The sequence below is a fragment of the Sinocyclocheilus grahami genome, unplaced genomic scaffold, assembly GCF_001515645.1.
Source record: "Sinocyclocheilus grahami isolate Dianchi unplaced genomic scaffold, SAMN03320097.WGS_v1.1 scaffold38.1, whole genome shotgun sequence".
Classification (NCBI taxonomy): domain Eukaryota; kingdom Metazoa; phylum Chordata; class Actinopteri; order Cypriniformes; family Cyprinidae; genus Sinocyclocheilus; species Sinocyclocheilus grahami.
The window spans coordinates 897,045-969,133 of record NW_015505217.1 but is presented as its reverse complement, the minus strand read 5'-3'; positions in this window follow the sequence as shown (position 1 = coordinate 969,133).

Here is a 72,089-nt window from a genome sequence, read left to right as displayed (position 1 = left end):
GTAAGATAAATACTGAATTTAAAAAAGTGTGAATAATAAAGTTGCAATTGTGAGGTAATATATCACAATTCTGAGAATTCATAACTTGAAAATGTGAGATATAAATTGTGATTTCGAGATATAAACAGATTAAAAGTATATTGTTACTTTATCTCACAATTTAGATTTTATATCTCACAATTGTGTTAGAGAAACCTGCGATTTTATGTTAACATTTCGCAATTCTTAGATGAAATGTCGCAACTGTGAGAAAAAGTTATAATTTTAAGCTTATTAATCCAATTACACGAATTGCAACTTTTTATCTCACAATTCTGACTTTTATCTTAGAATTGCGAGTTTATATCTCACAATTTGGACATTTCTTCTCAGAATTGCATGTTAACTCTGACATGTTATCTCTGACTTTTTTTCTTATCTTTTTACTTATTTATTCTGTGGCGGAAATAAGCTTTAATAGTTCACTGCACTTTGTGCTACTTTCAATAAATTCCCTTTGCAATAACCTACTGGTCAAACATCTGCCTTTTTATGCTGCCCTTAGTTATTGAGTCTCGGGTTTGGTCTGAAATTAACTTCAAAAGGCAACACGGGGGGTTTTTCAACAGGTCAAAATGTGACCTCTCACATTGGGCCGCTCTAGCCCCAATTGTTTGTGTTGTTACGATGCCTTGGGAAAGTAAACAGCACAATTGTGGTAAAGAATAGGGATGGATTCAGAATTTAACCAAACAGACTGTACTCATACTGCAGTCACAAACCCCAATTTGGGGTTCGCCGGACCCCAAATTGCTTCTGTCGTATCCAGTTCTGAAGTCTGATTGCTCTTAATTGCTTTTCTTTCAACTTTCTTTTCTTCAAAAGCTGGTTTTCCTTGTACAGACCCATTTTTGTGATCTTGATCACATTCCTAAGAAAAATAACAGCATATACTTTGAGGAATAGTTCAAAATTCGGTCATCGTTTACTCAGTAATCTGTTTGCCATGATTAACATCTCATTAGATTGGAAGATAAGTAAATATATGCAATAACAATATCGAATGCAATTTGTTCTGTTTGTTAAAGTTATCATATGAGTTTTCTACAGTGGTTTCTCCTTCTCCATATCACTTTCAGGAAGAACTCATGTCATTACCTTCCCTATTTTCAATTCCAAGCCACTAAAAAGCCACTAGTTCTGGTATAAAAAGCCATAAAGCGTTTTCTACCAGCAGTGCTTTTGGATGCACACTTACTTCAGCTCAGGGATACGTGAAATGAGAGAGGGATCATGACTCAAAGGCTCAGCCCAGTGCATGATTATGGGTCGCAGAGGGACACAAGCCACCCTGAGGGTCTGGGGTGGGTCATGTGGCCTGGAGATAAGAGTGTGACCTTGATATGGTTCCTTGGCTCGAACACCAGCATTTTTATGTTTGTGTTTATGTACTGGGACTGAAAGAGAGAAAAGGGATAAAGCGTGATGGAAATGGAAGACAGCAAAGTCCACTGGCTTTCCGTGATGAGCTTAGTGCTATGTGGAGGCAGAAAACTAGCAAACTGAAGAGCAGCCTGTCTAAAAATGTACAGCATTGTGGTTTCAGAGAAAGTAATCTTCAGTTTTGGAATCAATATCAAACTTATTTATTGTTCATTTTACTGATTAGTGAAAATACATGAGCTTATATATATTTACAGAAGATTTTATCATCTGTATTGACACAGCAATGGTGAATGGACTTGAATCTTTTGATTGAATTAACCAAAAAGATTCATTCCTAGATTAATTTGATGACCCTTACAATGATGATCACTGATTGTTTTTTGAGTGTTATGGGACATTGAATCTATCAAATAGATTTGTTTAGAAACACTGAATCATTCACAATAGAAATCTCTTTTTTTACATGCTTTGCTAATGTCATTTTTACACACACATTTAATAAATTGGGATTCACATCCACTGTTTATTCTTGTTGAACAAGATTGACTCACATCTTGCACTGAACAAACAACATGACTCATTTCTTTCAATCATTTCATTCATAAACAAGATGTCCTAGTTTATTTTATGTGATCACAAATTAAATGTCTCTTTCAGTGTCGCTCCGTGTCTCAGACTCAAAACTATATATTCGTTAATCCCGGACGAGCCCCCATATTTGTCATGGTCGGCTCACAACCACGGCAAATGAGGGAGGCAATGAGAACAATAGCATAGCAAAGACATATTTATTAATGAAAATAAAATTTATAAGACATAATAATGAAATAAAGAAAGCATGAATAAAGGATAATTAACACAAACAATAAATAATGAGGTCAACTTTTAACATAACGTACAGGCCTGCAAAGTAAATTCCGAACTTAACTAACGCATTTAACCAAAAGAACAATGAAGAAACAACCAAAAATAACAACAAACCAAGAGGAATAACAGAAGGGGCAAACCAAAAACCAAGATACAGTTTTATAGTTTGTGGCAGGTGTTTAAAATTACACAACTCTCAAAGACCCATAGCCGGCTAAAGTGGAACGGGCCCAGAGGCAAGACCAACCAAAGATCTGCTACTTTTTATTCTGTACAAATACTATGTTTACCCTAAACACAAGAGAGTGACTTCAGTAATTAAAAAAAATTCAAGAACAATAATGATTAGACAATGACACTGCTATGGCTAAGTTAGCTTTTTTACATGGTGTGCTTTGCTAATGACACATGGGAATAGATTCCCTGGCTTATAAAAAAACAACCTTTACATGCTCACTGTGTCAGAAAGTCAGCAAAAAGTGTAAGCTCAAAACTACAGCTCAGTTTTAAACTTTTTCATTTTGTGTTTTGCTAATGCAGCACACGTAGCGTCAGACACCTGAAAATGCGACCTACTTCTACCCTTTGAACAGAGAAGGTCCTTGCCTCCATTTTTGAATGCATACACCCTCAGCATGAATTTCTGGGTATGTGCACCCTTCACACTTGACTGTTTTTTCCCCGAAGACCTGTTGAAAGCCTCAGTTCTTTGCCAGGAGCATCTGTTTGGTGGTGACTTCAGAGGCCTAGGCTGCCTGAGAGAGATTGGCCTGCGGTACAGCGAATGCTTGTCTTGCCTTAGTGTGCCTATGTGTGTGTGAGCAGGTAAAATCCCACCTTCTTCTTCCTTATCCTCGGATTAAAGCATCTCAGCCCCATAGTGCTGGCTGTCAGAGAGGGCGGCATGTGGAATCAAATCCGTCGGCCTTCAAAATGAAATCCCAGAGCTGGCTGGCCCAAATGTTTCCTGAGAACGCCATCTCTGAGCATAAGCTTCCACCCCTTGACAAGACACCGCAGGCTACCATGAATTTACGTTAGATTTTCTCCCTGCCGCTCACACTGGGCCTGTCATTTTTTCTGTTAGACATCTCTCCAAGACATCAGTCTCTTTTTGTCCCATTTTTTTTTATAAAACATACTGTACACATTTGTTAGGATGGGGCTGAAATAGAACAAGAGGGAACAAGGATGAAGAATTGAGTTTAAAATCAACTCTCTTAGGGTTTGTGCAGGGTTGTTTCTCAACATTTATTGAATACATTAAGTATTGTTGTTTACTGTGCATTTACAATTAACCCTCTGGGGTCTGAGGGTGTTTTGGGGCCCTGGAGAAGTTTTGGCATGCCCTGACATTTGTGTTTTTTTCAGTATCTTAAAGAGATATTAATGGCTAAAGTCTGATAAGACTGTATTCAGCACAAACTGGGCTACAATAATATGTGAGCAGCATGAAAGTACATGTTTGTGTTTTTGAGAAAACAATGTTTATGCGTGGTTTGTGAAAAACTTAATTTTTTTAGTCACTGAAAAAGGCCATAAAACACATACAGAATATTTGTTCAAAAGACTTTTTAGAACTGGATATGGTAGACTAGAGTTTTTAGAATGTGCTTAGCTTTAGTACGTACTTTAGATTTTATTGCTAATTTTACATTATTTATGAATAATCCTGACAGATTGTTTTGGAGATTTGAGAAATTGCTTTTTCCATTTAAGCAGAAAGAAGCTCATATACCTGTTACCTACAGTGTATCAACAGCAGCTTCCAGGTGTTTCCAAGATGGCTGCCAAGAGAACTGACTTTCCTTTGATTTGGGCCCTTGGTTTACGTTAATGCGTGAAAATCAACAGCATCAGCTGCTTAGCTGTCATTTTGGGATTATTATATTCTATCATTAAGGATATACAACATGATCATGTAAGTACTCAACATGGTTTCATTGTATTTTCTCAGCACTTTTACAAAACCTGAGGAGATCCAACTTCCCCACCACCAAGAAAGATTTCCAATCAGAGTATTTGATGGTATTTGTTAGTATTTTTATGGAGATTTGCTTGTTTGAATCAGGGTTTCAGTCTGGCAGAGAGTTTCTTTGGTTTGGTTGCTCTCCGGCTGTCCTCTCTAGCACGCCAGCTAATTAGCATGCGGTGGTAAAAATAGCTTCCTCGGTCTGTTGAGAAGCTTCCTGTGCCCAGTGTCTTACTGAGGTCAGGTTGTGGGATTCTTACAGCTCAATAAACTGTGACGTTATGAACCAACAGTAATGTAGTTTTGCTGTCTGTCCTTGATCAACAAAATTGATCATTCTGTTATTGTAGTAGGCAATGTGACCCAAAGGATGTTGAAAACTGAGCGAGCAATACTTAATCTTTTATTCTATGTCTTATATTAACTTGTGTTAAAATGAATGTAACATGTTTTGGCTAAGAATCAGGTTTCCTTCACTGTTAACAAAGACTTTATCTTGAGTTTTGCCTTATAAGCAACATTTTTCCTTAAGATTAGGATGTTTATATGACAAACTAAATGGAATAGTTTTTCTTTTTTTAGTGTGTATTTGATAAGTTTAGTGTAGATCACAAACATGACTAAAATGCTGTATTATACATGCCAGCCCTGCTGAAAAACAAACAAACAATAGAACCATCACAGAAAATTCTAATGGTTTCCACTACAGATACAAATACAATTACAAACCATCAACTTTTAACCATTACAAAATGGTTTTCTGTAGTGTGTTTTGGGACATATTCCTTTGTGATTTATTTGTTTTTCACAATTACCAGTAGAGACCCACAGGGTCTATTACAGTTTCCATTAAAACCAATATAAATCCCATTGTAACCAGACAAACCATTACAAATTTTGTGATGGTGTCTATTGTTTTTTTCAGCAGGGAGGCCAGTAGTTGGTGCTGTCAATTTGTAAAGAAACTCACACATGTCTATAGACTGAACACATAATACGCATGTGCATGACGTCAACATTTTTACAAATTCACGTTTTTTATAATTTACACGGAGAGGATGATATTCTGTCATTCTCAAAAACTCACTCTGAAGTCCGTTTTCAAAAGTTTTAAACTTTCTATGCATCAAAGAATCTTAAAATATAACACGGTTTCCACAAAAATATTAGGCAGTACGACATAGATGAATGTTTCCTGAGCAGGAAATTAGCATATTAAAATGATTTCTGATAGATCATGTGACACTGACTGGAATAATGGTTGCTGAAAATCAGGCCTAAGCTTTGCATCACAGAATCAAATTGCCTTTTAAATTAGGCTTGTATAAAAATCTAAAAGTTATTTTAAATAATATTTCACAGTTATGCTGATTTCACTATATTTTGGTCAAATATATTAATCCTTGAGTTCTTTAAATAACATTGATTTCTCATGATGAAGAACGAGATACAGATTAATTGGCACAAATTGGGTCTTAGCTATTCCTTTACTTTTCAGATCTATTGTGTAAGCTTTTATTTAGATGTTTTTTGCGTCCGTATGTGTTTACTTCACAATTGACCGCTTACTCAGGTAGGTGGTGTGTTAAATTGCTAATCAGCGAGGATGGCCGCACATCTGGTCGTTAATTACCGCTGTCTGGCGTTCTTGCGGACTCACAGAGCAAACGCAGACAACAGGATTAAACTTTAAAAACAACGGCTGTTTGACAGCACAGGACATGGGAAGCTAAACTGAGACTGATAAGGGCTGGAGAATTAGCTGTACAGAAACCTTCAGACAGCTTACAGTATTGTGATACGTGGGTTTCGTTTGACGAGTGTGTGTTTGCATTGCTGCATGCGTTTGTGTATGGTTACACTGTAAAGCTGTGTTTGCCATTACTTTTGACAATGGGACAATGAACTTGACAGTTTGTGGTCTGAGTTCTCATTGTTTCTTTCTTTGTCAGACTTTGTAGAAAAACAAATAGTGTAGAGGATTTTTCACGTTTAATTTTTGATGAGCTCAGTTGCAGCTAACAGGTTTTAACCCACTAGCCACAAGCCAAAAGGTTTTTGAACCAAAAACTGAAGAAATAAAGAAAGTTTGCCTGAGAGAAAACAACACGCTGTTGTGAGGAAACGTCTCTCTAGTGTTGTGTCATGGTTGGAGCTCAAAATATGTACTTGTTATAGTCTAAATATACAAATAATACATAATGTGATTTAAACTACGTCCACGTTTTGTGTTATGCAGACAAGTGACCGATTTGACCATTTGTGATAACTGTAAATCTCTCACTAAGCCACTTCAGTGACATCTGTATCTGTTTCAGTCTGAAGCTGTTTCCATATTCATTATTATTAAATGCAGGATATGATGCTTTCAAAGCTTTTTTTTTTCAGATGTGCGATTTATTCTTAACTTCTTAGATGATGTGACTGTTTTCCTTGATAATGAAGTATGCATGAGCTCTCTTGGGTTCACCCAGATGCTCCGTACCTTTTCCCTCCAAATTATCTTTGTTTTCAACGTCGATTTTGTGCCAAATTTAGATCTTAGTTTGCTCAACTTTTATTCTTCCCTGTGATAATGTAATCTCTTCATCTAAAGACAAGGTTCACCGGGTCATTTCATTTCAAGTTATTTCTAATTTACCACATTTTAATATCTGTAATACAACCAAGCAGTGGAAATAGTACTGCTAAAGAATGACAAGAACAGCTTTATTCTTTCTTCACTTTGTAGCAAAAACAACAAGGATTCTTCACATTGCTAAGTCATTTGCCCATTAATTTAATGTAAATCCTGTTATTTTAGTGTTCTTTATATACTATTATATAGCTATTATATAGCTTTTATGTTTACAATTGTCATTTTAAATTTTAGTTTAGGTTTTAGTGATTTTGGTATGTTTTTGTCAATTTATTAGTTATATATATGTTTTTATTTTCATCATTATTGTTTTAAGTTAAACTCATTTTATTTCAAGCCAGCATTTGTAATTTTCATTTATTTATTTATTTAAGCTCAAGCTTTTCCATTTACTATTTATATTATTTTCAGTTTTCATTTTAATTTAGGTTTTAGTAATTTTGGTATGTGTTTGTCATTTTATTAATAAGTAATATTAATACTTCAACTTATTTTATTTCAAGTCAACATTTCTAATTTAAGCTCAAGTGTTTTTTTATCTAATATTTCTATTTTATTTCAGTTTCATTTCAATTAACAAAAATGATTAAACTTGTATATTTGCTTAGGCTACACACGTGTGCGTGTATATATAGATTTGTTATATTTATAGTATATTTATACTATAATTTTGAAATATTATATTTTAATTTGTACATTTTGTATACAATTTGCTAATTCAAAATAAATTTAATGATAATAATAATAATAATAAATTATAATATGATATATTGGCTCAACCAATGGTGTAACCATGGTGTGGCAACCAATGGCTGTGTGTGTTAGGAAATTTTTTTTTAAAACCTTCATCATTTGTGTTTCTGTTTGGTATTGCTTGTGGTTCAGAAATTACACTTCACCTTTAAGGCCTTCTAGCACTATTTGTGCAAGCAGATGGCTGAGAACTACCAAATAGCCTGTTTATGGTGGTGTTGACTGTTTTCCATTCCTTAAGTAGTCGCCCAAGTGGAACACAACGTCAACCCTATTCCGTTGTGTCTCCACCCGAGTGCCCTGAGTCTCCAGAGTCCTCTAAACAAAACAAACCATGCCCACACATCTTTGCTGGCAACAAACATGTGTGTCAATTTTCCCAGTCCCTTCCCAGCCTTGAGTAAACATAATTGGCTATTTGGCATAGTATTCTTCTAATATGATTTATCAGGGCTCTAGGCACTCTACACCCTCAAGTTTGAATTTGCTCGCTGAACAAAGTCGGACAAGAAGGGAAGGTTGTGCGCCGTCTCCAAAACTGGCAAACTAAACAAAACCATAGCCCAGATGAGATTAGCTGGAGAGAAGAATAAAGCCATGGAGATTCTTGTGGCTTCACTAGCATCTACAAGCCAATGCGAAGTTTATTTGAGACGAGCCGCAATTGACCGTACACAGCAGCTATGTTAAACTTTTAAGATGATAGGATGTACGAGCTTTCAGGAGTCAAGCACTAAGTGAGATCCTATTGTAACATTCATATCTCAAAGTGCTATGCTTGTCCTCCATCTGTTGTAAAAAAAAATTCAAAATCTCGTCACTTTAAATGATGTTTATGTGTCACCCTCGCAGGGCCGCCACATGAATCTTTCAGAACAGTCTAGAAGTTAACTCCCTGATCTGCTTTTAACAAGCAGGTCTCACACCCAGACATGTTCAGCTATTGTTTGAAGGGCTTTTGAGGCTTGCTGTACTGTTAGCATATGGAGAACATAAGCGACTGGTCTTTAGGACCAAACCAAGCTGGGATTGTTTTTGGACAAATCCTCCTTGTCCAGATTTGCCTAATGCTTCTAAAGAACTTACATGATTTTGCACAGCAGGGACAATTTATTGATCTTAACAGGGAGCTGTTTTGCAGAACTGATGCGTAAGCTCATTTTTACGTTCCTTTCAGGGTAATTAGCTTCAGGAAACTTATAAACTATAAGAACCATTGTAAACCTTTGGCCTCATAGATAAATAATTTAGCAAAGAATATTTATTAAACTTTTTTTTTTCCTGCCCTTTGAGAGTGTAAAAGTATGATTTGAAGCTAAAGTGTTCTAAATAGTTAGCAGGGCGTTGGTGTTTTCCTCAGCTTATGCTCTAAACCAGTGTTTCCCAACCAGGGTGCCGTCTGTCGAGAGCAGGGGTGCCGTGTAAAAAATCATTTTTTAATATTTTTAAATTGCTAAAATGTTCAAAAAAAGCATCTATTATATAATATCCATTTCTGATGTCGCCAATAATTAGAGAAATTAGGAATTTGGGAAATTAGATTCCCCAGTTGGGAAACACTGCTCTAAACTATAGGAAACCGTTTTACATTAGCCTACTATAAGGTTACAATTAACAACAGAGCCCAAACTTAAATACTATTTTAAGTTATTAATTACTTAATTACTATTCATTTTTAAATACAATAATCAACACTCAACAACAACAACAGCAAAAAAGAATGTAAATGAAAAAAACTTCTAAATGATAATTCTCTAACGAACTAGAGCTGTGGACACTGATGACTTGCCTGAGGTAAATTAAATGTTACATGAAATTTTGTTTACAAACTGTTTTATTGACGTCTTTCCGCAGTTAAAACACTGATTGAGCATGATGCATTGATCTCATGATGCATGAGATGTTCATTCATGTTTATTTCGCATTAAAACTAGTAGTAAAGAGGAAGGGACGATCTCGCTCACTCACGCTGCCATTTGAACATTTATACAGCGATCTGTCTCGCCACATCAAAGAGCGCCAAAATGCCATTTATTGTTTGAATTTCCTGAACAAATGGACATAATTTGAAAGATGATGCTTTGTTTCTTATCATAAGTAACAATACAATGAAGTTCCACTCGATGCTGTATTTGTTCTGTACACATGCGTACTGAACCGAAATACCCCTACCGAAATCTTTGGTGCTAATTCGTGTACCATTACCCCCCTACTGCCTATACATATCTATGCTTTTAACTATGTTTGCAGACACATAGTCAATTTGCTCTGGAGTGTTCATGGACTGGCTTTGATCATTTCAATATGATTGACAGATTAGGTATAGTGGCCAATAGAAACAGCCGCTAATGAGGAATCAATTATATATCTATAAGTGGTTTCTTGTGTTATGGTTATCGGCATGTTGCTTTGCTGAGTGATTGCTCGCATTCTTTTGTGTAGCTGCTACAATGTTCTTTTACTACAGTAGTATTTGGTTGCCGATTCTATTCAGTGCAGGTAGATTCGTTTTTTCCCCCATTTTATCATCCACTAACCAATAATTTAAAGTCTTTTTCAAGCTGCACTCCATTTGAAGTATCATTTCTGTTTGTAGCACAATTTATTTTACTGTATGCTTTTATAGTATAAGGCCTCTGGGATTTGCGCACTGGCATGTTGTTATGTATGGAAGTATATAGTTAGCGAAATTCAATTTAAAATGCAATATGCAAAATGGTAACGCAATATTCAAAATGGCTATGTATTTCTGTATTTAAATTTACATTTTCCATTACACATACACGCAAAGTTTGGTGCAAAAGGAAAATGAAAATTACATTTATATAATTTACATTTGCCATTTGCAACAGTAGTCTTAATATGTAAATTGCATGCAAATTTGAAAGCTTTATAAGTTTGCGAAATTAAAATGAAAATGTATAACACAAATTGATTTGATATGTGTAACAATGTTCAAGCAGAAATGGTTGCATAATGATCATTTAAATGCTATTTGTCCTAAATGCATTTAGACTAACAGTTAGAACACTTAGGATTGCATTTTCATCATCCATGGGATATTTTTAGCAAAATTCAGTGCGGCTTTGAAAATACATTCCGAGCTGACCACGCCCACCCTCCGTCAATCATTACTTCAAGGCGGGGATTAGCGGAAGCGTGGTACATTTGAACCGTTTGAAACATGGCGGCTGGAGATCTGATAAGATCGTTGAATTCACTGGCAGATGAAGTGGAGCGTGAAGAGAGAAATATATGAATCGTATTCCATGCTAAAATCAAACGTTCGAACGACCGACCGAACGTCTATCCGAACGTCTTGAGCGTCTTACACTGTGGGTGACCCACGTGACACCAGCGTCTTGAAATTAGCTGGTGTTTAAACATTCTTAATATGTAAATTGCATGCAAATTTGAAAGCTTTATAAGTTTGCGAAATTAAAATGAAAATGTATAACACAAATTGATTTGATATGTGTAACAATGTTCAAGCAGAAATGGTTGCATAATGATCATTTAAATGCTATTTGTCCTAAATGCATTTAGACTAACAGTTAGAACACTTAGGATTGCATTTTCATCATCCATGGGATATTTTTAGCAAAATTCAGTGCGGCTTTGAAAATACATTCCGAGCTGACCACGCCCACCCTCCGTCAATCATTACTTCAAGGCGGGGATTAGCGGAAGCGTGGTACATTTGAACCGTTTGAAACATGGCGGCTGGAGATCTGATAAGATCGTTGAATTCACTGGCAGATGAAGTGGAGCGTGAAGAGAGAAATATATGAATCGTATTCCATGCTAAAATCAAACGTTCGAACGACCGACCGAACGTCTATCCGAACGTCTTGAGCGTCTTACACTGTGGGTGACCCACGTGACACCAGCGTCTTGAAATTAGCTGGTGTTTAAACATTTAAGGAGCCAAGCTGCTGTGTAAAGTTTATAAATGGACATTACAATAATGATATTTTATACCTAAATTAATACTCAACCATTTCCTGCATCCTGCTGTACTTCCCTGAATAAGTATTTAAAGGTGTTGTAGGCTAATAAGTCGTTCTGAGTAATAAATTTAAAAAGCTCCCACCTGTATATGACTAAACAAAATAACGTAGTTTACTTGAGGTTCTGTTATAAATGTGTCTGTTAGAAACATTAATTTAAATGAATTATTTATACAAAAAATTGTTTGAAATGAATTAAGACTTCCTGAGTTTTTGAACGAAAGTCCTGAATGACTGTTATTAAAGGTCATTTAATGAATTTTAATGATTTTCAATGCCCTGCAGAAACCCTGCCTTTGTTGGAAAAGTAAATAAATAATTGTAATTATGTTTGCTTATGTTATAACACTTTTCAGTAACAATATTTCATATTACAGTAGTGTAGTAGCTTTTTTAAGTTATGCATGAAATGGTTGAGCATTGTTTTAGGTATAAAATATCATTATTGTAATGCTTGTTATGTCCATTTATAATCTTTACACAGCAGCTTGGCTCCTTAAATGTTTAAACACCAGCTAATTTCAAGACGCTGGCGTCACGTGGGTCACCCGCAGTGTAAGACGCTCTAGACGTTCGGTTACGTTCGATCGGTCGGTCGTTCGAACGTTTGATTTTAGCATGGAATACGATTCATATATTTCTCTGTTCAGGCTCCACTTCATCTGCCAGTGAATTCAACGATCTTATCAGATCTCCAGCCGCCATGTTTCAAACGGTCCAAATGTACCACGCTTCCGCCAATCCCCGCCTTGAAGCAATGATTGACGGAGGGTGGGCGTGGTCAGCTCGGAATGCATTTTCAAATTGAATTTTGCTACAAATATCCCACAGCGTCATGATGAAAATGCAATCCTAAGTGTTCTAACTGTTAGTCTAAATGCATTTAGGACAAATAGCATTTAAATTATCATTATGCTACCATTTCTGTTTTATGTTACACATATCAAATCAATTTGTGTTATACATTTTCATTTCGCAACTTATAAAGCATTCAAATTTGCATGTAATTTACATATTAAGACTACTGTTGGAAATGGCAAATGTAAATTATATAATTTAATTTTCATTTTACTTTTGCACCAAACTTTGCACGTATGGGTAATGGAAAATTTAAATTTAAATACAGAAATACAATGCCACTTTGAATATTGCGTTGCCATTTTGAATATTGCATTTTAAATTGAATTTTGCTACCTATATGCTTCCATAGTAATGCGATGTTTGAGTTCTTCGCTCTGCGTTTGTTTAGCATAGAAGAACACAATCATGTACTGTACGTACTTAAGTGGCCAGCTTTGCTTCTCTCTGAAGTCTTGTTTACGTCACAAGCTTTTTTTTCTCCATTGGTACAACTTAAACTTTGACTCCCGGGGTTCGTTTTATGTCTGAGTCACCAATTTTCCGTCTGTATCTCCCAGCATCGCATGCTGATATTTTTCGGCCTCTCACGGCCCGCAGCACAGCCACTCCGAGCGTCTGTCCTGTGATATTGTTCTCCCAATCTGTCACTTCATTTCAGATGAATCGGCCATTGCTTGACTTGCCGAGCTTGTGCCGACTCATTCACGCAGAGGTCGCAAACGTTTTGACCGCATTGAGCCGGCGCGCCCAAGGTCGTGCGAACGGCGCTTGCATAATTCCCACATAACCATTTGGACTTTAATGTAGTCTGTTACGCTCCAATTATATTATAGATGGAGCAAAGATGCAGATTTCCACCCCTCATTTTTTTAGCCACTGGCCAGTGGATGACAGAAATAACAAATGGACCTATGTAGGAGCTTTTTCCTCGGAGAGAATGGAGATATAACAGCTGTTTCGACTGGAAGGGCTGGAGTGCTATGGCCTGCTACAAACAGCCCTCAGGAAACGGGAAAATCTACTGCATCTGTTTGAACGCGCATCAACTTCACACGAGCCTCCAAGTAGTGGATAAATTCCCTCAAAAACGGTTTAGGAAATCACACTTGTGAATTGTTGTTGAGTTAAAGCTAAATTAAACTGAAAGACCTAGAAAATGGATGTTAATGTCTTGATTCCAATATCTATTTTACCCAAATGCATTCCACTTTGTTAACTCAAACTTTATTAACTCAAACAGTTTAGCTTTTTATAAAGGGAGATGGATGTTATAAGGTGTTCTTCCAGCCTAATGATTAAGTAGCTTGGTTGTTCAACACAAAAGCCTCTGGTTAGTCCTGGGCACAGGCGTCCCAAGAGTTGGGAATTACGAAATCTACAATCCTGCCCTTGAGCAAGACACTGGCGGAAAATTCCAGTGAGACTGTCCCTACAATTAGTCTGCTGTAAATTACTTTGATTGAAGAACATTTTTAAATAACTATCAGCATTAGGAAGTGTTTTAATGTACTTTTGGTAACCAAAGATGCTTTGTGTGTCATGAAGCACTCACGACACAGTTTCTCAATGCTTGCCATAATGTCAGCAATGCCTTGAGGAGCAGGACATTTTTGAATGCCATGTGATGAACCCACACAAACTTAGTTTTAACACTGAGGTCTAAGGGATAGAAGGTCGAATCTCTCAACAAAATGTCTAGATAATTTTTCACCCCCAAATGAAATCATAAATCTGTTTGTGCACAGAAAATGTAAGCCTATTTATTTTATATATATATATGTATGTATGTACAGTATGTATGTATGTGTGTGTGTGTGTGTGGTAGAGGTCTGCACAGGCTTTAAACTGAAGCCCGAACCCGACCCGTACCCGAGATCGTCTGACCCAGCCCAACCCGACCCGAGCGGCACAGTTCAATTTGGAGCCCGAACCCGACCCGAACTCAAAATCTTTTTTTTTTCCCACAACGAATAGCCAATTTAGAAAAAAAATGCTGTATTTCACGATTGCATGCAACGGTCAGTAAACAAATACATGTAAAGAAACAGAATCATTAAGGCTCGGCCAGTTCACAAAGCAAAAGAAAAAACACTTACCAGTTATGAAAGTTTATTAACATCAGGTGCCTCGGTCACATTAATTCTGCCGAGTTTTTGAATGGTTGTATAAATTAATAAAATAAAATCCTGTGATCTTGCTTAAACTAAATAGAGTCATGTGACCTTAGTTATATTTCACCACAAAATTAAAAAAAAGTGTGTGTGTGTGTGTGTGTGTGTATGTATACATACAACAGTTTTGTGGTTTATATTTAAACGTGTATTTTATTCACATCTTATTTTTTATTATCTGTGTGTTGTTGTTGTCTCCGTGTACTGGAAGCTTGTGACACTATAACAAATTCCTTGTATGTGCAAACATACTTGGCAATAAAGCTCTTTCTGATTCAGATTCTGATGTATGTATGCATGTATGTGTGTGTGTGTGTGTGTGTGTATGTGTGTATATTGTGCATTGTGACTCTAAGAAAATTGAGCATATTTCCATCACAAATTCTAATTACTAAAGTGTGAAAAAACAAACAAAAACCTCATTACTATTATGTGGGGGAAAAGCCTAAATCTCATTCTGTCCAGAAAAAAATATTTAATAATAAAAAAAAACATTATAGATCAGCATAAATTAAAATCTGACAGTTGGTGGCAAAAATGTGGTTTATTGCCATGGAAATAATTTCATAATGAAAAAATAATAATTTTAACCGTCTGTGTGCTTGTTGTTGCTTAACCTACATAGAGCGTTTGGTCATGTGCCCTAATTAATATTAATAAGCGAAGCCTTGAGGAGTGCATCAGCCCCGGGGAGACCTGAAGTGTCCTTGTGTACCACCATAACACAAACAAACAACTTGTCTACTTCAGTTTTGATATATTTCAGTTTCTCAGGACAGAGCAAGGAAAAATCTAACTGCATTTGTCAGCGAGCTTCAAAACCCTGTCTCACATAGTCCCATGCACTGCTGCGGTTCAGCCTCACCAGAATCTAGTTTTGTGAGATTTATATTATATGGCTGAATTTTACCACATCTCTCTCAGTGTATTGTGCAGCCACCCTGAGAATAAGTAAAGCTGACAGAGGCTCAGCATTGCGAGGGACTGCAGAATGTGGAATGCTACCTCAGAGAAGGCTCAGTTCACTGAACTTTCCATTAGGGTCAGAGCTGGTGTAAAATTGCCCCTGCTCACCAAGAGTATATTGTGCCCCAGTCTTTGCTCTGATGTGATGTGATGGATTCTAGATATCTGGATCATGTCAGTATTGTCATAAAGCCCTTAAATGACTTCACAAACAATGCTAAATGGGATTTGCAACTTGTGCAATGTGATGTACAATATTTCAGAGTGAATCTGGATGATGAAAAGAAGGCTGTTGAATTGTTGATTATATAACTGACCAGCCAGTTGCGTTATTCTCCAGTCAAGCATAGTTGTGTAATGAACATCAAACTGTATATTTCAATTCCATTTTACTTATATATATAGTGATTAGATATTTAATAAGTGTGAATATATATATATACGGTAAGTTATTACAAAATAAACCCCTTTTGGGTGATTCCAGACCCTTTAGCTTCAAGTTGAAGGTCCCAAAATTCAATTGATTTGCTGTTTCATTGTAATTGTTTGTGAAATTTATTAGCAGTTTCTGAGTTAATTATTATATTATATTATATTATATTATATTATATTATATTCTTATACTACGGGGCCGTTGAATGCTTGCATCTGATTGACTGATGAACGTTCTAAGGTGTGCAATTATTTCCAGGGAAACGTAAGGCGAACGTAGTTCCAGGCAGCTCTGGACCACATTACAGTACATGTCCATATCAATTCGCTAAATGATTTCTGTCATTTCAAAGGCCTTACAACAGCACAATAACCAAAACCAGGGTGCGAACTGCGTGGGGAGCTAGGGGGAGCTCGGCTCCCCTGAAAACGTGATTTGTGAAATTTTGGGGGGTCTCAAAAAAATATTGACTGTGTTATTTTGACATGCAATTTCAGTTTTGTGTAATGTGATCATCGTGGATTATTATGTGTAAAATTGCAAAAATATAATTCATTCATGCATGACGGTGATTTAAACCTAATTCACTTCAATAAAGATACATGCTATTCTTGTCATGAGCATCAAGGTGTGGGGGCGCTGCGGTGCAAATTCCACTCATGTTTAGTACATGTTAAAGGGGTCATATGATGCTGCTAAAAAGAACATTTATTTGGTGTAATGAAATGTTTATGCGGTTTAAGGTAAAAAAAAACCCCACATTATTTTCCACATACTGTACATTATTGTTTCTCCTCTATGCCCCGCCTTTCTGATACGCGTAGATTTTTACAAAGCTCATCGGTCTGAAAAAGCGAGGTGTGCTCTGATTGGCCAGCTATCCAGTGCATTGTGATTGGCTGAATTCCTCAAGCGTGTGACGGAAATGTTACGTCCCTTACCATATAGTGATGCCTGCGGCAACCATACGTGACGACCCCGGGCTGGACCCCGCTTCGTCCACGGTGAAAGCTGATCCGGCGATCGACAGTGCGAAGTTGAAGTATTTCCTCAGCGACCAGCACAGATCAGCTCCAGGCATGACGAAGCTGATATCGTCCTCTTTTGGAAGGCCAAACAAAGTAGTTTAGCTTTCACAACGAAGCACACAGCGCCTTCACGACATGGCGGCGGCGGCAACAATACTACAGCGAGAATAAAAGTTATGCCTTCTTTCTTTGCGTGAACATTTGGGCGGTATTATGCAAATCTTACCACATAGTGACGTAGGTATGTGGGGGCGTGTTCGAACGAGCCATTTTAGGTAGGCGTGGCTGACTCTTAACTTTTTATAAAGAATATCTCTTTGGATTTGAGACTTTAGTCTTTGCAACTTTACAGATCTTCTTTATGCACCAAGAGCTTGTAACACTCCAAACAGAAAGGAAAAATGGAAATCGCATTATATGACCCCTTTAACTCAAAGATTCGTAGAAAAAAATATAAACGTTGGACTCTGTGGTCGATTCTGTGTTAAGGTAAGGCATGTTATTCGCAATTATGTGTTGTGGCTGGGTTGTTATAGGTCTGCGATGTCTTAGGCCTAATTGAACAGAGGAATTATATTATTATCTTCTGTAGCCTGACGACGAGTAACTTTAACCGTTGTTCATGTGAACTCAAAGACCGCCGGATGCTTGTTTATAGACTATTTGTGGGTGGCTGTTTGTTGTTTCACCTATCAATTTGTGTCGATAAAGTGCAATGGGGTAAATCCTGTATAGTGATTTATCCTATATAGTGCTTGCAATAATGTAATAAATTTTCTAATAATTTAATGGCCGTCGTCAATTATTCCTTACTTACATTATATTATTTGATTTTTTTTTTATTCAATAAGTGAAATGGTAATTAATATTTAATGCATGTTTTTATTCTGCAATATTTAATTACAGTACATTTTTTAAATGCTTTTATCTAAAGTGACTTAATGGAACTTATATTAGTATATAATAATAATAATAATAATAATAATAATAATAATAATTATTATTATTATTATTATTACTTGGCTTATTATTAGTATTATTATCATGACTTGGCCTCATGTTGGGTGTTTGCTTGTCAATTATTTTCTGAAACTGACTATATTATTTCCTAATTTGGCCTCAACTGCATACCAAATACATAAAAAAATATAGATTTCTAGACACATATAGATTAAGCGGTGGCCTCTTTTGACTAGAAAGCCCCAGAAACACCCTATCAACTGCATACAGTAGCAATGCCCTGATGGTAACCATTTAGGTTGAAAAAGAAGGCTTATTTGCAATAACTTGAACTGACCAATCAAGCACAAGAAATATGGGAACCTATAATCAGTAATATTACTAGTGTCATTTTTTATTTCATGTTGGATATATTGTTCAAAACATCACATGAAGCAACATCAACAACAACTGACATTTTAAAATACAGGCCACACTTGTGTTTAGTGGCTCAGGAACAATAGAGTTCTGAGGCCAGTCATTGGAGCCCCTGGAGAAATTCAGGTTTTAGTGTCACAATAAAGGGCAAAAGACCATCTCATCCAGAGGGGACTTAACCTACTTCTGGATAAGAGCTTTGCCTCACAAACACTTTCCGAGCATCCTATTTATGCCTGTGTTGTGTGTTGTGACGTCACGGCTCAACCTCACTGCCTCAACCAATGAATCTTATTTTTAGACCGAAGTGTTTTTATTATTGTCATTATCGGTTCTTTTGCATCTCTTTGTTAATGTAATACATGTCGATTAGCGCTCTAATTATATGCTAATATAATTTCACCCAATCTCTAATTAACAGCTAATAAGTACATGAAGGATATCAAGCGTATAGCCTCTGGTGTAATCAAGCCTTTTAAAAGTAGAGAACTTTAAGCACTTTTTAATGCTGCATAGGACTAAACACACGCCAAAAAAAAAAGTAGTTTGCAGTTACAAAATTCCCATGAGAATTAGCTTGGTTCATCAGCAATGCGGTGATGTGAAACCTTTAGACAGGGCATAAAATGGAATAAAAATGTTCAAGAATGGAATAAAAATAAAAAATAAACCTTGTTAAAGGGAAAGTTCACTCAAAATGCAAACTCTGTCATTGTTAACAACGTGATTTTAATGTTGTTCTAAATTTGTTTGACTTTCTTTCTGTTGTTACTGACCCCAAACTTTTGATAACTACTCACAAAAAGTTAGGGATATTCAACTTCCAGGTGAAATTTATGGAAAATATAAACAGGTCATGCTACAGTGATATTATATCATGAAAGTAGGGCAGTTAAGTAGAAGCATGCAATTGTAATTTCTTCATCTCAAATAATTTATTGAAACAAAAGCTAACAACAGTGGTGGGTATACCACAACTAAAAATGCCAATGTCTCAATAACTTGTCATGTGTCCTTGAGCATCAATTACAGCTTGACAACGACGTCTAATGCTGTTCACAAGTCGACTTATTGTCTGCTGAGGCATGGCATTCCACTCTTCTTGAAGGGCTGCCCTCAGGTCAGAAAATTCAGACAATTACTACCCATTGCCAGTGATATGTGTTGCTTCAGATGTATATTTCCTGCTTTAACTGTGTGAAATTGCGTGATACTAATACTTATAACAATAATAAGAGTAGTAATAATAATGATAATAATAATAATGTATTTCTGTGTATTATATTTATGAAATAATAATAATAAATATAGTTATTTATTTATTTAATAAATATAATGCATATGAAAGCAGTATTAGTATTAGCTATTATTATTATTATTAATAATAATAATAATAATAATAATATTTATACATGCGCAAGTAAGTAAATTTGGGTTTTTATTTTTTATTTATGAGCAGAATATTTTAGAATTTTTGGGACATTTTCATGACTTCAGAGTAGTGAATATCGATACTTTTATCGAAACTGCTGTCGGATTGATTTAATTGCGATTAATCGCATCCAAAATAAAAGTTTGTGTTTACATAGTGTGTGTGTGTGTGTGTGTGTGTGTTATATGTCAGATGTGTGTATATATATATATATATGTATATGTGTATTATGCAAACACATATAATTTTTTTTGGGGTGCGATTAATCGATTTTGTCTTAAGGCCATGGCACACTGAGTCCGAAATTTCTGCACGTTGAAAAATAAATACGACCTCACATTGTCAATCATGTTTACGCACTGCCTCCGAAACTTTCGTCCGTCATAAAAAAAAAATCGGATCAGGTTCGATTTTCTGCGTTTTGGCATCCGTAGCAATGATTTTGATAGGAAAGGATAGTGAATAACTGAAAAATGCATGCGAAAATTTCGTACTCGGTGTGCAATGACCTTTAGTCCTCACCTTTATTATATAAAAAATAGTGGCTAGTGCATCTTTCAAAAATGCACCTTTTATATTTCACAAAGTTTTTTTTAATTTTTCATAACACTATCTTGACCTTTGGTCGGACTTGCACAGTATTGCCAAAGCATTGTCCATTACATGAATAAGGAATAAACGATTATATAATACATAATTAGTTTACAGATCTTTTCTTGTTTTGTTTAAGTAAATAAGTACATGTGTACACAAACAAAAAAAAACAAGATAAATATTAAAGACATTGTTTAAAAAGACAAAATATTGCACAGCAGTACATATCTTAGTTTGTGACAGGCTGATACATACAGTATCTTGCTGCTGTTATGATCATTTTGGAATCTTCCCCTAAAATGTGACTTAATTTTTCTGTATTTGGTAATGCCATAAAATGTGGTTTAATTTGTTGGAATTTGGGGGAAAATGCAGCTCTAATGTTGTGATAGTAATCACAGTGCAGTAAGAAATGTTCCTCTGTTTCCAGCTCTTTCTGTGAGCACAGTGAACACTGTCTCTGTTCTCGCGGCTGCCATCTCTGTCTGTGTCGTCCTCTGTCTATAGCCAGACAGTGATCACTCAGTCTGTATTTTGTCAGTGTTTTTCTTAATTTGTGATCTTTTACACTGCTCAGGTATTCTGCTGGTTTGCAGTCTCTTTTCAGGTCTAAATACTCTCTCACTCTCTCTCTCTCTCACACCCTTCTATATTTCCTGTGCCACCCAGAAATGCTGATGTGGATATAAGTGATGAGAGCTGCGTGTCCGTCCCTTCATCTCCGGCCTGTCAGCTTAGTTTTTGTATAATTATATTAATGGGGTGTGACAGGAGCGTAACGTATCAGCACTTGGAGATGAGCAATCGCCCAGAGCCCGTCCGCGACAAGCGTGCATCAGCATTACCTCCTTCATCTGCTGTGCTCGTGTCTCCCTTCTCGCTACTTGAACTGAGCAGGCTTTGGTCTTTATATAGAGAAACATATGTAAGTGTGTGTCCATGTATATTCTCCCTGTCTGTCTTGCTCTGTCTCTGTATGTATCCATCTTTTTCCCCACCTACACTCAAAAAAATTATATGTTGGCCTTACTTAACTTTCTTATATCAAGAGGTTCCACGTAACAGAGTTAGGTTGCATTTAAGTAACAATATTGATTTTAGTGAACTTAAGTTAATTACATAAAGTTAATACAATGTTGTTTAGTTGAATCAACTTAACATTCTTGACTTCGTTTTAATCTATTAAGTTAATTAAGTTCAATTATTCTAAAATTAATATGGTCACATTCAATCAAAACAAATAATACAGTTTCATTGAATTTATGAGTTAATACAATATTGTTTATTTGAATCAACTTAACATTCTTGACTTCGTTTTAATCTATTAAGTTAATTAAGTTCAATTATTCTAAAATTAATATGGTCACATTCAATCAAAACAAATAATACAGTTTCATTGAGTTTATGAACGGTAGTCACTATTGGTGCGACTATAAAATAGGCGCCGGGAGCACACATCATTCACTTCTTCGTCTGAAGCTTGCGTCCGCAGCATGGCAAGAAACCTAGAGGACGCAGTGTCTCGTTCCCTACTCAGGGAACCATGGTTACATAAGTAACCTGAGACGTTCCCTTTCATGGGAACTTCGAACTATGTCCTCTAGGGGTCGCTATGGGGAATGGTATACCCACTCCACCATGCTGAGGGGAGTGCATGCCAGAACCATGGTAAGCACTAAGTACCAAATCTACCATATTGCTATGGGCTGTCAGTGACGTTATTCCCTACGGCCAAAGGCCTAGGCACACTTACCACTTATGTGGATTTTAGAAAAGTGGGCAAAGCATAACGTGCACACTTACCAGCTATGTGGATTTTAGAAAGTGGGCAAAGCATATAGCTGTGGGAGCAACACAACTAGTTCTCAATCCGAGAAGGGGGCTCGACCTACAGCATGTTCCAATGCTGGAACGGCTAGCAGTAGTTTACCTAGGCTGAGGGAGCACAAACCCAGCTCTCTCGAGAGGGGGCTCGACCTGCAGCATGATTGTAAAATCAGAAGGGTAAGCATACTGCAAGCTAGCCAAACACTCAGCGCATCAGGGAGGCAGAGGAAGGGCCTAATCCACCTGATGCTGCTGGTTACAGGTGCTCTGGAAAAACTTCTCATATGAGAGGAGAACTCTGAATTCAGAGAAATAACGTTGCTGGGAAATGAGTAGATACTGAGGTATCACTCTGATCCGGACAAAAGCACTGACGCCCTGTCTGGATCACATCCCTTAGGTATCCCATCAAGGATGGGAGTCTTAGAGGACGTCTCACCCATAGAGAGCTAGCTGGCCAGCGTCTCTCTATAGGGGCATCTTCTCATAACCGCTTTTGCGCATCGCTTCGATGTTGGCATAACTTGTATGCTGGAATCGATGGATGCGTGAGGAAAAAACGGCCTCTTCCATTCCTTCTCAATCTTTATATGAAAAAACAGGAAGAAAGGAAGGCTCACCTGAGCTGGAGGGTTATGGCCAGAAAAATAACGTTCATCGAGATTTTTCGCGACGTCACTTTCTTCACCCGCTACCCGGCAAGTAAAGCCTCGCCGTGGCGCAATCCATAATTTCCAAAAGCTCATCATACGCAGGGCAGGAGGATTGGGAAGGCTCAGCCTCAGCTTCTTTGCCCTCCTCAGCTATTTCCTGCTTTTGCTGGGCTGATCCCAGCAGAGCAATGGCCCCTGAATCAGACAATTTTAATGAAATAACATCATCCTCCAGCGGCTCACTCGCGTGCACAGCCGACGATCACGAAAGGGAAACCCCTCTTCAAACTCATCGGCCACATTCATCTGCGATCCCCACGAGCTCATTCCCTTCCGTGCCTTAGCAGTGGTGCACGCTTCAAACAAAACAGTCAATGAAGACGAAGAAGAGAATGATGTGTGCTCCCGGTGCCTATTTTATATTCGCACCGGTAGTGACGTCATGGCTGTTGCCGGCCAACGAGTTGGTGTTTTTTCAATGTATGCTTCAGACACGGGTCACGACGAGGCGTTCTTAATAGCGACCCCTAGAGGACGCAGTTCGAAGTTCCCATGAAAGGGAACATTCCTCGTTTGGCACTGTGATCTTTGTCTGATTCAAAAATGGTGCCGATCACTGAAGAGTGATCTTTGAATGTGCTGTACATCTGCACATGTGCAGATATTACTCCACCTGCTGACCAAAGTGCGGTACTGTAGAAGCAACTCAACTCCATTTCATTCACTTTACTTAAGTGAACTGTGTAAATTTGAAATATTACTTTTTCTAATTTGGTCAACACAACTCTTTTAATTTTAATACACAAATGTAAGGGAATTATTTAATTTAAATGTAGTTACATTCTTTGGACCAACAGCAGCCACATTTCATTTTTTTGAGTGTAAGACACATACACGCACACACAATTTTCTGCCTCAAGTGTTCAAGTAAAGTTGTTCTTCTCAGGTTGAAGCCTCACAGTAACGTCTTATCTCTTGCCTTTCCAATCCCTCAATATTGTATAAGGGCTGAAATATTAATAAGGCACTTTTTTGTGTGTGTAGAAGCTCAGCGTTATAGTGACACCCACGTTCAGGCCTGAAGTGTGAGCTGAGGCTGTAATAGCCCGTGCGGTCGTTTATTGATTGGTTGACACTGACTCCGGTGTGAGGAAGTCTGAGGCTCATCCAGAGCTGCGGCTGTTTGTAATTGATTAATTCTGGACTTACAAAGGGGTTAAAATGCTTTAAAAACTCAAGGACAAAGCAAGGACAGTTAGGCTACTCATAAATTAATACAAACATTCACTTGGATGGATTACACTTTCCTATACTATAATTTGTCTTTTTTTGTGTGTGGATGGCCTATATATCAACAACATAATTTATTATTATTATTATTAATGATAATAATCTCAATTATCTCCCAATTATCATCATCATCATCATTTTTAATCATTCTAATGTATTCAGACAATTTTGTTTATTAAGTATTTTATTACATGCATTAAACATTTATTATGTATTAATTTAATAGGAAGTATTCATTTATCTATTGTTTAATATTGTTCTGGGGTGTATTCCAGAAAGTGGGTTTTGTTGGAAACTCAGAGTTTGTTATCCACAGAAAAGGGAAACTCAAGGTTTTCGGTTCCAGTAAAAGACAAAACTAAACCTCTGGGTAAGTTACCATAGTAACTTACTCTGTAAACCTAACCTGGTCAGGAGCAGGTTTTCTTCGGTAAACCCAGAGTTTCTTTCAGTCTCCTCCCCCTTTATAAAGCACAAGCAATGTTTAAATACCTCATTAATTCATTCACGCTGCAAAAAATTGCTTTTATTGCTGAGATTTTTGCCTTGTTTCAAGTACAAATATCTAAAAATTCTTGAATCATGATGTATTTTCTATATAAGAAAAAATATGTACGCTATTTAGTCCTGTTTCCTGGGGTAAACAAGTAAAATTAATTGCCAGTGGGGTAAGAAAAATAATCTTAATGAAAATGGAAACGAGATTATTTTTCTCATCAGACCACTTTAATTTTCATCATGGTGTGGTAAACGTGACAAAAATGGCATGTCTTTTTTATAAGGGATTCTGTAGATGAGGAGGCTGCATTAATTCGCGGGGTTACATTTACATCATTAGAGGATTTAATTTAATTTAATTTGATTTGATTTATTTATTTTGCTATATCCACATGCATATTTATTTGAACGGTACCATTTTTAAATGGCGTTCACTTGATAAAATCTTGTTGTGACCTCTAAGTAACCTAATAATTAGAATTTCCTTAATTTCCAGTGTGGTTGCGTGTGGTTGGATGCATTGATTACACACACATTCTCACCATCGCACCTTCCGAAAATGAAGCTAATTACTGTATGGAATGGAAGGATGCCAGATGGAAGGGTAGTGCAGGATATATGCTGTAACCACCACCACAGCTGTTAAATAAATACAAATTATTCACAGTTTATTTGGTCAACTTTATGTTCTACAAATACAAAAACAACAAATTATTATTTTCCCTGTTGGATTTTAATTTAATATTGGTATTGTGGCCATCTCCTCTTCATCTGTCAGTGGTGCTGGTGCAGGTTCTCCTCCCATTTTTCGAGTCTCTGCCTTCTTGCTGTTGGCTTCTGAATAGAAGTCAAATGTTTTTCATTACCCTAATTAACAAATGTAGCATGTTGGATTAGAGAACATTTAATTATGTGAAAAAGCATTAGACTATGTGGGAAAAGCTGCTGCACATTCAAATAGATATACACTGAATTATATTTATTGAATGTCCAAATACCCACACTTGTGGTCTTGGCCAATTGAGAGCGCGTGCGCGTGGCAGGAAGTATGTGCGCAAGACTGTCCTAGGTCTTAAAATGCCAAAGCGCAGTGCCCTTAACGCACACTAAATCCACACTATCTCGAATACTGCTCCGGTATCCCATCATGCATCATGTTCTGGAAATAAATCGTGAGAATTAAATGATTTTAGCAAATGGCTGCAATATAACAAAGAGTGAAAAATTTAAGGGGGTCTGAATACTTTCCGTACCCACTGTAATTTGGTAGTAAAAATTTTACTGCAAAGATTAGTATATTTATTTTTGTACAACATTTGCAACTGCTTTTTATCACTTAATTAGAGGAACCAGTGTTAAATTGTGTCATGTGTTATAGGGACTACTGAACAGACATTTAGAAGTTGATTTTTAAAATGCAAAGTATTGTAAATAAAAATAAAACTCTGTAAACACTTGCGTTTTTTTACAACACTATAAGTGTGTCCCATCAGGTAATGAAAAGTTGTACACACACTTGTGGTCTTCATGCTTACTTGAACACTTGGGCCAAATACAGGAAATACGTCATACAAGTAGTCAAGTGGTTAAGTGCAAAGACCACACGTGTGTGTATTTGGACAAGGCAAGAGTCAACCTACTCCGAGTGAATTGAACTAACTCTGTTCAGCTGTTCTGAAACCTTAAACTCAGAGTTTCCAATCTCAGGGTAAGTCAACTCAGAGTTCAAGTTTTAACTCAGAGTTTGTTGAAACTCCTTTCTGGAATACACCCATGAACAATGACAACTACAACAACAACAACAACAACAACAAAATAAATAATAATAAAATAATAATAATAGCTCTTATTGTCTTACTGTCTTTAACTGAAAAATTAGTGTTTACGATTGTCATTTTGCATTATTGACACACTATTTTCCTAATTAATGCTGTTCAGTTGCTTTGACACAATCTGTATTGTTAAAAGCGCTATATAAATAAAGGTGACTTGACTTGACTTGACTCTTATTAACAGCACTAACAACAACAATACAATTATCATTGCTGTTATTATTAAATATTATTATTAAAATATTACTATTATTATTAACATCACCAGCGATTATTAATAATAATAATCATCATCATTATAATTTTTAATTATTATTAATAATTACTCTTAACATCAACATCAACAACAATATCATTTATTATTATTATTTTGGATGTTGTTGTTGTTTTTAATAAATCTACAAAATATCAGTACCTAAGACATTTAGTATTTTATTTTGTGATTTCACTCAACTGGAATGCCGGCCGAGGTAATGACCATGTGTTTGCATGCTCTAAAACATTTAAGCACATGTATGGCTTTGAAATGCTTGCAGTGTTTTGCCTAACAGAATTTTCAGCAAGTTTATATTTAAGCTGTTTATGCCTGTTCCTCTTATTGCTTTTGAGTTCAGGGACTGCCTAGGGGCAGTGTGACAGTCGAACAGCTCCGCAAGTGAGCAATGCTATCGCATCTAGCCAAAATAACTGACTTTCATATATCTCTGCATACACCAGCTCTTTGCTACAGTGATAGTTAACGCACCAGTGAGGAGTGAAAATATCAAATTTTTCTGGAGAGCCATGTAACTGCAACTTAAACATAAATGTAGCTGATTCAGAGACATTATTGTGAAAGCTGACTGTGTGATATATATATACTGTATATATGTGTGTGTGTCAGGTTAAATGATGAGAGGTTCAATCGCAAATGCAGAAAATACAGTTTATTAGACAGACAGGTATAAACACAAAGATGTCGGGTGGAAAGAATCATGGATGCAAGAAGTGGTCAGTTCCTCGATAGCGCAGGGCTGCAAAGCGTGACAGTAATCCAACTCCAAACACGAATAAACAGGAGCCCGACTAGTCTTACAGATAATAGCAAACAGGTAGGTGACAACTGCTACGGCTGGAAGAACAACAGGATGTCCAGAACTACATGAGACGGAAACACACACATGAGTAACCAAACGATCTGACAAAGACAAGACAAAACCGGAGAGCTTAAGTATGAGCGCTGTTGAGCCACAGCTGAAGCTGATAACTCATCAGTGGCAGTACACAAAACGACCAGAAGAGGCCGGTGAATACTGTGAACTGTGACAGTACCCCTCCCCCTAGGAGCGACTCCTGGCGCTACCTGGAGAACTTACCTGCCGATTGTAATCATCGATACGGGAGTGATCCAGTATGTCCCTAGCAGGATCCCAACTCCTCTCCTCTGAACCGTAACCCTCCCAGTCCACCAGGTACTGAAATCTGCGTCCCCTCCGACTTGAGTCCAAAATACGTTTGACCGAATAGGCTTGTTCCCCGTCTACTAGTCGCAGCGGTGGGGGAACCGGGGCTGGCGGATTAATCGTAGAAATGAAAAACAGGCTTTAATTTGGATACATGGAAGACAGGATGAATTCTCCTGTACGTGGGAGGAAGTTTGAGGCGGACTGCCACTGGGCTAATGATCTTAGTGACAGGAAACGGGTCAATAAATTTATTACACACGGAACGGAGTGGAATATTTTGAGAGGAAAGCCACACTTTTTGACCAACGACGTATACGGGAGGCTTTGACCGGTGGCGATCGGCCTGAGCCTTGGTGCACACCCCCACCTTGAGAAGAATCTGTCGGGCTCTCTTCCAGGTACGGTGGTGAAGGAACTGACAGCGGTTGAAGGAAACCGTCCGGAGGTCGATTGGAAGTCTTACAACTGGCACAAACGGAATAGGACAAGAAAAAATCCCGAATGTCACGAGCCATGGAGTGCCACCAGAACCTCTGTTTAACCACCAAGATGGTACGATTCACCCCCGGATGGCAAGTGACCTTAGAAGTGTGACCCCAACGAATGACGTCTGCCCATAACCCCTCTGGCACAAATAAATGACCCGATGGGCAGCCAGACGGAGGCGTTACCCCTTGTAAGGCATTGCGGACCTTAGACTCAATCTCCCAAGTTACCATAGAGACAACCAGTCTCTCTGGTAAAATGCACTCAGGAGTGGTCTGACGTTTGGATTGGTCAAAAATGCGAGATAAGGTGTCTGGCTTGATGTTCTTGGAGCCCGGGCAGTAAGAGATGGAAAAATCGAAACGGTCAAAAAAAAAGAGTCCACCGAGCCTGCCTAGAGTTGAGACGTTTAGCGGATCTGATATATTCAAGGTTATTATGATCGGTCCAGAATATGAAAGGCACCCCCGAGCCCTCCAGCCAATGACACTCTTCCAAGGCCAACTTAACCGCCAACAACTCTCTATTGCCAATGTCATAATTCTGTTCGGTAGGAGTCAGACGATGTGAAAAAAACGTGCAAGAATGCACCTTATCCTCCATGAGGGAGCGCTGGGACAGCACCACACCAACCCCCACCTGTGACACGTTGACCTCCACCACGAACTGACGTGAAGAATCAGGGGCAATGAGAATGGGAGCCGAAACGAAGCCACTCTTGAGGTTGGTAAATGCAGTCTGGGCTGCATTAGACCAGCTGAACGTCTTGGTGGAGGTCAAGGCTGTCAAAGGCGACGCTAGTTGGCTGAAGTTGTGAGTAAAATGTCGAAAGAAATTAGCAAACCCCAGAAACCTCTGCAGGGCCTTGCGTGAATCAGGGGTTGGCCAATCCATCACAGCCTTAATCTTATCGGGGTCCATATGCACCCCCTCGGACGAAACGATGAACCCCAGGAAAGGGGCCGACTGTTCATGAAAAACGCATTTCTCTGCCTTGACAAAAAGCCCATTCTCTAGCAGCCTAAGAAGCACTCGCCTGCTGCACGTGTTCCTGGAGAGAAGAAAATATCAATATGTCATCCAGGTAAACATATATGAACTGATCTACCATATCTCGCAGCACGTCATTGACTAATGCCTTGAAAACCGCCAGTGAGTTGGACAAGCCGAACGGCATAACCCGATATTCGAAGTACCCCCTGGGGGTATTAAAGGTGGTTTTCCATTCATCCCTCTCCCTTATGCGGACCAAATGGTAGGCGTTACATAAATAGAGTATGGTAAATAAGGCCGCTCCCAGCAACCATTCGAAGGCTGAAGACATCAACGGCAAAGGAAAAGTATTCTTTACCGTGATGCTGTTCAACCCTCGATAATCAATACATGGGCGCAGCGAGCCATCCTTTTTCCCCACAAAAAATAATCCGGCACCTGCAGGAGACGAGAAAGGACGGATTAACCCGGCTGCCAGAGAATCAGAAATATATTTCTCCATGGCCTCCCTTTCTGGAGCAGAAAGCGAATACAACTTGCCTTTAGGCGGAGATGTACCTAGTACTAAGTCTATGGCACAGTCATAGGGATGATGCGGAGGTAGAGAAGCAGCCTGGGACTTACTGAACACCTCCTTCAGGTCCAGGTACTCCTTGGGCATGTTTGACAGATTCACTGACGACTCCTGTAAAACAGAACAACACACAGACGAACAGGCAGAGAACAGACAAACGGCATGACAACGATTACTCCAGGAAAACACAGTGCCAGATAGCCAGTCGATGTGAAGTCCATGGCGAACCAGCCAAGGATGACCCAAGACCACTGGAGCGAGTGGTGAGGATATGAGCAGGAACTGTATCTCCTCAGAATGGTTGCCGGCCGTGATGAGGGTGAGAAGGCCGGTAGTGTGGGTAATAGTAGGTAGCGCTTGACCTTTTAAAGTGCTAACGGAGATGGACTGAGCAAGAGGAGAAACAGGAAGATTAAGTTGAGAGGCAAACTGAATGTCCATGAAATTACCTTCAGCTCCCGAGTCAACCAGGGCTTGACAGGCATGATGAGTACTCCCCCATTGCAGTCGAACCAGGAGGAGAATACCAGAAGAGGATTTAATATCACGCGACAGTAACCTCTGATCTACTGTTGAGCTCTGGATTTTACCGAACAGCGGGTAGCAAAATGTCCGGCCACTCCACAATACAAACATAATTCATTAACCCGGCGATGATCCTTCTCCTCCCGGGACAACCAAGCTCTGCCCACCTGCATGGGCTCAGGATCGAACTTAGAGTTGACTGCATCACTGGACAAAGGAACAGAAATGTCAGTAGTGGGATAAACAAACGAACGTGCAACTTGTCGATCGCGCTACAACAAACATGTGTCCACTCTAATAGCCAGAGCTATGAGACCATCCAGGTCTTTAGGTAGTTCCAACAATAATATTTCCTTCTTGATGCGATCAGCGAGCCCATGCAGGAACATGTCCCACTGCGCCTGTTCATTCCACCTGTACTCAGCTGCCAGGGTACGGAACTCGATGGCATACTCTGAGACCGTTAGATCACCCTGGCGAAGATCAGCTAATGCCCAAGCTGCCTCCCAGCCCATCAAGGCACGATCGAACACTCTTCTCATCTCCTCCGAGAGTGCGTGAAATGATGAGCAGCACGGGTGTTTGTTTTCCCACACTGCTGTTCCCCACAATGCTGCCTGGCCAGTCAGCAACGTCAAAACAAGAGCCACCTTGGATTGTTCACTGAACTGTCAAGGGCTGAAGAGAGAAGAACAACGAGCATTTAGTCATATACATATATATATATATATATATATATATATACACATATATACATACATACATATATATATTATATATATTATGTATATGTTCTCCATATACACTACATCACTGGGTTACACCTCTCTTTATCTCCTTGCACTAGCTACCGGTTGCGGCTCACATCAAGTTCAAGACATTGATGCTTGCTTATAGAACAGCCACAGGTTCAGCACCCGCCTACTTCCACTCACTACTACGAATCTACATCCCCTCCAGAAGTCTGAGATCCGCTAGTGAGCAACGTCTCGTGGTACCATCATAGAGAGGCTCAAAATCACTTTCCAGAACATTCTCGTTCACTGTTCCTGGCTGGTGGAATGATCTTCCCACCCCTATCTGGAATGCTGAATCACTGACAATTTTCAAGCGACAGCTGAAAACTCATCTCTTTAAACGCTACTTGACTTAATCATTAAAAAAAAATAATAATGATTTTCTTTCTCATTATTTATTCCTTCCCTTTCTAGCTTGTACTTATTTGAACAATGCCTAAAACTTGGTATTACAAGCACATCCTGTGTCTGTTTGCCTCTTTAAGAAGAATCGCTTTATGTATTCCCCAATGCTTTGGATAAAAGCGTCTGCAAAATGACTAAATGTAATGTAAAGTAAATGTAAATATATGCATATGTATATATATATATATATTAGGGCAGGGCGATATAGCCAAAAAAATTGTGACATGTTTTCTAAAAGTTTAAACGAAATTAACATTCAATTCATGGGCAACAGCTCTGGTGGACATTCCTGCAGTCAACATGCCAATTGCACGGTCCCTCAGAATTTGTGACATCTGTGGCATTGTGCTGTGTGATAAAACTGCACATTTTATAGTGGCCTTTTATTGTGGCCAGCCTAAGGCACACCTGTGCAATAAGCATGCTGTCTAATCAGCATCTTGATATGCCACACCTGTGAGGTGGATGGATTATCTCGGCAAAGGAGAAGTGCTCACTAACACAGATTTAGACAGATTTGTGAACAATATTTGAGAGAAATAGGCCTTTTGTGTACATAGAAAAAGTCTTAGATCTTTGAGTTCAGCTCATGCAAAATGGGGGCAAAAACAAAAGTGTTGCGTTTATTATTTTGTTCAGTGTATGTATGTACAAATCTTCAAAATATTAAATAAAATAAATAAATACATTTATGTATTATGCATTTAGCAGACGTTTATCCAAACGTTAAAAGGATTTAGCTTTTATCCAAAGCGATTTACAGTGCATTCAGGCTATACATTTATATATTAAAATATATTGAAGCATCAACATAATGTTACATTTGCAGGAGGAAGTCCTGCCCTCAGAAGAGCAAATAAGGCTTGTGACTGGCGAGCATTGGCAAGGTTGGGAAAAATTCCAGACATAGTCTGACAAAATGTGACATATTCCAGATTAACAGATTAATTAGAGTTTGGTAACACTTTACTTGAAGGGGTGTGCATAAGACTGACATGACACCTTCATAATCATGACATGACACATGTCATGAATATGAAGGAGGTTTTATGCATGTTTATGCCAACTGTCATTAAGTGTCATTCGCTCAGTTGTCATCTTTAATGTAAATATGACATTATTTGACCTAACCCTAACCGAACCCTACCCCTACCCTTACCCCTAACCATAGCCCATAACAAAGACATCTCAAACAATGTCATATTTGCATTAAAAATTACATAACGGAGTGAATGACACTTAATGACAGTTGTCATAAACATGCATAAAAAAACCTTCATATTCATGACATGTGTCATGTCATGATTATGTAGGTGTCATGTCATGATTATGAAGGTGTCATATCAGTCTTATGCACACCCCTTCAAGTAAAGTGTAACCTAGAGTTTTATATGGTCTGTGAGGCATTTACATTTTTTTATATACAGCCTCTGTTTGGCACAGTGAGCATTTTTCATTGATCTATTGGAATTTGAGAGGGGTGTAAATATACTGTACGATAGAAACTTTCAGAAATATACTGCCGTCCGGTATGCATGGCGTGATGCCATGAAATTAGTTTTGAAAAGTTGAACAGCACTTCAACAGCAATTAAAAGAGCTTGTTGGCTGGGCAGTAATGAAATCTCTCTTTTAGACTACATATTGATCCATGTTTGCTGGAGGAAAATACTTGGATGATTAAAAGCTTGCTGATACAGGCCTTTCTCTGGACGATATGTTCTGGTTTTGCTCCTGTGTCAACATGGCAAAGCATGGGGTGGCTAAAGTGGATTGTAAAGCCAAATTATTGTAATGTAGAGTGTGTTATTCATTTGCATTAGCCATAATTGGAAATACCAATGTACAGTCCTATTTTCCGTCCCTCTTCTTAAATATGCATATGTAAGTATAGAAAGTATTAGTGACCTTCCATTGACCAAGTTTTGCTTCTTTCACCCAAAACTCATCTAAATATACTATGCAAGACCGTAGAGCTGATTTCAGGTCAGTGTTAAAGGTCATATTGTTGTTCCAATATCAAAGTTCAAGAGTTTAATTGAGAAGGAACGTTATTAAACCTCCCATTTCATCAACAAGACGGCAGTGACTCACAGTGATACCAAATCAATGCTGCTAACCGTGTGAACCACCTGTTGTCGGCCTTGATCCTATCAACTAATGTCAATTACACACCAGTGCTGTTTGTGTAATAAGAGGGTACAAAGCGTGTGACTTTGCAAGATCATTTTGTGCGCTGATGTTGTATAAAAAAACCTGAAGTGAGCAATAAAAACACTCATTATCGCACTTGCCACATCCTCAAATAGTTCAATATGTTCATTTTCAACAGTGCCACAGAGATCAACAGCCACTTTGGAGAATTTCACTCTTAATATAACTATTCTGGAATGGGGCTTGACAGGATAAAAATATTTATTTATTTATTTAAGTAAAAACTAGTGGTCTTGTATGATTGTATGTATGTATTTATTATTTAAGATTTGATTTTCTCTGAGAGGGCATGTGCCAGTTTGAATGGGCATGGTGCTTCTGTGTGTAAGCATGTGAAATGAATGGTTCCCTCAACATTTCTGGCACACTGAAAAAAACATACAAGAGGAATTACTATTCAAGAGCACCTATAAGAGACCCTTGTGGAATACCTATTTGAAGAAAGAAAAAAAACCCTCAATTCATCAAAACTGAAATTATGTTGCTTTTGACTGAAATTTGATGGCCTTTTATCACTGATCGGGGTGCATTGTTGGGTATTTATTATTATTATTATCATTTGAATACACACGAAAATAATTGAAATTAGAGGGTTTGTCACATTGTCACATCAACAACATAATGGTGTTAGAAATAACCTTCCTAGCAGGTAGTAATATCAGGTGTTATGTGTCCAGAGATGCCTGCTGTCATGGCACAATTCCATTCCTGGGCCTTTTGTTCACTTTACAGTCTGTATATCACCTGAAAAATACAAATTATATGTTACAAAATCACTTTTGTTCATTAGTATTTTCCTTGTTTTGGAAAAAAAGAAAGAAAAAAAAACTTATCTTTAAAACAAGTTTTCATGGAATATATCCTGGATTTATTTTGAGTTTACTCAGTCACATGGCTACTGAAGACTCAAGATGGCGCCAGGATGTTTGACCGGCTTGCCGTCGCAGTCTGTCAATGTTATTTGTTTTAGTTTTCGTTGTTTGTATTATCACTCGTACTGTTTGTTCTCCCCTGGTGTACGATCGCTTCTGCCAGCTGCATCCTCATTATGTGCAAGCCACACTAAGGAAAATGTGTTACCTGCCGGTGTGCCGGGTGCCATTCACTCTGAGGGAAATGTGTTACCTGCCGGGGTGTCTGTTAGGGTTGCACGATTAATCGAATGCGATTGTCATGCGCATCTTGTCAGTAAAGCCGGTTCTGTGACTAGCAGAAAATCTCCATCACGTGCTTTCAGATGGAGCAGCATTTACTACACAGAGCCGTAGTTCACTGAAAAGCTATGCAAAATCGCGTTCATAATCGCAGACGATTTAATCGCGCGATTATGAAATCGAAGAAATCATTCTGCGATTATGAAAGTTGTTTACGTAGCTTGTCAGTGAACTATGGCTCTGTCTAGTAAATGCTGCTCCATCTGAAAGCATGTCAAAATACCACATTTAATAAGATATTTTTACTCCAAACTCACTTCATAACGTCAGTCGAGTGTTTGAAATAAATCCTTCTGTTAGATGATGTGACTTCTTACAATGATAAAGGCTATGTCGATTAGCATTGTATTATTATATATATATTTTTTTAATTATAATAAGACGAACTCCGATAAACCATATATTGTAGTAGTCGTGTGTTTATTAGTCACGTTGAATTAATCAAAGCAGTTAAAACGCGAGCGCGCCCTCTGGCCTTCGGATGGAGATTTACTGCTGATCACAGAACCGTGCTTCACTGAAAGATATGCATGACAATCGCAGCTTCTGCCTAATTGCGATTTATCGCTGTAACATAGTTCGTAGTCACGGGAAGAAGGAGGCGGGAACCGGCAAACATTCAAACAAAACTTTAATAAAATAAACTAACACAAAACGAAAGTAAAGCGGCAGCCCCTCGTGGACGACTGCCACACACAAAACACAAAAATAAAGTCCAGGCCTGGTCCTCTCTCGTCCAACACTGTCGTCGGTGCAGGTGTCGTGTGTTCGCATTTACTCCACCGGCCTCGCTCCATTCCCTGTCTCTCGGCCCCGCCCCTCTCGTCACAATCGCCTTTGCGATTTAATTTTGATTAATTGTGCTGCCCTAGTGTCTGTGCCTGTTGAAGAAACGCAGAAGGAAGTGTGCTGGAGGCCTTGTGAGATTAAAGAAGTTTGGGAAGTATCCTTTCATCGGACCTGCATCTTTAGTGGCGGAGGCCGTTGATGTGATGTCGAACCTAAGATGCTCATACCTCGTTCCTGTCTTTCCATCCTCATCTGTGCCAGTGCTCTGGTCCTCGTGAATGGTTCATGTGAGGCGGCGGTCAGCGATCAGAGAGTAAATCGCCAAAATCGTCGTTCCCTGCATTATGGAAGTCCGGTAAACGATACCACTTTGCACACAACTGTACCTTTTCCTGACTCCATTCTAGTGACAATGGCGTTGATTAATGCAAGATCAAACAAGTATTTTTCTCTCTCCTGAATTAGACTTCTTATTTGTAACTGAGACTTGGCTCATAGTCGGTGAAACGACTCCTCTTTCTGAACTTTCTCCTCCTGGTTGTAGTTTTTTTTAGTACACCCAGGTCTGTTGGCCAGCGTGGGGGTCTTGTTGTAATTTTTAAAGACGGGTTCAAATGCAGACTTTTACCTTCCGAGTCTAATTGTACGTTTGAAACTCAGTTAATTATGTTGAATACTTTTAAATCGGTGTTATGTGTTTTGATTTATAGACCCCCAAACATTCATGGGTATTTTATTCAGGAGTTTTCTGAATTTGTATCTGTTATTGTCTCTTCTTTTGACAATATTTTAATTTTGGAGGATTTCAACATACATGTTTGTTGCCCTTCAAATCCCCTGGTTATTGAGTTTTTAAATTTATTAGAGTCATTTGATCTTTTACAGTGTTCTGGTCCAACACATGAGTGTGGTCATACTCTTGACCTTCTATTACCTTTGGTCTTTTCAGTTAGTACGGTGAAAATTGCAGACACTGTTTTCTCTGACCACAAGACTGTCTTTTTTTAGCCCTACTTTCCCATGTAGTACTCAGATTATGAATGTTTTTTCTTCTATTGCTTCTCGTGGTCTTACTCCTTGTACTGTTAGTACATTTTCAGCGGCCTTTGAAGTTTTTCCTTTAATTACCTTGATTGAGTCTCCCTCTCCTTGTATTGGACCTGAAGGGTTGGTCAATCAAAACTCTACATGTTCAGATATTTTAAATCGTGTGGCTCCTTTGGAAATTAGGAATAAAAAGGTCAAGACACAGCCCTGGCTGAACAGTAATACCCGTGCTCTCAGGCAAGAGTGCAGGAGGGCTGAAAGTAAACAGGTTTGTTATGAGATTTTGAAGAGTAGTTTCAGTGAATACCAAAGAGCTGTTAAATTAGCTAGATCTAATTATTTTTCTGATATTACCTTGAAGAACTGCTATAATTCTAGAGTGCTTTTTTTCTACTGTAAATACTGTACTACATCCTGTTCTTATGCCATTACTCTCTCCTTCTGTTGACACATGTGAAAAGTTTTTTATTTTTTTTATTTTTCATTGATAAGGCTGCTGGAATTAGCTCCCAGATTTCATCTATTACTAATGATTTCATTGTACCCTCTGTTCTTCCAAATCAACTAACTTGTTTTACGCCTGTCTCTATTCCACAGCTCAAAGAAATAATTGTGAAGCCCACTAGGTCTCCCTGTGATGTGATTCCTTCTCTTTTATTTAAAGAGGTGGTTAATTCTATTGGTACATGCATTTGGACTATTATGAATAGTAGCTTGACATTTGGTGTTATTCCACCTAGTTTTAAACATGCAGTTATCCAGCCCCTTCTTTAAAAAAGCTGGTTTAGACTCTGATATGAATAATTTTCGACCCATTTCAAAATTGCTTTTTACATCAAAGATACTGGAAAAGATTGTGTATGCACAGCTTAATTATTATTATTAATTTTTTTTTTTTTGGTGAAGAACAACATTTTGGATAGATTTCAGTCAGGGTTTAGAGCCGGTACAGACTACAGAGTCAGCTCTTTTGAGGGTTACTAATGATATTCTACGTGGTGCTGATTCTGGAAGTTGTGTTGTTCTGTTACTTTTAGATCTTACCACAGCATTTGACACAGTTGACCATAAGATTCTCATTGATCGCCTTAGAGACTATGCTGGCATTCAGGGTTTAGCCTTAGAATGGTTTTCTTTATGTTAAAAGATAGGACTTTTTCAGTCAGTCTAAGGAATTACTCTTCATATGTTGCCCCTCTCATGTGTGGGGTTCCTCAGGGCTCAATCCTGAGACTGGTTTTGTTTTCCCTTTATTTCCTCTAGGATACATTTTTTGAAAAACATGGCATTCATTATCATTTGTATGCGGATGACTCACAAATGTATTTACCATTGAAACGCAAGGATCATTTATCTATTCAATCTCTGTATGAATGTTTGGCTGAGGTTAAGTGTTGGCTGGCTAATAATTTTCTCCAACTGAATGAGAATACGTCTGAGTTTATTCTATTTGGTAAAAAGTGATGTGTGGATGATGTCACTGGCAGCCTGGGGTTACTTCCTGGGAAAAATCTTTCTAGAGTGAAAAACCATGGTGTCATTTTTGACTCTGAGCTCAAACTTGATCGTCAAATTAATGCCATTGTTAAAAATAGCTTTTTCAATCTTAGATCTATATCTAAGTTGAAGTCTATCCTTTCTTTTGAGGACTTGGAGAAAGTTGTGCATGCTTTTATGTCATCTTGTTTTGATTATTGTAATGCATTGTATCTGGGTGTTAGTCAGGCCTCTCTCTCTTGCCTACATCTTGTTCAGAATTCAGCGGCTAGGCTTTTAACGGGTACCAAGAAGAGAGAGCATATTACTCCTGTGCTTATCAAATTACATTGGCTTCCTGTACGATACAGGATTCATTATAAAGTGCTATTATATGTTTTTAAAGCTTTGCATGGTTTAGCACCAGAGTACATTTCTGATTTAATCAGTTTGCATCAATCCAATAGGCCTTTGCGTTCTCTGAAGGATATGTGTATTCAATCAAAGAAAGGTTTTCCTATGAATTAATTAGAGAACAGTCCATTTCTCTGGGCATTATGTGTCTTTCTTATGAGGAAAATGAGGGAGTTTGTCTGCCTACATTCCTTTAGGCCATAAAACCAGTGATATCAGCATTGGTTACCATGGAACCAGAGGCCTGTTCTGCCTTTCTGAGGTGTTAGGTGCATTTCGGGGGAAGGGTCCATAGACCCTCGTAATTGGCCATTTGGTTAGGTGAGGGGGAGTTAGATATTATTTGTTAAATATAACAAAAAGTTGTGTGTCTGATTGGTCCAAATGCTACAGATCAATTACATCTGATGGTTCCTCGATCCTCGAAAATGCAAAGGTGATCAGGCCTTTTCTGTTGCTACTCCAAGGCTTTGGAATGACCTTCCTCGGTCTGTAAAATCTTCTCCTACACTTCCTGTATTTCATTATTTCAGAGTGCGCTTAAAACTAATTTGTTTTCATTAGCATTTGAAAATGTTTTGTAATTTGTTCGTTGTTGTTCTTGTGGTATATGTTTATAATGTTTTATGATTGATTTTATTCTTATATTTTTATTTAGTCTTCCTGTACAGCACTTTGGTCTTCACATCGTGGTCTTGAAAGTGCTTTATAAATAAAGTTGAATTAACTTTTTTAAAACTCATTAGCATTTTTCTGCTTCTTTTAAGCAACTTTTCTCTTTTAAACCAAAAAATTTTTTTTCTTTCTTTTCTTTTTTTAGATTTTAGTCTTTTTTTAGACTAGTTTTTTAGTTTTCTTTTTTAGACTATATTATCTCTATGAATTGTGTTTTAAATAGCTTATAAATTGATGTATTTTTTGATGATTTGCTACATACATAAAATGTGATTCAAGATACATTATTCGTATCCATGACTTAAGATAAATAGTTTAACTATACTGTCATTTTGGATTCAATTACATCATTTGTAAAGCTATATACTGCAAGTAGTTTATTGCATAATGAAAGACATTAGGTATACATACATTAAGCTATTTTAAGTACTTATTTCACTTTGAATCAAAAGTTGTAATGTTGTGAAAGAGTAAACTATATTTTTACAATTTCAAACTCTTGAAATTCTTCCTCTGTTTGCTCTACCTGCCATTTTATGCCTCATACTCGTTTTTTACTGCTTGTACTCTTCTCTCGAATTTCCTATTCATCTCTGCCATTTGAGAAAATTTTCTTCCTCTGCCATATCGATATGTCCCTCACCTTCTGCAACTATATAAGGCACAAACAAGGCACACAAAAGATGAGAAACTTCACTCACTCCAAATGAGAGGTGCAGCTCTCACAAGCACGCCAGCTCCACCCATTCAGTACCAGTCGGCGCTCAGACTGTCCTTTTGTATGGAGTGATCTCTCTCTGAATCTTCCCTCTGTGCTGGATGAAAGCGCAAGGTCAAGTATTTCATCCTGACATTATCCAAACATCCCTTCTCCAGAGCCTGCACATAGCTTTGCCATTAGATTTGTGTCTCTCATTCCATCTAGAGGTGGAACATCCCTAGGCACTCAGGTCAACTGTGTATCTGTGCATGCATGAATATTTCATCCTCCAGAAGCATTCTAGCAGGAATTATATCATGGAAATACAAAATAAGAATCCAACATTGCATGCGCCAAAAATCTTTGCTTACGGCCTAGAATCTTGGTTAAAAATGTATATATCATGTTTACAGGCAAAAATGCTTCCGGTACTAAGTAGCCTGGAACTTGTTGGGGCTAAAATGCATTTCAAACCCTTTGGTTCATGTCTGAATTTAGCTCTTGATATGGCACCATGATCATGTTGTTTAAGTTTATTGTCAGATGGATTTTCCGCCTAAGGTTTCAATGGAACAATCAAGTATACCCATGAGCCAAACACCATTGGAGCTCCCCTGATCTGTGTTTGAACCGCACACCACCCTCTCTCGGCATGTTCGGACAGATCAATGCAGCCAGGTCTTTTCAATTAAAAAGATTTGCTGCAGTCTTCCTTGTGAGATTGAATTATTGACACGCACGTGACCCAAGAGCTTTGATTAAATCTTGACCGTGGAGTTGTGTCTTTTGTAATGTTTTGCCCCAAGACACACATAGGGTCCCTTTTTTTCCAAATTTGGTAATATATACAGTGGGGACTGAAAGTCTGGTAACATACTGAAGATTACAGATTTGATTTTAAATGTAAATCTAAAAATACAAGGAAATGTGAGGAAATGTTTTAGATGTTATGCAATTGAATAAATATTTCAGGTTTTGCATCTGAACACAGTTTATAGTGTCGTTGAGATCTTTTTTCTTAAATTCCAGTGATGGCACATGTGAGATTAATGGGGTATTTTTCCTCAGGAGAAACATCTGTGAAGCAAGAGACTTAAAGGGGTCACATCATACATTTTTTATTATTTAATTTTTCCCAGAGGTCCACTTACAGCATTGGTAAAGTTTTTAGTGCCAGAACCACTCATAATTACATGGCCATTTGCTACAATCTCTTTGACCCTTACATTGTCCTCATCTAAAAATATCAAACTCTTTGCAAAGTCTGACAGGCTTATTGTGTTTTAAATAGCTTATAAATTGATGTATTTTTTGATGATTTGCTACATACATAAAATGTGATTCAAGATACATTATTCGTATCCATGACTTAAGATAAATAGTTTAACTATACTGTCATTTTGGATTCAATTACATCATTTGTAAAGCTATATACTGCAAGTAGTTTATTGCATAATGAAAGACATTAGGTATACATACATTAAGCTATTTTAAGTACTTATTTCACTTTGAATCAAAAGTTGTAATGTTGTGAAAGAGTAAACTATATTTTTACAATTTCAAACTCTTGAAATTCTTCCTCTGTTTGCTCTACCTGCCATTTTATGCCTCATACTCGTTTTTTACTGCTTGTACTCTTCTCTCGAATTTCCTATTCATCTCTGCCATTTGAGAAAATTTTCTTCCTCTGCCATATCGATATGTCCCTCACCTTCTGCAACTATATAAGGCACAAACAAGGCACACAAAAGATGAGAAACTTCACTCACTCCAAATGAGAGGTGCAGCTCTCACAAGCACGCCAGCTCCACCCATTCAGTACCAGTCGGCGCTCAGACTGTCCTTTTGTATGGAGTGATCTCTCTCTGAATCTTCCCTCTGTGCTGGATGAAAGCGCAAGGTCAAGTATTTCATCCTGACATTATCCAAACATCCCTTCTCCAGAGCCTGCACATAGCTTTGCCATTAGATTTGTGTCTCTCATTCCATCTAGAGGTGGAACATCCCTAGGCACTCAGGTCAACTGTGTATCTGTGCATGCATGAATATTTCATCCTCCAGAAGCATTCTAGCAGGAATTATATCATGGAAATACAAAATAAGAATCCAACATTGCATGCGCCAAAAATCTTTGCTTACGGCCTAGAATCTTGGTTAAAAATGTATATATCATGTTTACAGGCAAAAATGCTTCCGGTACTAAGTAGCCTGGAACTTGTTGGGGCTAAAATGCATTTCAAACCCTTTGGTTCATGTCTGAATTTAGCTCTTGATATGGCACCATGATCATGTTGTTTAAGTTTATTGTCAGATGGATTTTCCGCCTAAGGTTTCAATGGAACAATCAAGTATACCCATGAGCCAAACACCATTGGAGCTCCCCTGATCTGTGTTTGAACCGCACACCACCCTCTCTCGGCATGTTCGGACAGATCAATGCAGCCAGGTCTTTTCAATTAAAAAGATTTGCTGCAGTCTTCCTTGTGAGATTGAATTATTGACACGCACGTGACCCAAGAGCTTTGATTAAATCTTGACCGTGGAGTTGTGTCTTTTGTAATGTTTTGCCCCAAGACACACATAGGGTCCCTTTTTTTTCCAAATTTGGTAATATATACAGTGGGGACTGAAAGTCTGGTAACATACTGAAGATTACAGATTTGATTTTAAATGTAAATCTAAAAATACAAGGAAATGTGAGGAAATGTTTTAGATGTTATGCAATTTAATAAATATTTCAGGTTTTGCATCTGAACACAGTTTATAGTGTCGTTGAGATCTTTTTTCTTAAATTCCAGTGATGGCACATGTGAGATTAATGGGGTATTTTTCCTCAGGAGAAACATCTGTGAAGCAAGAGACTTAAAGGGGTCACATCATACATTTTTTATTATTTAATTTTTCCCAGAGGTCCACTTACAGCATTGGTAAAGTTTTTAGTGCCAGAACCACTCATAATTACATGGCCATTTGCTACAATCTCTTTGACCCTTACATTGTCCTCATCTAAAAATATCAAACTCTTTGCAAAGTCTGACAGGCTTAAACAACTGGAACCTGTCACACAAACTGCTAAGGAAATGATAAGAGACAGTGCTAAAGGTAAACTTCAGCTCTTTGTTTTTAATGTGGAGGTCTTTCAGAAAGGTCTGCAGAGTTGTTGGTACTACACACAGTCAGGAAGTGCATATGTTTGGTGTACTTTCCCACATCCTTCAGAAAAGTCTGTAGAACTGTAGGTGCTACATGCAGGCAAGAACGGCATAAGTTTGGTGAACTTTTCCACATCCTTCAGAAATGTCTGCAGAGTAGTAGGTGCTACACACAGTCAGGAACAACATATGTTAAGTGAACTTTTCCATATTTAACCTTTAAACTCTGACTTTTCTTCTCACAACCTTGCAATGACTGGGCGGACCACCATGACTGGTTTCTGACCTTCTAATGTTTAAATGCAGACATCTGCCTGATTTCAAAAAGATTCAAGAGTTCAAAATGAGTCTTTTTTTCAGCATTATTTCAATCAGTGCTCTTTTTGTACTATAGGATGTTTTGAATTATGAAAAGTTTTTATATTCATATTAAGTACTTTTATCTCAGAAGATCAAGGACAATTTGATTCCTCATGATAGGACTCCTATCTAGGAGAAGCAGTTGAGATATTAAAGAGATGTCTTTCCTGTGGGTTTCGTCTCTTAAAAAGAACCACTGACATAAATTGGGTTGAGAGGAAGCAACACTCAACTCCATCTGGAGTTCTAGAATTCTACTCCAAGGCTTTGGAATGACCTTCCTCGGTCTGTAAAATCTTCTCCTACACTTCCTGTATTTCATTATTTCAGAGTGCGCTTAAAACTAATTTGTTTTCATTAGCATTTGAAAATGTTTTGTAATTTGTTCGTTGTTGTTCTTGTGGTATATGTTTATAATGTTTTATGATTGATTTTATTCTTATATTTTTATTTAGTCTTCCTGTACAGCACTTTGGTCTTCACATCGTGGTCTTGAAAGTGCTTTATAAATAAAGTTGAATTAACTTTTTTAAAACTCATTAGCATTTTTCTGCTTCTTTTAAGCAACTTTTCTCTTTTAAACCAAAAAATTTTTTTTCTTTCTTTTCTTTTTTTAGATTTTAGTCTTTTTTTAGACTAGTTTTTTAGTTTTCTTTTTTAGACTATATTATCTCTATGAATTGTGTTTTAAATAGCTTATAAATTGATGTATTTTTTGATGATTTGCTACATACATAAAATGTGATTCAAGATACATTATTCGTATCCATGACTTAAGATAAATAGTTTAACTATACTGTCATTTTGGATTCAATTACATCATTTGTAAAGCTATATACTGCAAGTAGTTTATTGCATAATGAAAGACATTAGGTATACATACATTAAGCTATTTTAAGTACTTATTTCACTTTGAATCAAAAGTTGTAATGTTGTGAAAGAGTAAACTATATTTTTACAATTTCAAACTCTTGAAATTCTTCCTCTGTTTGCTCTACCTGCCATTTTATGCCTCATACTCGTTTTTTACTGCTTGTACTCTTCTCTCGAATTTCCTATTCATCTCTGCCATTTGAGAAAATTTTCTTCCTCTGCCATATCGATATGTCCCTCACCTTCTGCAACTATATAAGGCACAAACAAGGCACACAAAAGATGAGAAACTTCACTCACTCCAAATGAGAGGTGCAGCTCTCACAAGCACGCCAGCTCCACCCATTCAGTACCAGTCGGCGCTCAGACTGTCCTTTTGTATGGAGTGATCTCTCTCTGAATCTTCCCTCTGTGCTGGATGAAAGCGCAAGGTCAAGTATTTCATCCTGACATTATCCAAACATCCCTTCTCCAGAGCCTGCACATAGCTTTGCCATTAGATTTGTGTCTCTCATTCCATCTAGAGGTGGAACATCCCTAGGCACTCAGGTCAACTGTGTATCTGTGCATGCATGAATATTTCATCCTCCAGAAGCATTCTAGCAGGAATTATATCATGGAAATACAAAATAAGAATCCAACATTGCATGCGCCAAAAATCTTTGCTTACGGCCTAGAATCTTGGTTAAAAATGTATATATCATGTTTACAGGCAAAAATGCTTCCGGTACTAAGTAGCCTGGAACTTGTTGGGGCTAAAATGCATTTCAAACCCTTTGGTTCATGTCTGAATTTAGCTCTTGATATGGCACCATGATCATGTTGTTTAAGTTTATTGTCAGATGGATTTTCCGCCTAAGGTTTCAATGGAACAATCAAGTATACCCATGAGCCAAACACCATTGGAGCTCCCCTGATCTGTGTTTGAACCGCACACCACCCTCTCTCGGCATGTTCGGACAGATCAATGCAGCCAGGTCTTTTCAATTAAAAAGATTTGCTGCAGTCTTCCTTGTGAGATTGAATTATTGACACGCACGTGACCCAAGAGCTTTGATTAAATCTTGACCGTGGAGTTGTGTCTTTTGTAATGTTTTGCCCCAAGACACACATAGGGTCCCTTTTTTTCCAAATTTGGTAATATATACAGTGGGGACTGAAAGTCTGGTAACATACTGAAGATTACAGATTTGATTTTAAATGTAAATCTAAAAATACAAGGAAATGTGAGGAAATGTTTTAGATGTTATGCAATTGAATAAATATTTCAGGTTTTGCATCTGAACACAGTTTATAGTGTCGTTGAGATCTTTTTTCTTAAATTCCAGTGATGGCACATGTGAGATTAATGGGGTATTTTTCCTCAGGAGAAACATCTGTGAAGCAAGAGACTTAAAGGGGTCACATCATACATTTTTTATTATTTAATTTTTCCCAGAGGTCCACTTACAGCATTGGTAAAGTTTTTAGTGCCAGAACCACTCATAATTACATGGCCATTTGCTACAATCTCTTTGACCCTTACATTGTCCTCATCTAAAAATATCAAACTCTTTGCAAAGTCTGACAGGCTTAAACAACTGGAACCTGTCACACAAACTGCTAAGGAAATGATAAGAGACAGTGCTAAAGGTAAACTTCAGCTCTTTGTTTTTAATGTGGAGGTCTTTCAGAAAGGTCTGCAGAGTTGTTGGTACTACACACAGTCAGGAAGTGCATATGTTTGGTGTACTTTCCCACATCCTTCAGAAAAGTCTGTAGAACTGTAGGTGCTACATGCAGGCAAGAACGGCATAAGTTTGGTGAACTTTTCCACATCCTTCAGAAATGTCTGCAGAGTAGTAGGTGCTACACACAGTCAGGAACAACATATGTTAAGTGAACTTTTCCATATTTAACCTTTAAACTCTAACCTTTCTTCTCACAACCTTGCAATGACTGGGCGGACCACCATGACTGGTTTCTGACCTTCTAATGTTTAAATGCAGACATCTGCCTGATTTCAAAAAGATTCAAGAGTTCAAAATGAGTCTTTTTTGCAGCATTATTTCAATCAGTGCTCTTTTTGTACTATAGGATGTTTTGAATTATGAAAAGTTTTTATATTCATATTAAGTACTTTTATCTCAGAAGATCAAGGACAATTTGATTCCTCATGATAGGACTCCTATCTAGGAGAAGCAGTTGAGATATTAAAGAGATGTCTTTCCTGTGGGTTTCGTCTCTTAAAAAGAACCACTGACATAAATTGGGTTGAGAGGAAGCAACACTCAACTCCATCTGGAGTTCTAGAATTAGAACAATGAGAACACTTAGAACTGCAATTATCACAGCTGACTGTGATTCCACATTAGTCGACATTGACATTCGGTTTGCTTTCAGAGCGAGAGGTGACTTTGCACCAGGAAGGAGGAGGAAAGAGAGGGACCAGATTTACACTTTTCTGCAGTCCCAGTGTATGTCATTAAAGGCAGGGGTCCGTGTAGCAATTCTGCTCCCGTCCCACCTTCCTCGCTTGCCCGGGAAGCCTGACTCCGATCTGATTTATCTGCCCTGTCTCTCAGCCCCGGCTTTTCTTGCCAATGGGGAAAACAAAGCTGACTAGATTTACGCCTGGAGATGAGATGAGATTCGCTTTGGCATGAGCACATGGCTCTGGTGATGGTTCAAACCACTCCCATCTTTGCCCCCGTCCCGCCCTCCCTTCAGAGATCCGATTGGGCATCTGTACGGCCACTGGGTCCAACTGATGGATGCTCACTTGCGCTCTGCCTCTAAAAATATTCCGTGCAAGACACGCTGATATTAATTCTCTCTCACAAAGCCTCTGTTCTCCCTGTGTGTCCTCTGTCCCCCGGTGAACTCTTGTCCTCCATATTCTCCCTTTGTTGCTTTGACATCACTGTTTGCCATCTTTTCACAATATAAGGATTAGAAGGTATGACCAAAATCTTACATATGTCATATGGTTTATGCTTTACCACACTAAGGATATATGTAAGGTATAATAATGAACTGTCAAAACTGTCATTATCACCAAAAATAGACCCTGATAGGATGATCAGGACATTAACATCTTAATGTAGCATAGTGACTTTAAATTATTTTCCAGTAAAACTGTCTGTTAAAAATAATGGTTCTTCACTCTTAAAAATAAAAAGGAGATTTTTGTGGTGATGCCATAGAATAACCATTTTAGCTTCTCCAATGAACCTTTAAGTGAACAGTTTGCATTAAAAATTTGTGTTTTTTTTAATAACTGTTCACTAAAGCGTTCTCAGAGGAACCAAAAACAGTTCTTCTATGGCATTCACTACGAATACTTCATTATTAGAATCCTTTTTTTAACACTTTAGTAGAATATATTTTTTAGGTTATTGAAATGTTCTTCATACTAGAAAAAAAAATGGTTATTTTATGTACTGTACCAAAAGGTTCTTTAGGGAGCCCAGAATGGTTCTTCTATGGCATTGTTGCAAAACCCCCTTTTTAGAATCTTTATTTTTAAGAATGTAGATACATTTCGCAGTCCCAGTGTATGTCATTAAAGGCAGGGGTCCGTGTAGCAATTCTGCTCCCGTCCCACCTTCCTCGCTTGCCCGGGAAGCCTGACTCCGATCTGATTTATCTGCCCTGTCTCTCAGCCCCGGCTTTTCTTGCCAATGGGGAAAACAAAGCTGACTAGATTTACGCCTGGAGATGAGATGAGATTCGCTTTGGCATGAGCACATGGCTCTGGTGATGGTTCAAACCACTCCCATCTTTGCCCCCGTCCCGCCCTCCCTTCAGAGATCCGATTGGGCATCTGTACGGCCACTGGGTCTAACTGATGGATGCTCACTTGCGCTCTGCCTCTAAAAATATTCCGTGCAAGACATGCTGATATTAATTCTCTCTCACAAAGCCTCTGTTCTCCCTGTGTGTCCTCTGTCCCCCGGTGAACTCTTGTCCTCCATATTCTCCCTTTGTTGCTTTGACATCACTGTTTGCCATCTTTTCACAATATAAGGATTAGAAGGTATGACCAAAATCTTACATATGTCATATGGTTTATGCTTTACCACACTAAGGATATATGTAAGGTATAATAATGAACTGTCAAAACTGTCATTATCACCAAAAATAGACCCTGATAGGATGATCAGGACATTAACATCTTAATGTAGCATAGTGACTTTAAATTATTTTCCAGTAAAACTGTCTGTTAAAAATAATGGTTCTTCACTCTTAAAAATAAAAAGGAGATTTTTGTGGTGATGCCATAGAATAACCATTTTAGCTTCTCCAATGAACCTTTAAGTGAACAGTTTGCATTAAAAATGTGTGTTTTTTTTAATAACTGTTCACTAAAGCGTTCTCAGAGGAACCAAAAACAGTTCTTCTATGGCATTCACTACGAATACTTCATTATTAGAATCCTTTTTTTAACACTTTAGTAGAATATATTTTTTAGGTTATTGAAATGTTCTTCATACTAGAAAAAAAAAATGGTTATTTTATGTACTGTACCAAAAGGTTCTTTAGGGAGCCCAGAATGGTTCTTCTATGGCATTGTTGCAAAACCCCCTTTTTAGAATCTTTATTTTTAAGAATGTAGATACATTTCTAGAAAGTTTACAGAACTAATTCTGCATGGGATATTTAACGTTTCCAGATTATGGATATTTAAGTGTATTTTACTGCTCTGGCAGATTTTTTTATCACTTAAATACTGTATATACAGCGAGTTAAAAACAAATACAATCTTGCAGTGTGATTAAAAAAGTTATCTTTTTATCAGTGAAGGTCAGACTAGGGCTTGTCTCATTTCGCTCAATTGAATTCCATATGTGCAAACTACAATGTTGCTAGCCAGCATTAAAAACAATACTCCAACTTGTTTTGTGCCTAACAGCATCTTTTGACAGTTTTCCCGCTTGTCTTGATTTGGACCTGTTAACTCGTAAAGCTGCCATAAAGCAGTCTTGACTGTGCAAATATATCTGCTGCAGTGTAAATGGTATCACAAAATTGACATTTTTAACAGCTTCCTGCCCAAACCTAATGTATCTACAGCATTATGAACTATCAAAATTTTTTACCATCCTACTGCCCAGATCTAATGTATATCTCTCGCTCGCTCTCTCTTCTCTGTGCCTCTCAGCTCCAATTCTTTTTATAGTGCAGGTCGCAAGTGGGCCTTAGTATCTGTTTAATTTGTTGCAACAGGGTAAACCATGCAGAGTAAAGAAGATTAATCTTCTCATACACACCAAGGTCTGGTTGAAGCTCTTATCTCACAGATAAATGACTCTTTACTCACTAAACATGTTGCATTGTGTAGTTTTGAATGGTCTTGTTTACCTCCAATGTACCCCATTCAGGACTTGATTTATGATAGCGCCGTTCCCAGCGCTTGGGTTCTCGGTATAAATTTTTTGGTGGTTTTTGAGGCTCATTACAACCTGTAAACTCTTCAGATTCTGTATCCCCTCCAAAAAAATAGCCAGGGATTTGATTTCTACCTTATTGGAGATAATACGCTTCCAAGTGTCCAAAATACGCTTGTACTTCTGAAATGAAAGACCTTGGAACCTTCAAATGTTTTTTTGCGGCTCCTCTTCCATCGCTCACTCATAGATTAATGATGCATTGCGTGCCGACATCTTTCAAATCTCAAAATAGGATCCCAGCTTTTAAAAATAGTTTTTTATGAGCCCTTTCCAGCTGATCTGTGAACCAAACAATCATTTTTAATAATACGCTAATCATTACAGGGACTCATAAACTGCAGCATCCACTGCGAAGGCAGGGCGAGCCGGGAGTGTATCAGTTCAGGTCTTGGCAGCTGTTCAGAGGCCGACAAACACAGTAGCCACAATCCGGTGGCCGTTATAAATTGCCCTGTCCTTCAGAGAAAGATAGCAAGGACTTCAAGACTGCTGGAGATGAAGAGAGAGGAAGGGAGCGGGTGAGAGAGTGTACTACCTGCTTGGAGAGTGCTGTATTTGGGCGAAACATATGCCGATGACCTGAGGAATCATGTCAGAGTCTGAGGGATTGAGCCACCCCCGGTGTTATGGATTTCAACATCCAGGCAAACACTGCGAAAACTCTCTCCCACTCTTTTTCAGTCATTTCATAGCCCGCTATATATACTGCAAATAAAAGTGTCAGAAAGGCCAAAAAAGAGAAATCTATTTACTGTAAAATAGTTCACCCAGAAATGAAAATTCAGCATCATTTACGCACCCTCCTGTCATTTCAAAACTGTATCTTTCTTCTGTGGAACATAAAGATATCTTGTGAAAGGCAGTTTTCCCCCCCCCCCCCCATATGGGATCCAATGCTGTTTATTTTTTAAGTGTTTTTCAATATATTTTGTCTGAAGAAGCAAGTAAATGATAACAAAACTATCAATTATCTCTTTAATCAGTATTTTGTCTTTCCATAAATAAATCTCTTAAATACTGTATATCCATATTTGATTTTTAAATATTGTAACTTATTTTAGTATTTTTATGAGCATTTTTGTTTATATATATATAAACCGAATTTCCACTCTGATGGGAAAAATTCAGAATTCTGAGTATTGCTCGCAATTTTGTTTATATCTTGTTTATTTCTTCTTCTTCTTCTCCTTCTCCTTCTCCTGATTCTTCTCCTCCTCCTCCTCCTCCTCCTCCTCCTTCTCCTTCTATAAACTATTATTGTTGGTCTTTCGCTTTCATTTATAGTATAAGTGATTTAAAGTTGATTTGTGTAATTTCTGTAAATAAAAAAATAAAAAAGCTGTTGTGCTTTTGTGCAAGCTGCAAAGTTACGATTCTGGAATGCAAATAACTTTATATATATCATTAATAAAACATTGCAAGTACTTCTCGGATCTCTTTGTAAGTACGTAAAAGATCAAATGAGAAATGGCCCTCATTTTCTCAGGATATATCATCTGAAGTGACTAAGGCTAAATAACCTTCTTGATGTACATTCACTAGAAACCAATTCATAGGAAATTCAAGTGCCTCGGTTTCTTTGACACAATGTATCATGATGAGAAATGACAGAGAATGGCAAATTCATCTCGGCACCTTCTAACATCAATATTAAAAGCACAAAAAAAGGCACAAATAAGTACGTCTGTGCATGTATTTCAGTGCTTACAGGAACAGAATAGGCTGTGCGCTGTAATTTTCAAGTTACAGCTCATCAGCCATCGCCACATTCCCAGACTGCTTTGCATCCCAGACTTATGGCCGCGGTTCTGGGGGATAAGGAGCGTTCAGCACTTTGTGTTTAATCAATCTATCCGTGAAGGTGACATTTTCAATTGATCCGCAACAATTTACTTCGCCGAGTGTCAGGCTTATTTTCATCCGCTGCTGTTTTAAGGCGCTCAGCAGTGCCAGTGTGTTTGGAATATGAGGCGTTCTCATTTGAAGGGGCTTTAGGTAAATGCACCTTGTCCTGAAGCCAGGAGAGCATTCGTGTGTTTACCTTGGTGTCATTGTGTGTTTGTTTGCTGCTAAAATCTCTTCATCTTGATTATTTTCCCAGCTTTCCCATTTGTTTCCAAGGCAATGAGTTAATATATTTGCTAATTAGTAATTAGTGTTTGAGATGATGATGAGAATAGAAAAATGTATCTGTTGCATGATAACTAAATGCAACAATGATGATTTTTAACAAAATAAGACACTGCAACAAAAAAAAAAAAAATTCTGTAAATATAAAGTTAAAAAATAAAAAAATAAATAAATACTTAAACAGTCTTAAAACAAGATACATCATATATGTGACCATGGACCACAAAATAATATAATTTTTGTATCATAAAAAATAAGCAGTTTTAATTTTAACTTTATACATAGTACAGTTAATAAGTTTGGGGTCTGTAATTTCTTTGAAATGAATGAATAATAAAATATAAGAACAATATTTTAATATTTTTTTGTAAATTATTTACTGTAAAATATTATCAATTAAAATATTTATTATAAAATAAAAAAAAACTAATAAAAACATACACATATATTTAAAATAAAATTAGACCGCTAAATTAATGTAAATTAAATTAATATACACACACTACCATTCAAAATGTTAGGGTCAGCAATACTTATGAATATACTTATATTCAGCAAGGACGTATTAAATGGATGAAAAGTAACAGTAAAGACGTAATTACAAAAGGTATACATTTTGAGTAAATGTTCTTTTGAGCATTCTATTAATCAAATTATCTGGAAATTGTGGAAAATATATCATAGTTTCCACTAAAATAAGCAGCTCAACTGTTTTTAACATAGATAACAAGAATACATATTTAATTACCAGCAAATCAGCATATTAGAATGATTTCTGAAGGATCATGTGACACTGAAGACTGAAGTAATAATGCTGAAAATTCAGCTTTCCATTACAAGAATAGATAACATTTTTAAATATATAAAAATAGAAAACAATTATTTTAAATTCTAATAATATTTCATAATATTGCTGCTTTTGTACCATTTTATTTTTGTTTAAATGCACCTTGGTCAGCATATATTATATTATATTATATTATATTATATTATATTATATTATATTATATTATATTATATTATATTATATTATATTATATTATATTATATTATATTATATTATATTATATTATATTATATTATATTATATTATATTATATTATATTATATTATATTATATCATATTATATTATGAATCAAAAAACATTTTGCAATTGGTTAAGGATAACAAAGGGCTTTACTTTCAGCATGCTGGACAATCCTCCTCGGTTTCTTAGCATGAGCGCGGCAGGCGGTGTGAATCTCATTTGGGTCAGTCTGTATTAGGATCTGAGCGCGAGTGGGACGGACAGGCTGTTGAGCCCATCCAGCTGGCCTCAGATCAGTGGGTTTAAGAGCTGCCAGGTGTCAGATGCCAGCTAAAGAACAGGCTGGAGGTGGAACGGCCAGTTTAAATGACGCCAGTCGTACTGTCCTGTCGGTTAGCGAGGCGTTTAGTTCCTGCGATATTAATCAGCGCTGCTATTGTGACGGTGAAACCAGTGATACCATTATTTATCTCCGTTTCCCTCCCTCTGTCTCTCTCTCTCTGACTATTATTCACGCTCTATTCTCTGCGCGCTCGAATCCATGTTAGAGGCAGATGCTCAATTGGAGTCACATACGTTCATGTATTCAAGTTTGTCTCTGCCATCTTGATTATCATGCAAATCTGTTACTTCCTGGTACTTCATGCAGGCAGGAAATAAAAACAGCCATATTTTGCGGAGCCGACATTAATTTGGTAAAAGTGGATTGCACAAATCTATTGAAGTGGGGACTGAACCTCAATGCATTATTCAAACACGCTTGCATCGGTCCCCTGGAAATAAAAGCACGCCGAATAATCTAAGACACTATTTTTCATGGATGTGATCCAATATAGCTCATATACCTTCCTTCCATACTGAGGGCTTTCTTTTCCCTATTTATTTCACTTTCTGTCTTGGCTTTTGCATATAACTGCAGCGGTAATGTATATAAAACCTCATATGCAGGAAAAGTCAAAAATATCTCGTCAATATTTCATTTGTTTCCCTTCTAGACAGCTGTAAGGAAATGAAGGATGTTGCTTATGATTTCAAAATCTGTGAACCACTACCCATGAGAAGGAAAAATGGAGGATGGTTATGATACCACAGTTTTTTTTTTATCTCAATTATGTCCCGTTTACAACATTTAGTGGAGAATAAATTGAGACTTTAGCTTGAGATACTACACTACAGTTTCACAACGATGTCAAAACAATGTCTTAAACTGTGGTTAAACTTGAAGTACTGAAAAATCAGAAATTAGATCACTTTAGAATCTCAGTTCTTTCTTGCGGACAACACTAATCTCACTTTGATACAAAATGCTATCAGAAGTCTTTTTATGACCTCCATTTTTTTTCTCATTCAGCCTTTCAAAGACAAAATAACAAAGTTTTGCTAAAATATTTTAGGAGAAACATCTGAGATGTATTTTCACTACTACAGTTCTTTGGAAATGGAAGATGTTGCTTACAATACCAAAATCTGTGATAAAAAAATGACCAGTGAAAGGTTTTTAATATCTCAATAACATTTAGATTTAATGGAAACGAAATAGAGACCTTTGCTTAAGATACAATACTGAAGTTTCATAATATATTGTTCTCAAAATCTAACGAACTGTAAACCAACCAAGATACTGAAGCCAGTGATCAAACAAAACATTAAGTAAATTAATGAATGAATAATAAATTGAATAAAAATCAATCAATCAATCAATCACTTCAGAGTCTCAATTGTTTCTCCTTGACAGCACAGAGACTAAATGGGGAGCAAAATATGGGAGCATCCATCCATCCATATTCATAAGGACGTTTTTGTAAAACATCAGAGATGAAGTTAATACTTAAATTATACATGACTTAAAACTCCATTAAATATCCTAAACTGTAAAAGAAAGAACAATTTAACATTATTTTTTTAGTATTAATATTTTTATAGCTCCAGGATGTGAGATATCTCTAAAAGCAAATTATGTGGACTGTACAATCCGCATTAATATTTATAGTTCAATTACTGTATGCCAATTGTATAATTTGTTTCTAATTTCATTTCATCAAGTAATTTCAGAAAAAAATAAAAACTAAGTCAAGACTGATGAAATGCAAGTCTCCTGAGCCATGAATGAGCAACCTCTGAGCATTAAAGGCACAATATGTACGATTTTTTTATTAAAATATCCAAAAACCACTAGAACAGTGTTACATATTTTGCTGACTTGTGTACTTACATTATCCCAAATGTTTCGAAGAATGTTCAAATCCAGAAAAATAAGCAATTTTAACTAGTGACACGGACCGTGTCTATAGTGTCATTGTGTCGCCTGCCAATGACGTCATAACCCCTCGATTGGTTTTGTAGTAAAAAACATGGAAACACCAAAGACGCTTTAATATGTTGTGCGTTTTAATAGACCGGTAACGGCCGCACAGAGTAGCATTATAACAGAACTTTCAAAGGTATCTAGTATGATAAAACAGCGCTGCTCCCCCCCCCCACATACGCACGACCGGAAGGAGCTGAAGCGGTCGACTGTGGCATAATAAAATCTCCGCTGCCTTCGAGCCGTGTGTCACGCTCGTTCAGCGGCCTCGTTTCGCTTCGATGGCTTTCAGCCTCACCCTGCTTCATTCTACTACGTTAATAAATCATTAGCTCATCCATGAACATGATTTCTGCCCGAGTCCCGTCGGATTGCATCGGCTGTGGGGATGAAGACCACAACTCCCATGATTCCACACTCAGTCACTGCGTCATCAAACTACGCCTTTGCTTCTTTGTTTATTTTGAATACGCGCCCTCCAGTGGCGAAAAATTACATATTGTGCCTTTAAAATGTTTCTCCGGGCTACTTTAAGTGGACTAGCGGCAGCTCCATTATTCAAGTTGTTGTCTGGCAGGATCCACGGCTCAGATGGAGCCCCAGGCGGCCCCGGAGGGGTCAGTGGATACTGACGGACAGAATTCACTCGTTCAAACATGAACCCCTCTTATAGGAAGGACCCCCGAGTCCAAGACTCTTGCCATGTCTGTCACCGAGGAACCGTGCCAGCCGACAGATCGCCTCACTTTGAAGCCAAAGGCTCTGACACTGCAGAGTTATAGGCCGAGAAGAAAAAGAGATGCCAACATTAAAGAATTAGAAAGACCAGGCTAGCCTTTGAAGTAAAGGAATTTCACACTATCTTTCGTTCTTTGATTTGTGCTCCATAACTTTGCATGAGGAGGTCTCCCATGGCAACCAAAATGCATTTAAATGATGTCATGTCCATCACTTAAAGAGAAGGTTTGAATATCTGAAATATAAATTTTGTTTTTGAAGACAGAGTAAATGTACGCCGCATACTAATGGACAGACTAATCTATAATGTATGATGTCAACATGTGAAGCATAAGAATGTCCATATTAATCATCTTAAAGGAATAGTTAATCCAAAATGAAAGTTCTGCATTATTTACAATTATGTTGTTCCCAGTGTTTTATAAATACACTATTATAGTATTTATTGTGTTTTGAATTAGCTTTATTTTTGTTTTAAGCCAGTTTGTCTTGTGAAATTTAATTTATTTTAAATTAATTTAATGTGGTTGCATATTTTACTAGGATTTTTAAATTTCTATATAGCTTTATTTTTATTTCATGTATTCAGTTTGTTTTAGTCATTTTTAGTACTTCAACTTACTGTATTTCGGGTAGTTGCCAGTGCAATGTTTTTCTTCTTGGCTTTATACCTCTAAATATGCACACATTTAAATTTGGAATGCTGTAATTATTGCATTATTGACCAATTATTGCATTATTTACAATGAATGAGATTTGACAAAATATTATCAATGGATAATGGATTTCAGAATGCTAGAAATATACTCGTATTGGCCACATTTTTGGTGCTTTTTGTCATTTTTGCAGCTTGACAGGCTTTGGTCACCCTTCACATTCATTGCATGGAAAACATCAGCATCACATAAATGAATACACTGTCCCTTTAAGAAAACACAGATTTGACTAAAGTTCGTAGACATCATGAATGCCATATTTAGTAACTCCATATTCATATTGATGTGGTCTATAAAGTGGCTGTTCAGTATTCATAAGCAATCCCAGAATTCCTCTCACCCCATGTTTGCCCTGTTGTCTCAATTTCCCCTTATCACCTCCAAAGACTCGACTCAAATTGAGTGCTAACTTTCCCCAAGCTCCTAGGGATTTGATTTTGCTTGTCATTTGTTGAAATAAATATAAAAAGTACAGTGAGTTCGTGACTGTTCGCTGAATGTGACCCACAATCTCTGATTCTCCTCTGTGGCCATGGAAAAATTAATATTTATAATGACAACAATTATACTTTGTCATTTCAAAGTTTCCAACAAAGAAATGGATCGACTTCTGTCAGCTTGTTGAACACACACGTTTATTTGGATAATGTGCCATATGATGACTGAAGCAGCAGCGAGCGTCCAGTGGGCAACACTGTTTTCACGCTAATCGGGTAACGTTAAACACTGTAACGTTAAACCAAATTCTACAAAACCTAAGAAAGAAATGCAGTGCATGTCATGCAGTGCAATAAAATAGCTTCTCTTCCCTGCAAACGATACAATGAAGAATGAATGGTTGTTTAACTTAAAGGCAAAAACAAAACATACGATAAGCAGTTATCCTTATAGAGAATGAGAAGTAACCATGGGAACGGATAGCGTATCCTGCTAATATGGCGGCGCCTTCCCGAAATGCAATGCGGAGTGAAAAGATCATGACGTAACTACTCATTCTTTATTCTCACAAATGAACCCATGCTTCTTTCTTTATGCGCAAAAATTTACAGTATAGGTCCAAAAGTTTGAGACCACTAGTGACAATGGGATTTATTTATTTATTTATCTGCTTAATATTTTGTACCCCTCTAACTGACATAGATATCTTAAATGTTATATTCATTTTTTTTGTATTTCATCACTTCACTTTACATCATGTTCTGAAAGTCTCTATAATTATATATATATATATATATATATAATCTAAAAGCATATATATATATACTGTGTATATGGTGCCTTGCAAAAGTATTCATACCCCTACATTTTTTTTCACGTATTATGTTGCTGCCTTATGTTAAACTGCTTTGAATTACTTTTTTCCACATCAATCTACACTCCATACACAATACTGACAAAGCAAAATTGTCACAACTTCGTAAATGTATTAAAAAATAATAATAAAAATTAAATAAGTACATTGCATAACTAAATATTTAGCTAAAACACCTTTACAGCCTCAAGTCTTTTTTGTTTGATGTGAGAAGCTTTGCTCATCAACATTTGGCAATTATCCACCATTCTTCTCCTCACCTCTTCACCTGTCAAGCTCTGTCAGGTTGGATGGGGGCAGATGCATATTTTCAGAAATACTTAATTGGGTTCAAGCTCAGTCTCTGGCTGGGCCACTCAAGGACATTCACAGAGTTGTCTATAAGCCACTCTTGCTGTGTGCGTCATTGTTCTGTTGGAAGGAGAGCCTTCTGCCCAGTCTGAGGTTCTCAATGCTCTGGACTAGGTTTTCATTAAGAATATCTCTATATTTTGGTGCATTGAGCTTTTCTTCTACTCTAGTCCCTCAGTCCCTGCCACTGAAAAACAGCATACACATTATTATTTTATATAATGAAATGTATATTACATTAACATGTATTTATTATTATTATTATTATTATTATTATTATTTTAGAGTTTCATAGATAACATGCTTAATGGATAGTTATTTAATTTTACAATTATTTTCAGGATTTACAAATAAAAAAGCATAATATGAAATTAAATGATGAAATGAATATATATATATATATATATATATTACACATTTATAACACACATAATATAATACACATTTATTATTATTATTATTTTTATTATTACTTAATATTGTCCAGAACTATATTATATGACCCATAAAATGCTGTCACTAATTTTAATGTGTTAGGGCTTTTAGAATATATAAATGGTTTAAAAGGGGTTTTAGAAGTGTGTGACCTCAAAGAATAATATGGAATAATTCAGGCCTTTCACAGCTGGCCGTATTACTGAAATTGGTTATGGGAATTATCTGTGTGGAAAATGAAAAAGCAATATGAAAAGTGGAAGGTAAGAAATGAAAATCATTATTATCACGGGACATAACATGGAAAATAATAGACTTCTCATATTAGTGTTGAATGTCATCTAACTCAAATTTGTAATGGCCTGTAAATTACCCATTCCAATTTTACTTCTGACTGGCTGAAAATTTTTGAACACGAGGCATAGCTCTCATATTTGACATTAATCAGAATTTGCAGTCTTTATCAAATAAATTTCAGTATTCAAGAAATATGCCATTCTTGATGACACTGATGACATTCCAAAGAGGATATTAAGTAATTTTGAGCCTGAATAAGCAAGACAGATTCTAAGAAAAGACAGACTTTTCTTCCTTGCCAGAAAGGATCAATAAATATTGAAAGACTAAGGATCCTCAATCATTTATGAACTGGGATGGATCTGAATTTTTGCTCCCGAATATATGGTACTCTTTAATGTCTGAGAACAGCCTGCAGATGAGATGGCATCTGTCTAGTTTAGTTTAGTGTCTTTCTGTCGTAGTGTCGAGTATATAGCTAATAGAAGCAATGCTTCTAATAATTCATTTTCATGAATCAGGTTATTGGAAAGCATGATTCATTTTGGTGAGTCAGTTTGTTCAGATGGTTGATTTCAAAGAACTGGTTGATGAAAACAATTCACTGATTCACTTAAGTCTTTGTATTTTATTGAATTGAATACTGCTATTTTCTTTGTTTTCTGAAGCTTGGTAATTGCAACTTTTTGCCTTCATTTTGCCTTTTTTGCAAAATTCCGTAAAAAAATCAGAATTAAGAGAATGCGATAAAGACATTCACTTGCAATGGTGGGAAAGTCAGGATTGTGAGATATAAACTCACATTACATATGAGATAGAAAACACAATTACCTTCTTTTTCTAGGGGGAAAAAAACAAACAAACAAGAATTGTGGGATGTAAATGAAATTGGAGGAAAACATGCAGATTTCTGAAATCTTAAATTCTGACTATGTACGCATGTATTTATTTATGTATTTATTTATTTGTATTTATTTTAGCAATTTTTCACAATTAGACATTTACGTCTCACAATTCTGACTTTTTTTCCCCCTAAGAATTGTGAGGAAAAAGTCACATTTTCCTTTTTTTCCTGTGGTGGAAACAAAGAAACAATTGCGAGACAAAAAAAAAATCTGAATTACCTTTTTATTTTTGTTTTTATTCTGCATGTGTTTTGAAAACAAAAATAGAATTATTGGGGGGGGGGGGGGGGGGGGGGAGTCAGAATTGAGAGTTTATCTTTTTTTTTTTTTTGCAAGAATCTTTGCAATTTTGACTTATTTTTCTCCGAACTGCAAGAAGAAAAAAATATTGCATAGCTTTTAAAAATGAAGAAAGTCTTTGTTAGGAAATGGGCTTTCATAGTTTTCAGCATATATAAATTGGAAGTTTAATTCTCTTATTATTTAGTTTGAAATGATATGTGAAATTTACAGCTGTCACCCTAACTGAGATAAATGCAGTTTCACTACAGTTTCAAAGTCTCTTCCCACACACTCGTTCAACTCTGAATTCTTTTAAGCATTGAAATCTGTGATCTGAGAGAGCCTCAATCTAAAAGTTTATCTCAAAGCAATAAATGACAATCGTATAGTGATATGAAAGAAGCTTGATATTATCAGAAATGTAATCCGATTTATCTTCTCCCTGAATTCTAAATCTGTATTTTTGCTTCAGGTATGAGCTGGATGGGTGTGGATTTCTAATACGGAGGATCAGAGGTTGGAGTTTATTTGGATTTACTGGAGTCTTGATTGAACTGTCATTAAACAGGTGAGTACAAATGTTTTTTTGCCACAGTAAAATGTTGTGTGTATTGGTATTGACTATCCTGCTGGAAAATGTAACTTAAGTTGGTATCATTCAGTAAAATATAACAATAAAATGGTTCAAATCATGCATGTTTTATACAGTTTTCTACTTCTGCTAAACTCTAAATGCTAAAATTACTCCTCATGAGCGTAATCTCTAAAAAAAAAAAAAAAATAGGAATGCACGATATTGAATTTTTGCCGATATTCGATATGCCGATATTTTTCAACTTATTTTGGCCGATACCGATATATTTCCTTTTGTTTGGAAACATCAAGTCTCTCCTGTGCAGAAATTATAAGCAAAATATTTTTCATTTTGATTAGTTTTTAACAAGAACTTATTTGTTAGAATTAAATAATCAATAATGAAGGGTTTTTTGACAGTACATTGAAGCTTTGAAAATAACTATCAATAAACTATATATCAATCGCTGCATTCCCCCCCCCCCCAGAAAGATGCAGTGTTAACCCTAACATTTTATTTTAAGATTTAACATTTGTAGATGGTCTAAAGCAAAAGAGTTGTAAAAATTCTGAAAATCTTTTAGCGCTTATGATTTGTTTAAAAAATAAAACATATTACACATTAATGAATAAATCAGTATATATAAAATTTTTATATTTTATATTTAATTTACAAGTGTCATGTTTGTGATTTTTTTTTTCATGTAAGCTATAGCTTCTGACCTTTAAATCAAAACATACTCATTATTTTATGACATCAATTACTGCTTCATTTGATCAGAAACACAGTCTAAATCAGGGGTGGCGAACGTCGGTCCTGGAGAGCCGCAGCCCTGGAGAGTTTTTCTTCAACCCTAATCAAACACACCTGAACAAGCTAATCAAGGTCTGAAGGGTTACTAGAAAGCTACAGGCAGGTGAGTTTTAATTAGGGTTGGAGCTGAACTCTGCAGGGTTGAGGCTCTCCAGGACCGGAGTTCGCCACCCCTGGTCTAAATGCTATTTGAGTAGGCTATTTTACTTTTAATTTAATTAGAAGTAGGCCAACAGTGCCCCCTACAGATGAACACGCCTTACCGAATGGCGTTAGGACCTGGGGGAGGCTGCCACTGCACTTGCAATTACTGTTTACCCTATCACACACCCGGATGCGTCATTCTGTATGTGCTTTCACAGATTAAATGCAGCGATCCAAACCGTCAATCTAATCATCATTCAGGCAAAACGTTGCTTCAAGAATGAGCCACACTGCTGATGTGATCTAATCACTAGCACACCCTGAGCACATGCGAGTTAACGTATTCCTTTTATCGGCAAGACAGATCGGCATAATGTTTCATATCGTGCCAATGCCGATATTTACATTTAAAGCCATTATCGGCCGATTCCAATATCAGTCCAATAATATCGTGCATCCCTATTAAAAATCAATGGAAATGACTGGATAAAGGATTTGAAAATTCATTAAAAGGTCATTGAAAAGATGGGGAATCCGTTAAAAACCAGTTAGCATGTTTTCAAACTCTGGTGTATTTAGTGTCATTTTGATTCAATTCAGACCTACAATGATCCGATCACCTTCCCAACCCTGAAGTTTCCAGCAGAGAGCATCTTGCAACCCTATCTGCAATTTTCTTAACAAGACAAATGAGAACGTGTTGGATAACTGTTAATTATATCCATCAGCGGCTAACGCAGATTAGCACTAGCGTACCTGTGGAGCTAACAGCTGTTTCTAGCACCAAAAGGCTTCGGTGGGCCAATCTGAGACGAGCTTTTCATATTAATTAATGACAAAAGTCGTTTAATCAGATTCTGTTATGTGATGGAGATTTCATAATTACACAATTTTGGATGGTTTGTGAGTCTCTTTAGAGCTTGAATAAACTACAGGATGAACTGTTGCCCCAAGATTGCAATCGGTTAAATTTGTTCGCATGGTTTCCGATGAGGGGGAACCACTTTACCTTGAGGCTATCTTGAGTGGCAATGCTGTGAATAAAGGGTAGCGCTTGGTGTTTCATGGTTTCTGGATATAATTTGTTGTTGTTGAGATAAAGAGTTGTTTTATTCAAATGTTCACATTTGATTAGAATCTTGAAAACACTGAGGCAATATTTCAGTTTCTCTGGAGAGTCTGTTATTGCTGTTGAAATATACATTGAGCTTCAGAGGTAGTGATTTTGCTATACTATTAGATATATTTGCATGGAAATTTCTGGGCTGGACATTATGCATTGTTATTTTCATGTAAGAGTGATAAAGGAAATACAGAGCAGGATGTGTACAAATGAGTGAAAACGATAAATGACTTCTTGTTAAGGGGTGTAATGCTTACAGTTTATTTGTTTGCATTTCAACTTGCCTCATTATTATAGAATTAAATAATGTGCAATCACAGTTGTTTATATATTGGTCATTTTATAGTGACTTGAATTTGATTCACGTGTTGCATAATATAAAGCTATTTTCATGATGATTCCTGAATTTTCATTCGTTGGTTATGAATAGGGATCTATAATGCAGTACATTGGTGTCATATCATTTTTCAGCAAGTGTTAGTTTTCTTTCTTTAAGTGTTTTATTTGTTTTAAATTTATATTATATCAGTCAATATGAGTGTTTATTCATGTTTACTCCTTTTTCCCATTTTTTTCATTTATACTAAAAAGATAAATGTAATTTTTTTTATCATGAATATGCATTTTTTTATAATGTTGTGATGCCCAAATTTGCTTGTAACATGATTGATCTTGATGTACTATTTTTAAATAATTTAGACATTTGCTTGTTTGTTTATTTACTTCCAGTAAAATAAAAATAATTATTAGGTTTTCATTCAGACAGATTTTTTTCATCATTATTTATGAACGATATTTTGGTTTGTGTGTGTGTGTATGTATGTGTATGTGTATGTGTGTGTTTTAAGTACTATTTTATTACTATTATTGTATTTAATGATATTTTAGCTTTTATATTTATATTTACAGTGTTCATATTAATTATAGTTTACATTTTAGTCATTTTGTTGTGTTGTCTTTGTCATTTTCATTATTTAAAAAAAAATACATTTATGTTCAACTTTATTTTTGTTTCAGTTTAAGCTTTTGCATTGTTAGTACTTAAAATGAAACTTATTTTATTTCAGTTAGTTGCCAAAGCAACAATCCATATCTATCTATCTATCTATCTATCTATCCTTTATTTTTGTTTCAGTTTAAGCTTTTGCATTGTTAGTACTTAAAATGAAACTTATTTTATTTCAGCAAAGCAACAAAGCAACAATCCATATCTATCTATCTATCTATCTATCTATCTATCTATCTATCTATCTATCTATCTATCTATCTATCTATTTCAATTCAATTCAATTCAGTTGATGGAAACAATTTAGTGTAGTTTTAATAGTTCAATAGATGTAGTACATTTAGTTAACAATAGTTTAGAAGTTTAGAAGTACTTCGATGGCCAAACTTTAGCTCTTCCACTGCCAAGACTCTTTTGAAGTATACATGTGTTTGTGGGACAGGCTGTCTGTTCTGGTGATGGTTCTATTTGCCTGGTCCCCACATCGCCGCTGGATCACTGAGCGGCAGAACGTGAGGAACCGCTCCAACGACCCCCTTCAACATTAATTAACATGGTCGTTAATCAAGTCCAGTACAGATAGCAGCTTAATCCTGCTGTAATGCACTTTTCTGGAGGGGAGGCTCCAAGAAGTTAATTGGATTTGATTGGATATTGCTATGATAGTCCCAAACAGAACATCTTGAGCTATTAAGTGAAGTTGTTGCCTTTGATTATACTGTTTTGTAGTCCGTGTGTTCCAGCCTGACGTGAGCAACAGTCTGATAGAAGTGCCCTTCAAAGCTGATTTGACAGCTGAATTATTTTTGCCTTCGTCTCTTTCAGCTAGGTTTGTTTGACTGTCCGTAAGCATCTCTGAATAAGCAGCTTTAGTGTGTCAACCATGCTTAAAATAACACATGCATTGTTTGATCTGCTGTTATTTATTTGCCATTCATGTCCCCCCCCCCCCCCTAATGTGAACTCTTTGTAGTTTATCACAATAGGTATTATTCATAGTGTAAACATAGTGTAAAAAAGAAACTCTCATAAGAGTCATTTGTTCATGAGTCAGACTACACTGGTTGAGCTGTATATTTTTGATTCACTAAATCAAAAACGTCATTTATTTGTAACTAGTTCTACACAGGTTGCAATGTACATTTCACTAAATGCCAGTTGTTTGAAACAGACTGCTGAGGTTGTCCTGTATGTTTTTGAGTCACTAAAAAGAACTGGCTCATAAGAATCATTTGTTTGTAAATCATTCTATACTGGTCACACTGCATGTTTCTAAGTCACTAAAAAGTATCTACTCATAAGGGTATTTTGTTTGTGAATCAGACTTCACTGATTGTGCTTTTTGGATTCTTTATTAAAGAATAGGCTTTCAAGACACATTATCGTATAAATAATTCTACACTTTTGCTTTTGATTTGCTAAAAAGACCTGGCTCCTGAAAGTCAGTTCTTTGTGTATCAGACTAGTCTGGTTGTGCTGTATCTTTTTTTTATTCACTATAAAGAACAGGCTTATAATAAGTGTTTATTTTTTTATTATTCTACACTGGTCACACTTTATATTAGGCCAAAGTCCCTTTAAAGGGGTCATATGATGTTACTAAAAATAACATTATTTTGTGTATTTGGTGTAATGAAATGTGTTTATGCAGTTTAAGGTTCAAAAAACACATTATTTTCCACATACTGTACATTATTGTTGCTCCTCTATGCCCCGCCTTTCTGAAATGCATCGATTTTTATAAAGCTCATCGGTCTGAAAAGCGAGGTGTGCTCTGATTGGCCAGCTATCCAGTGTGTTGTGATTGGCCGAATACCTCAAGTGTGTGACAGAAATGTTATGCCCCTAACCATACTGTGATGCCCTGTCTGGCCGAAGCGACGAGACAAAAACATTAAAACCCATTATAAACCAGGCATTTGTTGCATCCAGTGGGGACATAATTACGGATTATAATGACTTATACTGTCTTTTTACGCATTGCATCATGCCGCCTAAACATAAAACCATGTCTGCATTTGTGATCATAGAAAAGACAAACAACAAGCGCTACTCTACACTGCTCAAAACTCGCGTTTGAATTGTCAGTGGCAAATCCTTTAAATATGAAAACCTACTTACAGTCTGTGAGTCAGAACAGCTGGCATTGTAGTCTACTCTCCCAGGATCAGAAAACAGTCCTCCATAAAATGTGCTGCACACATCTGAATATTTGGGTTGAACTGTTCTGGAACAGTGTTGTAAATACAACTTAACCACTGATTTCTAGTCGTGTCCTCTTTTGGAAGGCCAAACAAAGTAGTTTCGCTTTCACAACGAAACACACTGCGTCACACACGGTGGGCTTGAGTGAGTGGAGGCCGGCGGGCTAGAGTGAGCGGCGGCCGGCAGATTCGACGAAGGAGCGGCAGGCGTGCTTGCGGCAACCACATGTGACGACCCCGGGCTGGACTCCGTTTCGTCCACGGTGAAAGCCGATCCGGCGATCCGATGTATTTCCTCAGCGACCAGCACGGATCAGCTCTAGGCATGACGAAGCGGATATCGTCCTCTTTTGGAAGGCCAAAGAAAGTAGTTTCGCTTTCTCAACGAAACGCATAGCGTCTTCACGACATGGCGGCAGCAACAATACTACAGCGAGAATAAAAGTTATGCCTTCTTTCTTTGTGTGAACATTTGGACAGCGTTATGCAAATCTTCCCACATCGTGACGTAGACGTGTGGGGGCATTTTAGAATGAGCCGTTTTAGGTAGGTGTGGTTGACTCCTAAATTTTATAAAGAATATGTCTTTGGATTTGAGACTTTAGTCTTTGCAACTTTACAGATCTTCTTTATGCACCAATAGCTTGTAACACTTCAAAGAGAAAGGAAAAATTGAAATCGCATCATATGACCCCTTTAAGTCAAGTCATGTCACTCGGCGGCCATCTTTGAAATGCCTCTCGGGCATGCAGGTTCAGCTCCTATCACTTTTAATGGGGAAACATCAAATTCTCCAAAACTGTTCACTAAGCTTACGATTAAATTTTATATTTGAAATCACCAATGAAATCTGACAATAAATGTTGTTTATTTTGCTCAAATAGCATTATAAAAAGCTTATTTTTCAGGCTAGATCATTCAGTGCACATGCGCAGTCCTGAGGGCACGTCTCAGAGCGCTGACAGTTTTTATAGCAACCGGGACTTCTAACGGCAGCTACAGTGACGCGCTGACTTTACTGATTAGCGATTGGCTTCCTGCGATTGAGCAACCATATTAAGCGTTGAATTTTTCCCCATACCTTTTGTGTATTCTATTGTATTTGATTAGGCCTACTAAATCTCTAAACAGAATGGACTCATATGAGTAATTATTTGTGAATCAGACTACACTGGTTGTGCTGTGCGTTTCTGAGCCACTAAAAATAATTGGCTCATATAGGAGTCATTTGTTTTGTTCTTCTGTATCATTATCATTCTAGCTGTGGTATGAACTATTGTTATAAAGCTTTGTAGTTTACCGTTATTGGGGTGAACAACATGCCTTAAGAGTTTTCGGTTTGTGAATCAGACTGTGCTGGTTTTGCTGTTTGTTTGTTTGTTTGTGAGTCAGTAAAAAGAAGAAAACAATCTTCTCAAAAGAGTCATTTGTTTGAGATTTGGACTGCACTGGTTGCACAGTATGTTTTTGATGAGGCATTCGTGGATTTGAATCAGAAGAGTTCTTTGTAAATCAGACTACACTGATTGTGCTCTATGTTTCTGAGTAACTTAAATGGATCTTATAAAAAATAATTTTAGTCTGGTAATGTTATAAAGATTCATTTGTTCATGATTCAGACTACACTGGTTGTGCTGTATATTTCTGATTCACTAAAAATAACTCAGTCATAAGAATTGCTTGTTTGTAACTAGTTCTACACAGGTCACACTTCTGTAACTTATTTTGGGATTTTTTCCCCCCACAGTATGATATAAACAGTGCAGTACTTTGCATCAAATAAATCAGTACTGTATAACTCAAACAAAATATACTGCATATTTTGATATGATAAACATGCGAAAGCCATTGCTTTGCACCTACAGCACTGCCTGTCTTTGACACCCTTGGCTCTCAGTACCACGCAGTTGGCAATGGTTGTATTTATTTGACAACGCCACGGTACAATTTAACTGCCATTGCTATCTCAAACCTCCAGGAGTGTGTATGATGCACTCTGCCCCACAATTCTCCTTCTCATACCCGACTGAAATCTTTTCCACGACATTCTAATTTATTGAGATGCACCTGTATTTAAATGGGGGTTGGGCATTTAATATTCATTAAAGAGGAAAACGAGGAGACAACCTCATTAAAATCGTACACGGTGTCTTGTGCTTTTTTCTCTCTAAACTTCTTTCTTCTTCCCACATTAGGACTTATGGCGGACTTAATAATATTAGGACTTAAGAGAAAAACTAATCTCAGCTAAAAGCTGTCAGCATGTTTTTCTCAGGTCACATGCATCAGCCCCCAATTAAAATGCTTTATTTTATGCTCACATAAGGACACTTGTGTAAAAATGCTTTATTTTATGCTCACATAAGGACACTTGTGTAGATAAGAAACATACTGTATATGCCTTTTTTTTGTCCATGTGACATTCAGCACGCTCAGTATGAATGTCTTTGGTTGAAGGAACTCCCTGAAGTGAAAAGACCTTTTCAGTTAATGTTCACTGGGTTCAGGAAGACACTTGCCCTGTTTTCCTGTGGGATTCGAGGCCATGTTGTTTTGGCTTTTGGAGACAAGCTTTTTTCAGCAGTCCATTGTGAGACCATAATGATGGCGGTCGAGGGTATGAGAGATGCTTCGGGGTCAATCAAGGCGCATTATTTTTTTAAAAATTATTATTATGCATCAGGGTCACATTCAGAACTGAACTGAGAATGCCAATTAATTCAAATTCAATTTACATTCCAGCAGCATCAGTTCAGTTCAGGGAATGCAACTTCAAAAATTCATTTTTTAACGTAACTATGATGCTGAAAGTTCAACTTTGCCTTCATATGAATAAATTTAAATCTATTGAAATAAAAAAAATGTTTTTTTTAAAGTGTACTGTTATTTTTTAAATATTACTGTTTTATAAATGCAGCCTTGGTGAGCATTAGCATAAGCATGAACATTAAAATCTTACCAGCTCCAAATTGTTACAGTGTTGCATTACTTTAAATTGCAATTCAGTAAATTCCACTTCCTTTTATTCCAATTCAACATTCTGTAGCACATGGCCAGTTTGATGAAAGGGAGCTAGTTCTAAAGATTTTTGCCTGACCCAGAGGCATCTGAATGTCCCTTACCTTTAGAGTCTCCATGAAAGCTCATCTCAGTTGCTTGATGATAATATTTTTTTTTCTTGCTTCACAATGCACAGCACTCCCGCTCTCAAGCATGACATTTACCATGTTTGTGCAGAACTAACTTTGCTGAACTATTTTCCCAGTTACTTTTAACAACCGGCGTCATGTTGTTTTTCATTGGATGTATGAACTCAGTTCTTCTCAAGGCCACACACATGCTGCGTGCCCGCTGTGCAACAATGCATGTTTTAGACGCCGGCAGCTAGCGCAAAATCACTGACTGCTAGCAAAGGTGTCATGCTTCACTTAGTGCCCTGCATGACCTGGATGTGTGATGTCTCAGTCTCTCGATACCTTATACATTTAAGTGGTTTTACTTCGAAACTCACCTCATATCCCATAATCCCTGTGGTATCCTGTCTCGGATCTTATACTGCTTTCCTATAGGACATAGAAGTAAGAAGTCATTTAGCAGATAATTTTATCCAAAGCGACTTAATACAGTGACAATCCCCTGAAGCAATTTAGGATTTAGTGAGTTGCCAAAAGAAATCAGTCTGCTGTGATTGCTTTATTGGCCAACCGGTAGTGTATAGAAGTAACAAACTATAATTATTCATATACTAAGTTATACTAAACGTGCGTGTGTGTGTGTGTATATATATTTTATTAATTATATTGTTTTAGATTATATTATATATTTGATATAATATCATTAATAGTAACAACAACAACAATAATGGATATATTTACATGAGTATAGTTTCACAGACTATTTTAATACATAGAATAGTGTATTCTAAGCAGTATACAGTTAGTAGTAAGCTAGTATTCCATTCTGATCATGGCTTTCTTTCATTCATTCATCTTATTCTGTGAGTGTTGGGCTTCTCGGCTCTATTGCTTTCCTGCCGTGACTCTCAAACACCTGGACCCATGTGAGAACAGCGCCGGCTTTGATCCAGGCCCAAGAGACTTTGTTTCCCACCCCTGAATTATGGCTCCAGCACAAACATGAAGAGCAACTATAAATCAAATGCGGAATACATTGTGACTGGCAGTAGAAATGAAGCGGAGAAGAAGAAAAAAGGCCGAAAGTGCAGGGTGATAATGTGAGAAATGCAAGCACCCTCATGCTAAATATATATCGGAATGTGCTAAGAACCTCCACTAATCACAAAATCATGTCGCTTGGCATGGTTCTAAGTAATCACAATCTTAATGAGCGAACCAGAAACTACTCCTTGGTCTTTTTCAACTGCTGCTTTGCTTCATGATCCAAACAAACAGTAACACAGCTATTGTTTTTCATTGGTTTTAAAGGATTAGTTCACCCCCCCAAAAAATTGTTGAATTTTGAATCATTCCTTTATTAATCACAGATCACATCATGTTAGTGCATGCTTATAAGCATGCAATTCATTCCTACTGAATCGCCCCGTAGCATGAACAGCATATGTCATTTTTGTTTTCATGCTAATGTGTGAATCTGAAGAGGATGTGTGCCTGAAACCAGTCCAGGCTTTTTTCACCCCGTGGGGCTCCAGGGACAAGTGGTCCTCTTCTCTCTTGTCAATGTGTAGATGGTTGAAACTCCCCCAGGTCATCCAGACCTCCCCCTCACCAGCAATCCTTCAATCTACTCGTCTCTCTCTCTCTGCTCTCCACTAATGGAGGCTGAAGGACTGTCACTCTGGCCTGCATTACAACTTCAAGGGCTTTAATTCCGTTTTCCCTCTGTTCTCGAGCAGAACTCCGGCTGGACTCCTGTGGATTTTCTGAGTCGGTTCGCATATAGACAGACATGATATACATTCCCGCATGGATACTGAAGGACCGTGTAACTTGACAAGCTACCGTTTTAGATTTTTTTATTACATTTTACATTTTTCATTTTTTATTTATTTTATTAATTTTTCTTTTTTTATTTCTATTTAGCTTTATTTTATTTGTTACGATACCTGGCATTGTTATTTGTGTGGGTGTTGTTTTCTGTACTGGTGCATGTGTGCAGGTGTTGGCTGTGGCCGGAATCCCGTTACATCACTCTTTCGTCTCGTACCCTAGTAAAAAAAATGGGTCGTAACAAATGGGGGCTCGTCCGGGATATGTATTTTTCTCTTCGTTGTGCTGGTGAGTAAGTTTGGTTGGCAGTTTTTTTTTTGTGTGGAGGGGAAGGGAATATAAGAATGGATTTTAGTATTGAGGCATTTCGGCAGAAGCCTTCGTTTGAAGCATTAGAATCGTGTCGTAAAGAAGATTTGTTTTTGGTCGCTAATTATTATGATATTTTGGTAGTAAAAGCAGCTCGTAAGGAAGAAGTGCGGGATGTAATATACACTGAGTTGATTAAACAGGGGGTGTTGATAGCAGCGCAAAATCCTGAAAGGGTGGGTAAGGAGACTGA